The following is a 72,089-nucleotide window of genomic DNA, read 5'->3' on the forward strand; positions in this document are numbered from 1 at the left end:
TACATGGGGGGAGCACTTCCCCTTCGGTTCCCTCTCCAAAATGCAGAGGTATGCTTTCGGGGTGAGGTTTCAACCCCACCCACCCTCAGCTACGCCATTGTGAACATATCTCGGCAAACTGACTCATGGGCGTGGTAAGTCATGCTCAATGTGACGAATGAGCTGGGCGTCAGTGACAAAGCGGAGAGCTCAGCGCCAGATGAGTGAGCACGAGTGAGCAAAAGAAGAACTGAGGAGGGAGTGATTGAGCATGCGAGAGCAAACGCGTAGCTGAGCAGGAGATGTGTGAGCATGAATGAGCGAACGAGGTAATGAGCATGAGCCAAATTCGCTCATGAGCATGAGTGAGCAAACTAGGAGATGTGCATCAGCAAAACTCATGCATGCTCGGTGTGCAAATGAGCTGAGCATGAGTCAGCTCAAATGATGCTCAAATTGGGTGAAGTGTGCATGAGCGAACTTTAGTAACGCTCACACACTGCGAACTGAGTATTCTGATCAATTAACCGCAACCCTATTATTTCATATCTACTTCACTTTACCCTACTCTCCTCTCTCTACTTCACTTCACCCTCACGTAGTCCCCACCACTCGCTCAATTCTCCCCATATCATAATCTTCACTCTCCTGGGGACAACCGTGAGATCTGTGAGATGAGACTGCAAACGAGGATCGGCGGTAACTCCGCGCGGGAGAGCGGGAGCACCCGGAGAGCTAAGCAAGAGACGGAGATGAGTGTGCAAACGGACTGAGTGAGCATGGCTGAGGAAACAGCTAAGTTGAGTGGAGACGTGTGAGCAAACGGAGAGCTCTGCATGGAGTGAGTGAGCGGCAGTCACGAGTGTCGACCTCTGGCTCTTAAAGGAACTGTAAAGTGAATTTCAACCCAGGGTTACCTTATGATTTTATGAAAGCCTAGAAAGAGTGCATGTCAGTTACGAAATATTTCTTTTTGAATCCTTTCTTTTTTGAGTAATCGAATTTCGAAGATTACATTCGAGCGCAAAGCTTAGTACTCCCTCAGACACAACACTGGGTTGGCTCGTGTCGGCTACGGCTAGTCTCGCCTTTCTAATTCGCCTACCGGTCCGGTCTGTGGCGAAGGCGTAATGTTGTTTTGTGGTCCACGTCGTGTGACGTTGATTTTTCCAAACTTGTATGCCCTCGAGCTTGCGATAGTCCAGCAGTCACGCCCGCAAAACGTTTGTTCATACGAGTGCACGCGGTAGACGCAGTATGACACAACATCATCAGCAGAATCGTCGACGGAGGATGAATTACCGTCATTGCGGTCACCCAGCCGCCATAGGAAACACTCTTCATGTGTAATGAAAATGTTGAGAACCTCGCAGCGGAAATATGGCATTGCTCTTTCGGTTCAGGTGTCCTCGTGACACATGCGTGCCGATGCCGATGGCAGAAGAATGCCTTTGTTGCCGCGAAATGAGACATTACTGAAGCAGCGCAGCGGTTGCATTTCAAGAAATATGTACTTTAAAATACTGTGGTTGAAGACTGAGTTGCTCCAGGTATCCTACTGCTACGTGAGCGAAAGCGACGAGTACGCTGTTAAGAGGAACAGCAAAGTGAACAAGTGAGTTCATCCATGTGTGCCTTCGGTTTGTTATTAGTAAAGTTACATATCATAATTTTACGCTGTCCATGGTACATGCAGGATGTTTCGGTACGTTGCCTACAAACAGTTTACCAGGTGGCCCTGGGGACAGTTAGGAAAGCTGAAAGCACTGCAGAAAAGTCCTCGAAGCATGTGCTGCACATGCCATAAGGGAAAACTTTCCTTCTGAAGCACACAAAGGTTTTTGCCTTTTTGACGTTTGATGCAGTAGATGCTGTCTGACCATGTGCATGTTTATCCGCTTTCACTGAGATGAAGCTCTCACTTTTCTTTCAGGTGCTTGTACGCTGCATGAATGCCTCCCATCTTGACAGCAGTACACTAGATGGTTTGAACACTGCTTGATCACAACAGTATCCCTTTCATGAACAATAGAGGTCTGCCATATACCCTTCTGGAATAACCAGACAGCCATTACACAGTAAAATACATTCTACAGACATCAAAGCTTGTAATGTTGCTTTATTGATCACTGTGTTTATGAATGAGCATACAAGTGATAGCAGTAAACAAGCAAACAATGAAGGAGAGCCGCCCTGGACCGGTAATCCAGAAGATGTGGGTTCGAGTTCTACAGCTGGCTAACCTTTTCAGTGACTTTCATCTTTCATCCCCATACTGTGTCCATATCAATTTGCAAGTGCTACTTCGCACCAACCAGTAACGCAATGTATGTATGCTTTTTTTTATTCTGTTCAGTGCAAAGGTGTTTGCCACAAACACGTTCCAGTCCATAAGCTCTAAGAGAACATAGGCTATCACCTTGCCTATAATCGATTTATATATCGATATAGATATATATCGATTCAGCTGCGATCGTATCAAGGCTCAATTCCTATGTTCCACATTGCAGTACTAGAACCCACAAAAGATTTTATGTATGTGGTAATAGTTACGAGAGATCACCTTCTTTGAGGCTTCAGACTGTATATAACTCCCATTCCGGGGTTTTCGATCTGTTCAGTGGTGACTAATTTGGCGTCGTACGCCAACTTCGATGCATCCTTCATGATGGGTCCAAAGCAAGGCCAGTTGTTGCCCTGCCATCTAGATGGTTTTGTCTTTGTCGTAGTATTTGTTTTTTGTTTTATTTTATGTAATTATGGTGTTTTAATTCACTGCTTTGTATTGACTGTTTGTATGATGCACCATTAGGGAGGCCCTCTGGCCGTTCATGGGCACCAAAAAATAGAAATAAATAAATACATAAATAAAACATCTCGCATTCATTACTTTATCAGTATAAGAAGGCCTTGGGTGGGGTCATGCCAATGGCATCAACAGAGGCTTCTCTTCAGAGGCATCCCTGTCGTTGACCTTTTCTGTGTCTGTGCACATCCGTCTTTGCAACACTTTCTCAATTTCTTATTATAAATTTCCCATGTTTTCGCTCATACCAGTCCAATTGCAGCCATTGGTGTGGGCTGAGGCCTTTTGCAGACCGCTACTATTACAATGTAGCTCACATCTTTGCAGGTTGTTGGTGTTTCACTCAGGAGGTGATCTACATCCTCTGCGAAGATAAGGTATGGTCATGGCTAAGTGGCTTCCCTATGCTCTTTCTATCGAAACATGGTCCCTCGTGGCTGTTGAAAGCGTGCCAGGTCAAACCTAGACACATTATCTCGAAGCTTGTATACATTGTTTCCTGAATGACAGCTGATTTGTATACCTAAGCTCATACTTCTCCACATGCTAAGTAGAAGCTCTGCATTTCCCTCAGAATTGGAACTACACCTGTAAAGGTGGTTACAAGCACGCTGCATCCACGGGTTTAGCTCAGCAAGTGCACGGAACTTGACCACAGATTCAAGCTTTTTCTTAACCCTCTGTTAAAAGATCCTCTTGTGGACTACATGGCCACTAAGCATTCCGAGCATGTCATTCGCATATTGCAATTGTACAAGCTTGTTCTTTTTACATTTTACTGCGTGTACCTTTTATGTCATTGCTGCAGATAGAATTATTGTAACAGAAAATTCAACCACGCAAAGCCTGTATGCCTTGTTTTGTATTATTTTTTCGTGCCCTAAATACTTTCTAACAAGAATTTGGATTTCCTCCTCCCCCACTACTTTCTTTGTTCCCTTTCTCTAATGTACATCAGAATAAATATATGTACCATGTATGTCTGTATCATGCCTAACGAAGGACAGACTCTATTCGAAAGCTTGTGTTTCAGTAAGATTATTTTGATGTTTCAGTCTCTCATGACCGTGAGTTCTGATAATCCTACCTGTGTCGGTAAAGGGAGCCTGCGACCTTTCTGGTAGGTGTTCTAGGTGAGGTCTGTTGAGGTGACTTTAATATTAATCAGCTCGAGTAACCACGGAACGTGGTCAGCAGCAAATACTACAAGGTGTCATTTGAATCTGTGAAAACATAAGGCGCTATGAATTCACACCTTGGCTGCACTGGTCCCATTGAAAAGGATTGTGCAAGACAGCAGGATGTTCCCTGTAGCCATCTTGTTCACTTTTGGCCGAAGTTTCCAAGATAAATTGTGTTCACTTGGGCACTCGGCTTTTGTGGTGAGAAGCGTGACGCGAACATCTGTGGCCACTTTGGGAGATGCACCGGAACTTCTGAATATGATGCACATTTGATGTACTTCTTTGTACTTCTTCTGGTCTAGTGAAGCAGAGGGTGCAACACTGCAAAGTAGAAGAGGTTTTGGTGTCTGCAAACTTGCATGAACAGGCCATTTAAAACTGTTGTCTTCAAATTTCCACCAGTGGTGCAGATATTGTCATATCATGCACCTGCAAGGCATGTAGAAGTTAAAATGTTAAACAAAACAAGAGCTTGACCCACCTGTGAGCATGAGTGTGTATGGACAATCGGTGTTGAATTCATCACTGGATAAAGGCTGAGAGGTGTTGACGCTAAATCATCCGTTGACACGCTTTTACTTCTGAGTTTCACATTCTTGTCAGTCACGATGGAAGCCTGTGTCGCTGATATGAATGAAGAATGCGGTTAGTGTCTATAGCAGCATAACTTATTTGACACTTATATTCTCCTGCGAGAGCTCAGTGCTCGCTAGGGGAAGGGGGATATTGCGTTTGATACATTACGCAGGCATCACAAAAATCGATTTGAATTTCAAGTGAACCACATATATGTATCATTCTTGTGTATCGGTAAATACATACCTCGTCTGCACTGGTGTTCGCATCGTCAGACGTCACACGTTGAGAAGTTGCCGTCCGTATGAGAAGTTTTCGACTGTCCACTGCTACCATTTCGTACAACTCGTCAGAGAAATGGGTTAATACGGCGTGGCTCACGAATGTCATGACCAAGCGATTGTAACAACTTTCGTTTCCGTGCATTTTCCGTTGAAATGTTGTGGTACACAACGTCCCTTGTCGAAAGAGCACACTTGGTGTATCCCCGAACATTACAGTAGATACCTGGCATAGCTGTCAGGTGAAGCTTTGTTCAATTTCGGCAGGAAATGAACTTTTTGCGTATACAAACCTCGCAAGGCTGCAATAAACGCCGTCGCCGTGCAATATGGTTGGGAGGAGAGCAACGAGAGGGCGCTGACCGCGCTGACAGTATTTTGGTATACTGTTTCTTCCATATTTTGAAGAATTGTCTCAGTAATTCTTGTGATTCCAAAAGTAGTGTTTATTGGAGATTAGTAGCTGGTCGTAAGTTCATTATGTATTACTTAGGTGTCACGTGACAGGAGTACTCCCATCATAACTTTTTTAGCTGTTACGGGGCGCAACCTACCGTCCGATTTAATTTTTCTAATTTATATCAGGTAATAATTAACCCGCTTTGAGTGCTTAGGTTCTATGTGAGGCATCACACGGGCAAACACTACCAGGTCGCACACAGAAACAGGGGGGTCAAATTTCACTTTACAGTTCCATTAATTGTCGTCCGTGTGTTTTTGTTCTCTGACTAACAGCGCCTACGTCGACTGGTGTCTGCCTGTAAAACAGCCGTGCCTGTGTAGGGAATCCCGGGTGATTTTCTCGAAATCAGGATTTTGGGATGGTTCTGAACAAATCCCGAGATTCCGTGGCGGGATTTCGGGATTGAGATAAAACCCAGACAGCGTGCACCCAGCATTTGTGCAGTAGCTGTGACGTTTCCTATATGCGTCTTTGTGTGCCTCCTCAGCGCTATCTCTTTCTACACGTGAATCAAAATATTCATCATATCTTAATGATTTCTGTTGTGTATTAGTATGGCAGACTTCTTACAAAAAAAAAAAAAAAGAACTGACGAGACATTTTGTACGTTCTCCTGAAATAAGAAAGAGGCTGAATTGTTTGATGCGCTGTCGTGCCACGTTTAGCGACACTCCATTTATTGAACACTGTATGAAACCAAGTTTCCACACACAAAACTGAGTCATCGAAGCATCGAAACCTGACAAGCAACAAATGAGTGTCCCCGGCTGCCGAATGCTGAAAAAAAAGAGCTAGCTGTCGAAACAACTCCAGATGGTACATTTGTAAAGTGACTCCTTCGAGTTTCATTGAAGGACACGTGTGTATCAAACTTGTCCGTGCTAGTGAGAGTAGAGGTAGGGTGGAGGCAATCTGGTACTTCATCGTGACGTACGAAAACCGAGACGTACGAACAAAAAAGGCACAACACACACGCAGAGAGATCCACACACTCACACGCCCAGTCATCACTTGCACTTATCGCCTCATTCATCTTCGGCACACCCTAAATACAAGTAAAATCATACGGCGCGCCGGTTCAATCACCTTAGTTCTGCAGGAAGGCGCTATTCTTCGTTTGTGTGTTCATCGTTGAAGTTGAACCGACCGTCAGCCTTTCTTTTTGCGTTTAAATATGTTGTTCACGTGCACGACGCACACCACGAGCTATAGGGCACCGCGAGCACGATGCCCCAGACGCTGTTCGACGCCCACGGCACCCCTCGAAAGCGCAAAGCTATGCACGGAGCACCTGCGCTTGTATCAATGCCTCAGCAATCGGAGCCCCCTCACTGCACCGCGCATGGAAGGAAGCATGCGTACGTTCTTCAGAGCCAGGTAAAGACAAAGAACTGTATATCATTGAAACCTGCGCTGATATTAAACGACTCGTAAGTATAGTCCGCGATTGCGCCAACAGTAGCTTTGCAGTATCCCACTCAAGTCCTGAGATTTAAAAATGCCGGAAAAAATGTTTAAAAAATGCGGGGATCACACCAGTACTACTAATGCCGAACGGGGGAAGAAATCCTGACATATCGGTATTTTTTTAGCAAATCCCGGATATCTGGAGATGTCGAAAACAGCCAGTATTCTGGTCGTGGTGTATCCGTAATGAACGGGATGTCAGGAAGATGTGTATGAAATATCTCGGTCCAAAACTGCGAAGATTTTACTCAACCGAATTATTACGAAGCGAGCGCTTTGCCTCTGTAAAGCGAGAGGACCATGAAAGCAACACACACATCCGGCATCCGGCAAGGGAGAAAGAATGCAGGCAAAAAAGCAGACGACAATGCTGGGTGACGTCACGGAATGCTCCTCCTGATGAACCGCCGTAGTATGGATCTCTGTGTTCTGCTCTTCACATTTCGGTTTCGGTGTGCTATTGTCATCATTTACGAATTAATTACCCGCGCCTATTGAATGCGAATGTTCTATTCAGTATCGAGGGAGTGGTTCGTGTTCGGTATGAAGCTCACCAATTTTTTTGTTTTCGAATCTTTGCTAAGTTTCCCTTTAACGAACGATATCAAACAATAACGGAATCCGCAGCAGCATAAAGGTTTGGGAGTTTCAGGAGCACGTAGACGTTTCACAACAACGTTCCCCAAGACATGATAAGCCAATCGCCTGATTCCATTATAATGGCTGACATCACGTTGCTGATGTCTGATTCACTGACCGCGATACTGAATTGAAACAGGAAGGCGCTTACGATTTCCTAAAACACCCTAGTATCCCCCTCCCAACTTTCGGTGGTATCATGGCGTCAGGGATTTCGAACTCAAAATATGCGTTACCTTCTTCCGGCGAAACGCAATCACATTTTCGGCGTGCTGTAGTTTCGCACTTACATGGTAGCAATAACTCTAATCATCGTGACATAACAGCGTAATACAGAAATGGGGGATGTCTCTTGAATATCGCATCTCGTTTGCAACTACATATTAGGAACAGACACCGAGTTACGGAACAGCTCACCGCAGGTTCAAGGTGAGTTCCTACGCTTGCCCTGCTACTCATCGTGCTATATTCACGGCCATGTGCCAAACCTGACCTTGGCTCTCCCGCAGCAAGGTTTGTTTTCATCATTGCTCTTCGTGTCCCAGCGGACCTTGTCGCGCCGAATCACACCACTCCTCAAGCTTCGGAGTACGCCAGCCTTCTCCGCGACATTTGCAAGGCTCTGTGCCTAACCAGAATCCGCACTGGCTCTGCACTCCAAACCCGGTGGCCGATAAATAATTGCGCAATAAATTGCAAATTTATTGCGCTTACTTCAAAGACGGATATATATGCGCCACGGCTTCTATTGGCCTCCACGTTATACGCAGCGTGCTGTATGCGCCACGGTTCCTATACGCCCCCAGTGTTATGTGCTGCGCGGTTTATTCGCTGCAACCAGTATACGCTACTTCAACTATATACGCTATGTCTCCAATCACCACACTTCACACACCTGTGTGGAATGCAAATTTAGTACATCTATGTATATTGACACACAACACACAAAGATCATGTTCAACAGCAATAATTTTGGCACCTATATGACGCCCGTGGGTATATTTCTGACCAGACAGGTTGTTTTCTTAGGCAATACTAGATTTTCACAACAGAAATATTACGACAATGCGCGTGCGGGGTGAAGAACCTGAAGGATCGACACCCTTTAAGAGGCATTTCAACATACATGGACTTGATCAAGTGAACTTGAGGGCCAATGATAAAAGCAATCTGAGTATGATACCTGTCCATTCTCACTTTGGTGGGCTGCAGTGAATATAATATTTCTCAGTACATTATAATGATGTGAACAAAGATAAGAGTGCAGTTATCAATGCTACTACACACTTAGAATGGCAAGAAATGAAGTGCGCGACCGCTAAGTCGTCAAAAGATAAAGGTAAGAAAACATTGTGTGTCCTGCATTACACTGCAAGTTCGCAGGTGATTCCACATTAATGGAGACGCATACACGGTGTTTACTCTAACGTGTCCAGAAATGAAATTATGTTTAAAGCGAGCGATAAAAGAAAAGCAAGTGGTACTCTAGTAAGAAACAGATACTGCTTCACTACTAGCACCTCTTTCTTAGTCAAGTAGCTGAAAAGTAGCGCTCGTTTCTCTTTTATCGCCGCATTAAATAACATTTCTGGACATGTTAGACCAAACACCCTGTATATGTATTGCATAAGAGCCTCTCTCCACCCAGGTTTTTGAAAAAAAAAAGAATTGTTGCACTCAAGTATTTCTAGAATTAATTGAATAATTTGTTACACTCTCATTCACATGCTCACAGTCTACTACGTTCAAGAGTCGTGATTTTTATCGTGTTCATGTGCTTCTCTTTCTAATTTGTTATTGAGCATTCAATAGTGCGGCTGCCCTTATGAAAATGATTTTCCACTTTCTATACAATTCCAATGGACAATCTATCTCCTCTGTCCAGTTCCAATATACTAGATAGAAAGTTCATTGAGAGTGGATAAGTGCTTTATCTATCATATTCTATAAATTTTCCATACAAAAATCGCGAACGTAATTCATTCCAATCTGAATCTTCTCTGTATAGACATAAACAAGTTGATCAATAAGACTTTATTTTGGTTCACTGTCCAAAATGACTTGATGCATGTGATGTAATATTGTTAATCACTTAACTAATAATGAAATTCCATTTTTATTAATTGTAATTTTCAGAATTTAACTATTTATTAATCATTATTAAGAATGTAAATTATCCATTAAATAGCATAATTATTAACCTCAATTGATTAATTTTCTTAGTACTATTATTTATGGAATAAAGGTGATGTTGATAATATTAAGTTTATGTATGTTCTATGTATAGGTTAATTAAGAGGTTAATATATCAGACGGCTGCGAAGTTGAATGAAAGTAAAATAATACGACGTGGACGACAGATAACAGGAAAGTTAACAAAAACTAATTTATTCAATGGGTAATTTTACACATAGATTATAAAAGAAGGGTCGACGTTTCGGCAGTGGCACTGTCTTCGTCACGACAAAAGAGCTACAAGGGTTGCACATGCTCAAATAGGTTCGGTAAGTGATGTCACAGTCAGTGCACCGATTGTGTTAAATATGTGTATAAATAACTATGTGTTAAATTACCCATTGAATAAATTCGTTTTTGTTAACTTTCCTGCAATCTGTCGTCCACGTCTTATTATTTTACTTTTGTTCTATGTATACCTATATCAGAGATCACGGACTCACTCAAACGTTGTCTGCCTCGCACTGCTGATGAGAGTCACGCAAGCGGCAGTCCAGTGCTGGCACGGCGTGTTCGGGTTAGAATCTTAAATAATATAGTAAGAAGAGCAGGCACCACATAAGGAAAAGAGAAATATATAAATATATATATACGTATACGTACATACAGAACCGGCAGATGATATATGAAGTGGAAGTTGTGCAAGGCTATAGAAAAAGATACGGCGAATTGACTGCAGGATACCAAAAAAAGCTTATTTATTTGATGGGGAAACAGGAGGAAAATAACTACAACACCATGGTACTCCTATGTACAGAATTATCTGCGGTACATGCAGGGAGTGTGTACATACAATAAAACTGTTCTGTATACCGGGTGTTTCAGTTAAATCCCTGGGCTAAATAATTCGCGAACGGGTGCACCAATCCACGAACTTTCTTTTTTACAAGTATCTATCCGATACCACCTACAAGCTGCACACCGTGTGAATGAGTGGGAGGCGCTCATTATTAAAATAAAAATGCAAATGAGTTTCGTAAAAAAGCGTAACTTCTGAAGCAGGGCGCTGTCGGCATTAAAATGGGTACTACCCCTTTTGAGACCTTCAATGGACACCTTTTAGAGAAAAATCTGCCACCGCAGCGGGTCATTTGTTGCAGTAATTAATTGGTTTCGGTTTACGTATTTTTGTCGCGGCTGGTCGCGGCGCAGCGCAAAAGGACGCTCTTTCACTCTCTTATCCATCAATAAATTACGTCCTTACATTAATGAATTACACCAATGAATTACACCAATCAAATACGCCCTTTTGCGCTTCGCCGCGACCAGCCGCGACAAAAATACGTAAACCAAAACCAATTAATTACTGCAACAAATGACCCGCTTCGGTGGCAGATTTTTCTCTAAAAGGTGTCCACTGAAGGTCCCAAAAGGGGTAGTACCCATTTTAATGCAGACAGCGCCCTGCTTTAGTAGATACGCTTTTTGACGAAACTCATTTGCATTTTTATTTTAATAATGAGCGCCTCCCACTCATTCACACGGTGTGCAGCTTGTAGGTGGTATCGGACAGATACTTGTAAAAAAGAAAGTTCGTGGATTGGTGCACCCGTTCGCGAATTATTTAGCCCGGGGATTTAACTGAAACACCCGGTATATAATGTAGGTTACAACATATTTACAGCTATTTACATGCTCACTTGCAAATTCTGCCTATGAGGTATGCCTGTCAGGTATGAGGTATTCGTCTTTCATCTATTGCGTCTCCAAAGCCCAAGCCCTGTGTACAGAGCAGAGAAGTACTCTGCCCTCATCTATGAGAGCAATACATTTTTGAACATCTTTGGAATGTGCTTCAAGCATAGTGCGGCCCTCAGAGACCTCTATAATTCCTCCAACAAGGACACTGTTAGATACAACATCCAGCACCTTACTCGTAGTTACAAGCTGGACAAACTGGAACATCACCTCTTTCGCACAGGTACAACTGTTGTGCCCACTCTTACAAGCCAAGAAAATGAGCTCAAGTCTTCCAGACGTGCCTTTCATTTCGATATACGAATTTAGTCGTCGTGACTTGTCTGAAGAGTGTATGCAGTAAGTGAAACCATCTATAGTAACCTTTCTGAAAAGCAGACCCTGTGAATCGATTTTCCTCTTCCCATGAAGGACCACACCAGACATAGCTGACGAATGCTTTCTTAGGTTATAACTTTTAGCAAAATAGTTCAACAGCCTCGCTCACGGAAGGATCCCTCGAAGAACGTGAACAGGCATTCCATATCCGTGGCATTGACGACAAAAGGCAAAATTTCTCAAGAATCTGTGTTTCAGTCTGTCTTGTTCCATTAATAACTCTGATTAACCGGCCGTTTAGGTTCTCAAAAGGGTAAGCAGAATAGTTCCAGAGAGGACCCCACGTGTCGACTGAGTCTGCAAGGTGATTTAGTAGGTGAGATTTGAAGGTCATGTTCTCTATCCCGTACAAAGTTTCATACTCTTTCAGAAAAGAACGCATTTCTTTACGTGATTTTTGCAACTCATACAGTGGAACAGATTTTGCAAGAAAAAAATGCATCAGTCTAACGAACCTGGGACATTTCTTATAATATGGTGTTGGCAACACACCACGCAAGACAACGGGTGAAAAAAATAGAAGGCAATTTCGCCACTCCGATGCTTTCCAGTACTGCCGATCTGTGAGGGATCGAGGGAGCCTTGAAAATTCCCAGATAGGCTGAAGAGCACAGAGTCGTCTGTCTACCTCAGACAGCTGGCTGCCAATGCTATATGGGAAACTGGCCTTGTGCTTGAATCACATGCATGCTGTGTGCTGTGGCTTTGTCAAGCAGTGGCAGTGAACAGTGGTAGTCCACAACAAATCCAGTAGGAAATGTTAACAAAGACAGAAAAAAAAAAAAATTGCTGGCCATTTGATGCCGCACTAGACTTCACCAGACTCTTCAGCTTTTTTTGCATTCAAGCGAAAGGAAACGTCAGTTCGCATGACTGGCTTGGGCACCAACGATGAATACACTCGAGCATGTCCGCTTCCTCTATCTACGACTTCGCCCTCATGTTGACACCAGGCACAGCCATAAGCACCGTTGAACTGGTTCATGTTCATCAACATAGCTCGCGCGACTGTGTCCACGGTGCAAGGGCCAGGGAAGATGCGAGAAATCCTGTTGCTGCCCTGACTGTCTACCCACGGTGCACCATTACGAGATAAATCATTCATCTCGTCGACAAAGGGTTTGAGAAAGGTATTCATCTTAGGTTTTGTTACACCAAACCACATCCCTGCAAGAAGTGGATGTTTGTTGCGGTCTTCAAGTGGCAGTTCGTTTATCTGTAGTAGGATGGGTCAGATACTGAATGAAGATGACTTATAAAGAGGAGCACCATCTGTGTTCCATGTAACCGTCAAGTCGTCACCTCTAAGTGGGAGGCCATGGTAGCCGGCAATTTCCGTAATGTGTTCCACATTAACGGAGACAGCTCGAAGCACTTGTTTAAAGTTCATGGATGAATCACACAGGATGTCCCTCAGCTGACGTTTCATGTCCAATGTAAAAAAATAGCTGCCCCCTGCAGTCAATACGGATACCCTGTAGGAACGATTACACTTTTCACACTTCATTTCACTGCCTGTGCTCTTCCCCAAGTAACGCAGGCACCCAGGACAGTAGAAATGCTCTGTCGTTACTCCTGCTTTACTTGTAAATTCCTTGAAAAATAAGTACTTTGAAGTCGGAATTGCAGCATGCTCTGGTAGGTGTGCTTGTATGAGCCTTAGGAGAGATTCTGTCGCCTCTTTAGATGCATGATGACGCAAGGCATGGCTCATAATTAAGATGAGGCTTTCCCCCTTAGTTAGCTGAGACCCTGGAAAAAGTTCCGTGTTCTGAAAAGAAACAAATATTATAGTCAGGGGTGATGATGTTCCTCGATTTTCACTGTGCTACACACGTAAGTACGGTTGCCATCTGTCCGGATTTCACCCGAACAGTTCAGAAATTCAAGGCTTGTGTTCGGTGTCCAGGTGAAGGTGTAGTCCGGACATAGAATGTTCGTCAATTGACAAAGTCATAGCAAACAATATATATATATATATATATGTAAGTGAAATAATAAGACTTGGACTACAGATTACAGAGACGTTAACAAAAACTAATTTATTTAATGGGCAATTTAACACATAGATTAAAAAAAAATATATATAGTAAATAATTAACTCGCTAAGTAGGACATAAGAATGATGTTACAAATTATTAGCTTCCTACCATCTCATCTTGCTTATCAGAGCGATGTGGTGATATGTCAGTGGCATGAGCATCGAGCACTTCTTCGCCGTCGCTGTCGTTTGACGATTCCCCGCTTGAATGGCTGTCATTTTCTAGCGGCTGTACAGTATTCTATAAGAAAGAAGTGCGCGTAAGGAGCGTTACTTTGAGTCACAGTAGAGAGACCGCATACAGGCGATACTACATAGCACGCTATGCAACACACACGAGATACACTAACCGTTTCGCTCTCGTCAGGAACTTGAGCTGGACGAAAATCACTATGATGCTGCACTGACACACCTGTGTCACTGGAACTGCACGGCGTAAATGACGTGGCTTGATTCTCCCGTCGACCTAAAGTACTGTGTTGACTCGGATCGAAAAGCCACCGTCTGTAGGTCTTAGAGTGGGAATCACGCTCACTCATCGTCGCTCAGAGTCCCCCTGTTCCTTTTAAATTTTGTCAGTCATGCGCAGCGGCCGTAGTCAAAGAGATGTCCGCTGTAAAAGTAAACTTTTCGTACACCACTTTTTCCCGGTCCCACCAATAGGTGGCGTGCATATGACGTCACACCATAGCTTTACCCTTGCTTTTTCCCTCTTTCTGGTGAACCAGCGCACGTCAATGCACACCACCTATACGGACGCCGCCATGTCACTCAGCGATCGACTCGCGCGGTGATCAACAGATGTCGCTGGCATCGCCATCAGTTCTCTTATCACCAAAATAAAAAAATCGCTTATATGCTTGCGTATTTTTTATTTATTTACGATTTACATAACTTAGTGTAACGCCTATGTGCGACTTTTGCAGGCGTTGTGGTCCTGCGTCTGCCAAACTTCGCGTATGAAGAGAAGGGCCAGCCGGTCAGTTCGCGTTTGTCTTTACGCGTTTTACGCGGGCTTTTCCCGGAGCATCAGTTTCGTGAGGTCTTGGCTTTCATACACGGCATGAGTCACGTTCTCGTAAGGTGGATATCAGGAGAATCGTGGGATGTGTGTCCCATTACATGTCTCGTCGACGAGAAGATCGCTGCAGTCATCGCCAGGAAACCGACGTCCGTTGGCGGCTACACCGGAAAGGTTTTCGATGTAAAGTGGGACGCCTCGGAGGAACCGTCTCCTGCGTACTTAGTGGCAGCAGGTAGGGATACGTCAATACCTTATTGATATTCTGACCCTGATGCAGGTGCGATGGGTACATAGGGGCACAGAGTGTAAGCCCATAGGGTCATTTTAGATTTCTTTTGGGAGCACCACGGTATCCCAGAGCCTGAAATTCTGAATCACTGTTAAGTCTCTCAGTTTTGTAGGTTTGGTCAGGATAGAAGGCAGCGAGTTGAAATCCAGAGTTAGTGATTAACCAATTCCAAAATTTTCATGCCAGTTCCTCCATAGTTTCGGATTGCTATTGTTTCGGATTCCCATTGCTCCAGCTATTTCAGTGTAAACATACGAAAGACGCACTCACACTGAATGTCGATGGAACTCTAACCTTACTATTAGAAATAACAGTTGTTTGAGAGTTTGAAAGTCCGAGTTCGCCCAGCCAACAACCCCAACTGTCCGTCATCACCCTCTATGTGGCCCGCTTTGAGGAACGCCGATTCACATTTCACTTAGACGTTTTCATTCTTTGTGGCAGCCCTAAACGAATCAAATAACCTTGCATAAAATGTAGTTAACACCACAAGTCATACATCGTCTCTTTCTTCTCTTCTCCTTCACATTATTACAGAGCATTTCTCTTCACTGGGTACGTAAATGTATAATTTCTTACTGTTCAAATTGAGTTAATTTATTGTGTCAATTATGTGTATGTCTTACACGTTTGGTGGTGGTATGTTATGCCTTTTGCTTAAGGTGTCATGTGCAGGCATCTGTATGTCACTTACATGGTTAATGTACTTCCCATGTTGTGTGTCCATCTACCTTTTTCAATTATTCTTATTCTGTCATATATATTATCACTGTGCAGATAATGTATTGCAAACCTGACGCTGTGCCTCTGGCATATGGGTATATAGCAATAAACAAATAAATTGTATCCCTGTCCCTTACACTACCAGGCGATTACAAGAAAATGAAAAAAGTACGGGCAGAGCTGGCAGAACAGTCAGTAGCAGGTGGACAGCAGCACCCAGCACTACCGCCAGTGGAGAACAATGCAAAGCGGGTTAGAATACCGTGGTCTCCAGTGAAGCTTCCTTTTCAATTTCTCTTCTGTGCTCTGTTAGCCTCCGTTACTACGCCTGTTCATTCTTTTCCCTGTCAACAAATGTCCTGTTTCTTCATGACAGTTCTCTGTGTGCACATACTAAGACCCCTGACATGATGCAATTGTATTGAGTCATTTCAGCTCAAACGTCCAAGTGGTGTTGCTCAACCAACGTCGATTTCTGAGAAAAAAATGTATGTAGTTGGGACATGCGTAAACATGCACCAGAATTTTTTTTTTATCGGCACAGTTTAGAACTGCCGTAGGGAGCGATCGAATGTCGGCTCCAGTCGAAAAACCAGGGCGCGCTTCGGCGCCTGTGAAGGGAATACGGCTGTAAATAAATAAAAAAATCGAATTAGGTCGTTTTAAGGAAGGATAGTGTCCTCTCTGACAGCTTCCGTACCTCAGGTGATCAATACATTAAAACACACTGGACAAGCAAAATCAGCGCGCATTGTGCCAAGTTCGGAATTCTTTTCCTTAGCAAGGGTTCGCTAAAATCAGCTTATTGTATTTTTCTCCAATAATTAAGTACCAATACATTGCACAGAAAAAATATGTTAGGTCATGTGATATATGGTATATTTAGTAAAAAATTGCGAAGATGGCCTTTTGAGCAAATATCAGCAAATTCGACTTGCAAATAGGGTATCGGTGGACGAGTTGCGGATCCGAATTTACCACCGAGGTACTCATCAGTATCCCGGCTACCAATACTGAAAGTACCTCCAGGGTGTTTTTTGTTTATCGCGCGTGACAAATTTTTAAAGTTGCCATACTACGAGAAACATGAAACTGAGCGGAGCGCTGCTTTCGCAACATCTAGCGGTGTCACAAGTGCTCTTTTAGAGCTCTTTCTTTTTCCTTTTTTTTCGTGTCGAAAGAGTAAAAGCACAAAACACAATCTTTCACTTGTAGCTGACAACATTTGTAGATTACTAGACCTGTAGCGTTACATACTGCAAGGCAGTGGTTTGTGTCAACGGAATCTGTTTATGGTCCCAAGCATGAGCAGCTTAGATCTTTTTTCGTGATGCTTGCAAGTGGTCCGCTGTGTCCTTCTGGTAATTGCACTCTAGTGAACAAGGTAATAATAATGGTAATGATGTGTGATATCACTGGACAAGGTTGCCATAGGCACCAATGGATGCACAAATAGGCACAAAAGGAGAGCAAGCTAGCCACAGATCGGGAAAGCACTTCCCCAAGCCATACAACGAACACTTTCGTTTGAGGTAGTCGCACATGTGTGATCTCCGAAGCACATTAAATGAGGGTTCTCCACATTTCCTGTCTTATCTCGGGTTCCAAACAAAACAAATAAGCGACATTGTAACGGTAATGTGTTGGCTTGCTGAGCTCAAGACCGCGGGTTCGATTCCGGTCGAGGACGCTAGCAATGTGACGGAGGTAAACATTGGTTCCAGCACCGTGTGTCTGAGATTTCCGACGCACGTCAAAAGAGCGGTCGAAATTATCCGCAGTCGTATCCTGCGGCACGTGCAACATGTCGCCTGACAAAGTAGGCTGACGCATATCGCGTGTAACATCACTACACGATGAACACTACGTTGTTCATTAGGGTGCTTTACCAGAGGGACACAGCTGACCCCTTGCAAGCACCAAGAAAAAGATCTAAGCCGCTTTTGCTTGGGACCATAAACGAATTCCCTTTGCACAAACCATTGCCTTGCAGCATACAATGCTATAGGACTTGTAATCTGCAAATGTTGCCTGCTAGAAGGGAAAGCTTGTGTTTGGTGCTTTCATTCTTTCGACACGAAAAAAGAAAAAGAAAAGAAACACACACTCTAAAACACCACTTGTGACGCCGCTGCATGTCGCGAAGGAAGGCTCCGCGCCATTTCATGTTTCTCGTACCGCGGCAACTTTAAAAATTCGTCACGCGCGTTTTGCAGGCTGAATTTGCCGATATCTGCTCAAAAGGCCAAGTTCGCAGTTTTTTAGAAAATGAACCATATGTCACATGACCTCAGATATTTTTCTGTGCAATGTATTGGTACTTTGCTATCAGAGAAATGTATATACAGCTGATTTTAGCCAACCGTTGTTAAGGAAGAAAATTCCGAACTTGGTACAATGTGCGCTGACTTTGCTTGTCCAATATGTTTTAATGCGTTGATCGCTTGAGGTACGGAAGATGTTAGAGACGACAGTATCCTTCCTTAAAATACCTAATTCGAATTTTTTTATTTATCTACAGCCGTATTCTATCCACAAGCGCCAAAGCGCACCCGGGTTTTTCGCCCAGAACCGACATTCGAGCCCGCCCTACGACCGTTCTACACTGCGTTGGGAAAAAATGTTTTTCTCGTGCATGTTCATTCACATGTTCACTCATGTCCCAACATCGTATATATTTTTCTCGGAAATCGACGTTGGTCGAGCAACACCTTTGGGACATCTGAGCTCGAATGACTCAATTGCTTGTTCATTTCAACCAAAGAGTGCCGACTGCTGTACGCATAAAGCGGAAGTGAAACGTCTTCGGAAAGAAGGCACTGAGTGTTGAGTATGCCGGAAGGGGGCGGCACTGGAGGAAGATGAGCGAGCGAGCGGGTTCGCACGAGCAATAAAATAAACCGTTCTTCAGTAGAATACGGTCGGGTCAGCCTCCTCTATCCTTAACAATTGGTGCCGAAACCCGGGAGAAGGCTGATCTCTCATATATTCACCCATGGAGAAGCTTCGCCGTAACCGAGCTGTCCTTCGTGGCGCCGTGACGCGGTGCCTGTCATCCGCTACCGAACTCCTGCAACAGCCCTCGGCGGCCCCGTCTGACTTGCAGGTAACCCTGGATGAACTACTCGACAAGGACAGGACTCTTACCGCTTTGAATGATAAAGTCGCAGAGCTCATTGACGACGACACCTACGAGCAAGAAATCAGCACCGCTCTCGATTACCACGAAAAAATTTGCCGTTGCGTAAGTCGGATTCGGTTCCTTCTGAGTTCTCGTACCGCATCTAGCGCTACATTGTCTAGTACCGCTACCCAAGACCAATCAGGAGAGCGCTCAGGCGAAGGGTCGGGTACCGTCAATGCCGCTCCGAACGCTACTGCGAGCAGCTCGCGCTCTGGACCGCAACGGGTTAATCTACCGAAACTCCAAGTGCCGGTCTTCTCTGGTGAGCTCCGTGAATGGCAGGGGTTCTGGGAACACTTCGAAGCAACTATCCATCGACGTCCAGATCTCCCCGACATAGAGAAATTCCAATACCTGAAGACATACTTGAGTGGATCTGCAAGGCGTGCAGTCGAGTGGATTCGCCTTAACGAAACCAACTACCCGGTGGCGGTGAGCGTGCTCACCGAGCGGTTTGGCCGTACCGACGCTCTTGTCGATGAACATATTGATAGCCTTCTTGCCATCGCGCCTATCTCATGTTCGTCTCAGATAACTCGGCTCCGGGACCTCTACGAACAGATTCAGTTCCGCACCAGCTGCCTCGAGAGTCTTGGTGTTCCTGCAGCGGAGTACGCAGTAGTTCTCCATCGGGTCCTCATGCGTTCCCTACCGGAAGATATCGCTGTTCTTTACAGACAGCGCTTGAAGACGCAAGATAAACAAGATGCACCGTCCAGCTCCGCAGCAGGCTCTCGTGCCGAAGAAGTGAACACTGCCATGGAATTTCTGAGGGTCCAAGTGGAGAGCAGAGAGGAGACCAAGGCAGCACGCGTGAAAGAAAACTCGAATCTCGCATCAACCGAACGAGTGCATTCACGGAGCTCCTCCCACCTTCCGTCTGCTTTGGCGTTAGCTACAGGGTCCGCCCCTCCCGACCAGCTCACGTGTCCTTTGTGTGACCAGTCTGGTCACACAACCCAGGAGTGCCACGCCTCCTTATCAACCGATGAAAAGCGAAGGAGACTGTCAGCAAGGCGTTGCTGCTTCAAGTGCGGCAAGCGTGGGCACATGGCTCGTCAGTGCCGCACTGCAGCGACACTGAGATGTCGGGCCTGTTCAAGCCGCCATCTGACGGTACTGTGCGACCTATGGAAGAGACCTGACGCAAGGTGTCTACAACCGTCATCCGCCCTCGGGGCCTCGAACTCCCAGTCCACATCTGGACCACAGAGCCCACAGCACGCTACAGCTACCGTGGCTGCGACTCATACGAGCAGCGGGGTCGGTCACCCGATATTACTACAGACAGCGACAGTATGGGCGTCTGGAGAAGGCGGCAACGTCATGGTGCGACTACTGCTCGATACCGGCAGCCAGAGAACGTTTATACGGAGCGATCTTTCCCACAAGCTGCATCTTCCTTGTGAAGAACAGGAAGACCTCACCGTACTTACGTTCGGAAACACGAGTCGGCCGCGACGGTACCATTGCCGAAGAGTCAAGCTCACTCTTAGCAGCCGATTTACCTCTAATGCAGTCACCCTAGAAGCGCTGGAGGTTCCAGAAGTATGTACCGTAACAACTACCTTGGCCACGGATCTGCCGGAACTCAGTGGGAAGAATCTGCTCTTCGCCGACGAACCTAATTCTTGTACGAGGGAAAACTCTGTCATTAGCGTCCTTATCGGCTCAGACTTCTACTGGAGCGTGGTTACGGGACGTACCGAGCGCCTCGGCGACCGCATGTGTGCCGTGGAGACAATGTTCGGCTGGGTGGTCCAAGGAGTCAACTCAAGTTCCAGCCTTCCAGCACCCATGTGCGGCAACACTGTCGCACTCTTTTAGGCTACTTCAACATCGCTTGCGGTGACGAAAAAGTGATAGACCCTTCGGAGATGTGGAGACTTGATGCAATTGGCATAACCGATTCAGCTCATTCCCAAGCTACCGAGGAGCGCACGGCATTTGACCAGTTTCAGAGCGCAGTATACAAGGAAGAGGGACGATACGTCGTTCCCTTGATGGTCAAGGCGCCCTACCTTTTGTCCACTACGAACCGACCCGTTGCTGAAGCAAGGCTACAGCGTCAACTTAAACGTTTCGAAGCTCATCCGGACGTGCTGCGAGAATATGACCGCACAATCAGCGAGTACTTCAACGAGGGTCATGCGGAGCGAGTGGAGCCGTCGGACCAAGGTGCCCGTCATGTGTATTACCTTCCTCACCACGCAGTCATACGGCGGGAAGCGGTGACAACCAAGGTTCGTGTCGTGTTCGATGCCTCTTCGCATGAACCGGGAAGTCATTCGCTTAACGATATACTGGACAAGGGCACAACGCTCGGTGCAGAATTGCTGCAACTTCTTCTGCAGTTCAGGTGCAATCACATCGTCATGACCGCCGACATTCGCAAGGCATTCCTGCAAATTCACGTCCGACGAGAAGACAGAGACCTTCTTCGTTTCTTGTGGATCGAACGACTTCCCAGTAGTGACGAGCCTTGCCCAACCATCGTCGAGTGGCGTATGACGAGGGTGCCATTTGGAGCTTCGTCGAGCCCATTTCTACTGTCTGCAACTTTGATGCATCACCTTGAATCTTGGAAGGCTATTCATCCAGAAATCGCATCGCGTCTACAAAGAGCCTTTTACGTGGATGATCTAGTTATCGGCGCTTCAACCGAACCTGAAGCACTCCACATTTACCAAACAGCCCGTGCTATTGTGGCGGACGCCAGCATGGAGCTGAGAAAGTGGTGCTCCAGTTCCGAAACGTTGAACGAGCAATTTCGTGCAGACGGTGTCTCCCTCGACGACATCGGTCAACCGTTGGTTAGATGCAAGGTGCTTGGTCTTCCGTGGAACCGATCTGCTGACACTATCGTAATGACCACTCAAAACGTGTCATCTTACGTTGCTACGCAGCCAGCTACCAAGCGACTTGTACTTCAGACCTTTGCGAGGCTGTTTGATCCTCTTGGGCTTCTTGGACCGTTTCTCGTCCGCGCCAAACTTCTGTTCCAAGAGCTATGGCGGCGCAATTGCACATGGGAAGAAGCTCTACCTGAGGACGTGCATGAACACTGGAAGACCTGGACGTCCGAGCTTAGCGAACTTTCATCGTTCGAAGTCCCACGTTGTGTCATATCTCCTGCAACGCAAGGCGCAAAAGGACAGGAGCTTCACGTATTTTGCGACGCAAGCCCAATGGCATACGGGGTTGCCGTTTATGTGAGGTGCGTCATGTCTGAGAACAGTTTCGCTTCACAGCTCCTCATGAGTAAAGGTCGCATAGCCCCGTTACGGCCCGTTTCGATTCCAAGGCTGGAACTATTGGCCTGCTTGTTGGCAGCCAGGTTATGCCACTATGTCAGACAACTTCCCGAGCTCTCACAGGCCGTGGTTCACCTTTGGACTGACTCTGCGGTCGCATTGCACTGGATATGTGGTGACGCGGTCCGCCAGGAAGTATTTGTACGAAACCGCTCGTCCGAGATTCGCCGCCTAACCAGAGGATTCCACTGGCACCACTGCCGGAGCCAGGATAATCCAGCAGACTTACTTACCCGTGGCGAGCCAGCGTCTTTTGTTTCGCGCAAGACAATTTGGTGGGCCGGACCTGCGTGGTTGACCAATCCTCAGGTGGATTGGCCTACAGATCTCTGCCCTAGTCAAAAGCACGATGACTTGCGCACTGGACTCACCTCTGCCTGTCAGAGCTTAAGCTTGCCGACTTCTCCTCATTTGCACGATCCACTCCTTAGGATTAATGATTACGGACGCCTTACTAAGGTTCTAAGAGTCACTGCTTGGATCAAAAGGTTTCTTCGTAATGCGTCACTCCACACCACGTCCTCCTCCGGACCGCTAACAGCCGCGGAGTTGTGTGAGGCAGAGTTGTACTGGATACGATTTGTTCAGCGCTCTGCGTTTCCTTCAGAAGTCGCTACGTTAGAGGTCGGACAATCTGTCGAGTCTGCTTCCAGTATTCTGACTTTACAGCCCTTCCTTGACAAGAAAGGTTTGCTTCGTGTGGGTGGTCGCCTGCAGGCCCTTGATGCGTCGGAGGAGTTGAAGCATCCTATGATACTACCTTGCAACGACCGGTTCACTGAGCTTCTGGTTGAAGCAGCACATATCCGCCTTCTTCATGGAGGAGTCCAGCTAACTTTAATCGAACTCCGCTCCAGGTTTTGGATTCTGAAAGGACGTCGGACAGTGAGGCGGGTATTGAACGCTTGCTTGCCGTGTCGTCGTAGACGCTTGCGTCCGGAGACTGCTCCTCCCGCACCGTTACCGAGGGACCGGATAACCGAAACCATGCCGTTTGACGTCGTTGGGATTGACTTTTGCGGACCACTGTACTGCCGCGCCGTCACAAAACACTGACAGGAAGGTGTACATAGTTGTGTTCTCGTGTGCAGTGACAAGAGCGATCCACCTCGAGTTAACGATTGATATGACGGCACAAACATTCCTCCTTGCCTTTCGCCGCTTCGCTTCGCGACGGGGTGTGCCGTCCACCATCTATTCCGACAACGCCAAGACGTTCCGTTACTGCGCTAAAGTACTGCGCGCGCTCTTCGACGACTCTGTCCAAGACCATGCCAGTTCCCTCCGCATCCAGTGGAAGTTTATCGCTGAAGGTGCGCCCTGGTGGGGCGGTTTTTGGGAACGGCTCATTCGTACTATCAAGGACGCACTGAAACGTTGTCTAGGGCGCAGTAGCCTCTGCTATGAGGGGCTTCTCACCGTACTACTCGAAGTTGAGGCGGCCGTCAACTGCCGTCCCCTCACCCAGCTTGCCGACGACACAGAGGACTGCGAGGCTCTGACTCCTTCCCACTTCTTGATCGGAAGGCGCGCCGTAGCCTTACCGGCCAGCCTGGGGTTAGAGGTGCCCAGTTCCACTCCTGCAGGTCTTCGTCGCAGAGTTCGACATAGACAGGCTCTTCTTGTGCAGTTATGGACTCGTTGGAAGAAGGACTATCTCCTGCTTCTGCGTTCTGCGCACCACAGTCAACCGAGGGCACATCCACGAATTCGCGTCGGCGACGTCGTGATAGTGGAGGACAATGCACTGCCACCTCTGGTTTGGAAACTCGGACGCATAGTTGGTTCCTTCCCAGGAAGAGATGGTGTCGAGCGCTGTTTCAAAGTACTTCTCCCGAATGGTCAACAGCTCCGGCGTCCTCCCCAACGTTTGTACCTGCTGGAAGCTGACTCGTCCAACGCGGCCGCGGGAGGATGTTGAGTATGCCGGAAGGGGGCGGCACTGGAGGAAGATGAGCGAGCGAGCGGGTTCGCACGAGCAATAAAATAAACCGTTCTTCAGTAGAATACGGTCGGGTCAGCCTCCTCTATCCTTAACACTGAGCTCGAGACCCGCCTTGAAGAGAACGAGAATAGACATGGTATGATGGCTGCTCAGCCACATGGTTAAGATGTTCTATGATTATCATATTTCGGTAGAGGGTTCCTTGTCTCCAACATGCACCATATTTTTGTAGAAGCTGCGAAGATGTTGAAGCGGCTCGAGAAGGTGATTCTTTTTCTTTCTTTATTTTTTCCGTCTCTTTTTCTCTGTTCACTTTATATACGAAGTGGTGCCCAATTGTTGAAAGGAGCTACATTAAAAGTAGATAAAAGTTGTATATACCTCCAATGGACTTTTAAACCACCCTATCCACAGTTTTCTATATAACTTCTATAGAACCTAGCCTTTATTTTTCATAAGGGTGATAGCGTCTTACTTCGAAGCGGTCACAAATGAACACCTGCTGCTACGAATAACTCGAAATTTCTTTACCCCAAATGTCCAGATTACAGTATTCCCCCAGTGTAGTCGGAGGACAGGGTGTCACCAGTTAAGTCTGAACAAAGAAAACTTTCACACGGAGGAAAACTAAACGAAAGTGCAAGATGACGCACAAACGCACAATCACAGAAAGGCGAATTATCGGTATGGACGCGCAAAGCTTCATTTTCTTCGTCTGAGGCATCTATACGAGTGCTGGTTGTGCTGGAAGCATAAATAAATATTTCGTAAAGGTGCTCGAAAAGGTATACTGTGCGTACCCAAGCAGCTCACAATATTGGACCCATATTGGCTGGTCATTGATGATAGGGTCCAATATGGGACCGGTATTGCAAGGATGTTCCCCATATGGACTGAAAATGCGCAAAATGCTACGTACCCGTGTTGTACAAATGTCCAAGCAGCACGGCAAGATTGGACGTTGAAGCGTGTGAAACGCCCAATTCAATGCGTCGTTACGTCCAACAACTTCTCGCAGATGATACACATTGTTCGAAACAGGCAACATACGTAGCAATCCCACTGTAACATGCACTGGAACTAAGCAACTCAACTTTCCACTTGCCGCAAACAGCTGCCATCTTGCTTCGCGATGCTAATGCCAATCGGTCTAGTCGACTGAGAGCGTGGTCGTTTGAGCGAAATCACGGATGCCCCGACTGACAAGTTCAGTGAGAGTTGTACGATGTCAGCCGTGCGTTCATCAGTCTAAACACTGGCCTTCTACAACGCCAGCAATGTCGCAATGTGTCATAGCCATGGAGACAAATCGCCTCGGAAGCCGAAGCGCTGCGACGCGAAGCGACGCGCGCAAGTGGGCGTGGCCTATCTAACCACCACCCATCGACGCCGACCGTTGCACGACGTGATGCAACCTGCATCAATGACACAGCTGCGAATTTGGCAACACTAGGAAGCGCTACGCTTCTATCCGCTACACTGTTTTGCGAGGCACTCAAACAAACAAAACAAAGGAAGACGTCTACTTATCTTTCAGCGAACACATGCTATGCACATGCGGGGCTCTTATTTTCTTTGTCTTGTTACGGCGTTCTTTTTTTTTTTTCGTTGTTGTTGTTGTTAACGTTTCGGTGTCGGGGCGGATGAGGCTGGCAGACAAACAACACCAGCAAAATTTTCGCCTCTTATCCGCTCCTTATCCGCCACCGGTTTTAGAGTGTGGTTGGGCAGACTGCGTTCATGCTGCCCCGTTCTTTTCATCGCATGGCATCCTCCAGCTCCCTTCCGTGCGCAATCTGCTGGCCGCTATACCGAGCGGCCTCCAGAGCTGCTAAAACTTTTTTGATCAAAGTCCTCGACGAGCCTGTGTCGATTGATCGCCTTAACCTCGCCTTCCTCGATGTACCGATTAGCTCATCTGCTCTCTTTCCCATCGACTTAGAAGCTGCGCCATCTTCATCGACAACTCGGTCAAGCCGGGCGATTTTCTCAGCAAGGGGAGCACTTGTATCGCTGGTAGCAGTTCTATCGCCATTACCAGCGCGCTATCGAGGCAAATTCTTGGCGCGTGCGAATAAATCGTTCATTCTAGATCCGAGTCCTATAGTGTCTGGTCATTTGCTTCCCTCTGGATATAGCCCCAAGCCTTTTGTCTCGGCGAACGAAATGTCACCTATGGGAGTCTAAATGGATACCTCGGCGCCAGTTGTTAGAGGGATAGGAAATGAAGTCCACTCGTGAAGCAATCCGATCGGTAGTCATTGCATAGAAATCTTAAGGGAGTATATCAGAAGGACACCTGACAAACATGTATGCAGGAAGAAGAGCTGCTGGGAGGGAAAGCCGACTTGTTGCAGCGATGCTGGTGCACATTAAAAACAGAGCTTCGCCCCACAGCGCGCTCTTAGCCCAGCATCATCCCGAATGACAACGTTCTCTCCCTTCATTTAATCAAAACTGGGGGCGTACGCCATTTTGGGGCAATTATAAATAGCATAATGCCACAAAAATAGCGTACGCCCCCCAGTTTTCAGGAAATCAGAGGAAATAACGATGTCACTCGGGATGATAGTCAGCTCGAAGCGTGCTATGTGATGAAGTCCATTTTGAAGAGCGTAGTAGATGAGAAGGAAAAAAAACAACAGAAGGAAACGAAACGCTAGAGGAACCACGAGGACTGATAAACGTGATAGCGTGTGGGCATTACTTCAAAATGTTTTAGTACATGTCTCAGGTACATATGTATATGTACATATGTACTGTATATACACATTGTTCATTTTTATCATTTACAGAATTTTTATAAAAACGCTATGAGAGCAGCAGAGTTGTCGAGCGGCAGAACGTTCTACGGCTGGGCTGACATCCTCTCGAAGAAATTATACAACTACATGATGACTAATTACCTAAAATTCATTAGTTAACTCTTTGATTTGGGTATTGCGGACAAAATCGAGATAGCAGAAACAGAGAATATCCGCGTTGAAAGCCATTCCACGTCTAAGAAATCCTGAAACACGCACGTGCCTTCGAATATCCATCCCCGAATTTTGATGTGCAAATGAAAAAAAAAAAACAAACCGCGGTGATCGCAAACGGAGGCAGCACAGCGGTCATTTCACATCAGAGGACCACGTAATTTAGAGCGATAGAGATAACTGGAGTAGGCGGCGATGTGCTGGCCAGATAAACCGCTTTCAAACCTGGACAACCCTTCGTCGGCATAGATAAGGGGCTCTTGAGGCGGCGCTTTTTCGGTTTCGGCTCATTTTTGGATTTTAAAAAGACATAATTGCTTTCAAGAAGGGTTGTCTTGCGTTCTATTATACCGCTTTTGCCAAAAATTCCCGAATTAAATAGTTCATTAATGGAGTTTAGGTAATTATTTATCTTGTAGTCACGTACCCTCTTCCTTCAGATGTCCACCTGGTCGTATAGCACAACTTCGAAAACGACATCTATGCTGCTTTCGTAGCTTTTCATAAAAATTCTGTAAAGGATAAAATGCGTAAATACGTAATTGATGGGTGAAGAAAGCCTGTTTCAACCGCGAAGTCATAAAACTGTTGGAAGTACTGCTTCTCCCTCTTGCGGCGTTTATTAGTCTTGTTTTCTCTAGCGCTTCACTGGTATCGCAACGATTGTCCTCTCTTTCTGCTTTCCTCCGTATCGCAGATACCATTATCCCTGTGAAACATACGATTCTGAAACGAAACAGAACTGCATCCACCACGCAGGAGCAAAAGATGAAAAAGTATTCCCAAAAGTGGAATACATGCCACAACTCATATGTTGTATTGCACGCTGTGCCTAATGCGGAAACTCTGCAAGGTGCTTTCTGCCAGGGCTTCAGAGAACAGAACACAGGACTGCATGCATAGCAGAAAGTAACCAGAAAACCAGTCCCTGCCTTGCAGTCTTTTGTAGCCTGTATAAAATACAGAATTAAAATACGTAAATGTGTAAGAAGTGGGTAGTGCAAAGAACTGATGAAACCAATTACCAGGGGCGCTTTCCTAGCAGAGCGCATAGTAGCACAGCCCGTGCTTGTGCGGTGCAAGTCGTCAAGTGGAATTTGGTAGAGCTACCAGCAGCGCAGTAGGAAGCCCCTATTTCCAATCGGTTACCATACAGTTACCATACATTTGGTTACCATTCGATTACCATACAGTTGCCATACTAAAATAGTTAGACAATATGTTAGATCCGCCCTGAGGTCCTCCCTTTGCAAGTCATGCGAACACACGTGCGTCGAAAGCAAATAACTGCGACTTGAAAGGCTTTATTCGGCTGGTTGCCCTTGCAAAAAGATCCAAACGATTGCTAAACGCCACCTCCTCTTTAGGCAGCCAGACTGCGATTCCCCAGGGAGGCAACGTGTCGTGAGCGTATCCTATTGGCATGGGTTTGCCCAGCGAGTAAAAGGAGTAGCTGCCGCCTCTGGTTTGGAAGTTGTCTGTCGTCTCCCGTACAAAGTTTCAAGAATGATCACGGGGCCGTAAATTACACAGCGAATATTAACAGCTGCACGATAAAACATCGCAACAAGTTTGTTGACTGTAGAAAGAACGTAATCTATTCCTTTCCCTTGATGCATCTTAAGGCGCAACACACACGGACAAGAGGGAGACACACACTCGCGCCACTCGCAACTCTGTTTAATAGCAAAAGGCACATAGACAGGAACAAAAAAGAAGAAAAAGGAAAAGAAGACCATCCAGAAAAACAACCTCCCGCCCTCTACCAGCAACATCGAACAAGTTCACATTACACAGCGATAAGCGGCTGCCACCCGCTATCATCGAGATACTTTATCTCCCGCACTGACAACGTCACGGAAGGCTGGCTCACACACCTTTCACCCGACTTACTTATCATGTATGCCTCAATAATCTCTCGCGTCAGCGCATTGCGCGACAGTGCCAAGATACCAGTCCTCCGAAAGTCCGGTGAACACACACATCTATTACAATGAACAGCGAGGTGTCCCCGCGGAGTGCCACTCAGTGATGCCGCGTGCTCCATCAGCCTAACATTGGCACACCTTCCAGATTGCCCTATATAAACTCTGCCACATCAGAGAGGGATCCAATACACTACTCATACTCTGCAAGGAATAAACCCTTTCACAGGATTGACACCACACACAGGCCTCCGTTCCTGGCCATTCACCTTGGCCGACAAGCTCTTGAGCTTAAACAGTGCGGAAAAAAAGCACTCGAACACCGTACCGGTCACCAAGCTTCTTCAGGTTATGGGAGACCACATGAATGTACGGCATAACATGTACCTCCCTCGCCGCCCCTCCTCAGCCTGTATCTTTCCGGGACTACCCTTCCACTCCCTCAACAAAGTCACACAGACACTTCTAAGACCCCACTGGGGATACCCAGCCTCCCGGATCCGCTCACACTGGCGATTGTATGCCTCCACAACCTTATGACAACACGACTTCTGCAAAGCCGCACCCAGGCAGGACTTCACAATGCCACGCTTCACAATCTTAGAGTGTGCCGAGTCATAGGGTAGAAATGCCTTCCTAGACCTCGGGGAGTAGCACCAACACAGAAGCTCTCTCTGGGCACTCAAACTAAGATCTAAAAATCTCAGTACCCCTCTACGGCAACCTCGCATGTAAACCTAAGGCCAGAACCCCCACGGTGGAAAGCATCCGTAATGCGCCGAGCAGAATCTAAATCAACATCTATCCCATCAGAAGCCTCTAGCGACAGCACTAACAAATAGTCGTCCACATACCGCAAAGCAGACCTAGACCTAGATGTACAATTGTCCGCAGTGTTGCCTAGCATGGGGGTTAACCCCCATGCTAGGCAACACTGCGGACAATTGTACATCAAGGTCAGTAAGAAAAATGTCACTCAACACAGGTGCAACCGACGACCCGATACAAATGCCCTTGCTCTGGACATAGGAGTCCGAACCGTCAGCCACTATGGTCGAGGACAGGTAGCACCTTATCAACTCCAAGAAGCCTTCAACTGTGGTTCCGCAGGTGTTCTGGAATTTCACCCTCCCGTATGCTTCAATGCGATCTCTAGTAGCCCTGAAGAGTGGCTCGTGCGGTATGGAGTAGTACAAATCTTCAATGTCAATAGACATCAGTCGGACCCCCACACCCTCCATACCTTTAACCACATCGATCACCTCCGCTGAACTACGCACAATAAAAGGATCAGGAAGGTCCATACAGGAGAGCTGCTACAGGAATCGGGAAACAACACCTTGCCACGTACCTATCTCCTACACAATAGCACGCAGGGGGCACTCCGGCTAGTGTGTCTTAGCGGAGAAAAAGATTTCAAGAGCCAACTGGGGTCTCTTCTTCATGCTGCTTCAAAGTACCTTGAGTTCTTCTTCCTCACACAAAACCACCATCCTTTTCCGCGCGTCTCTTACAGCAGTGCTCTTCACACCCACAAAGTTCTTATCTATTGCTCGTGCCTTCCTTTCCTCATAGGCCGTCCTGGGCATGACCACAAATCCTCCCTCCTTATCAGATGGAAGTAGGGCTACATTGGCATTCTTGAAAAAATCCATAACCGGCGCAACACCAATCTTAACACTCTCCCGTACAGAGGTCCTATCGAGCAAATCCACACCTTCCTGGACGCAACGGTCAGATTGGCCTTCCTCTACCCGTCTAGCCAACAATCTTTCCCAGGAGACAGCGTCTGGCGCCTGCACCCTTGGTTGGACACAAAACTTTTGGCCCTTCTCGAGAACGTCTTTGACCGCAGGTGGCACATGCACGTCCCCCATGACTACCAGCTTGTTACCGTGGCAGCCTGAGCCCGGTTCCTTTAGCGACCGCAGGTGCCCTAGAACAGGCTTCCAAAAAGCCTCCGTCATCGAGGCCACATCCCGCCGACATCGCCTGTACTTCCTCTGCGCGGACGCCACCGGTAAGTCACTGGCACACATAAGCCTAAGACAGTCCAAGTATACGCTTATCTGATGCCACAACTCCGAACTAAGAATCTTGAGAATCCTCCTACGATGACCATCCGACGGAGACAGCCCGCCAAGGAACCCAGTCACCTCAGGCAGGTTGATGCCATTCCTCAATGCAAACGTGCAGGCCCTGGCTCTGCAGGACCTAGCAGCCAGCATCACAATGGCGTGGGGGATATTCCTCTGGTCTTGAATGTTAGGAAACGGAAATGAGTGTGTGTCTCCCTCTTGTCCGTGTGTGTTGCGCCTTAAGATGCATCAGTATTACCAACTAGCCCAACTATTGTTGTTGCTTTCCCTTGAAGTGCGGCAAACAATATATCTGACAGACATCACAATACCTCAGCAGTCAATTTCGCCAGCACAAATATAGGGTTAAATCTCTTCCCAGAGACAGGCTCCTTTCCCTGAAAGCACACTTGGGCTCCTGCCCTGATTGGCAACCAAACTTCGAGCACACAATTGTCACGTGGAAACACCCTTCCCGGCGCGGGCGAGAAATAGTTGAAACGACTCCCATTGACCTCTCCGACAATAATGTGAGCCATCGGTCCGTAATCCTTCCCCCTACTGAGACTGCTTCTGTGGCAAGGGACTCGTTGCCGTTTTGTTCTAATAAACACTCCAACGCTGTCCGTGTGTGTACCGTGTCCTTGACTCCATCGCGTTGCCTGATCACTAGGGCCCGGAAATTTAGGCACTAAAAACGACGGAAATAGGCAGCCATTTAGGCCCAAAAAAAGGCCAAAATAGGCAATAAAAAGCAAAAATAGGCTCGTTAATCTGGTACGCTCTTTCGCTTTCTTGGTGTTTCAGAATGTTCCACCAAGGAAAACTTGCTTGTTTATAGGCTACAGTACCATATCAGCCTTGACGTCTGGTACATGAATGCTGAGGCAGCACAGAAACACGCTATACTGAATAATACTTTTAGTGTTCCGCTCTCGAATTCGAAACCCACCACGTGGGTTTCGAAATTCATCCTGAGGAGCATAACGCCATACCTAGCATAACGATGAAATATGAAAGTCACTGAAAAGGTTAGCTAGCTGTAGGGATCGAACCCACATCGTCTGGATTACCGGTCCAGGGCTCTACCAATTGAGCTAAGCTAACACGCCTCTCCAGCGACTTTCGGGGTGCGTCATCTGAAGGGACGACAAACCAGCCACTCGCTCTCACTCACCCTCCTTTCATTCTTACATTTTTTGCTCACTCATACACACATTCATACGACGGAAATCGACGCAAGCGGCACCTGTTGAACAAGAGAGAAACTGATGTTCTGAGGCTGGAACAACATAGAAGCGACAGATACAAACAAAGCCTCAAATTGCCTAAGCTCCTACCTTCTCTCTTTTTCTTCCTAGCATAACGACGATGCCAACGCCTCACCATAGCTCCTCAATACGAGTGCGACATCAGTAACGATGAATGTGGACTCGCATTGCTGTACTATACGGACACACATGTGATCCTGAGAGATTGCCTAAAGCATAATATCATGGACTGATGCTATGAGAGATATATATCTTTATAGACACACTAAAAATAAGCATTTTACAATGATGTCTGCAAGGTAGTCCTGTGATGCAGGCCCTAATAACCAGTGTTGTACCCGCTACCAAAACTTAGTAACGGAATACCGCTACCTGCTACCGCGTAAAAAAGCAGCGCAATGCCAACGTCGCTACAAAACTGAAAAGCTAACGCGATACCGCTACCGCTACCACATAAAAGTAATGTAAATGCTATGCCGCTGCATTTCCGCTACCCTACCCTTCTCTAGGGAACACCATTTAACGCACATAGCGCACATGCGCATTTCTTAATTCTCGCGTCAGAATGTTTCGAATGCAAAACTTTTTCCGCAAAAACATTCTTTTGCTTACAATATCCGAGAATCTGAAACTCAAATTTATTTGTCTGTGTACTGCCTACGGATTGATCAGTTTTTCGTGTGGTCAAGTGGTGCAACTGCCATCATAAGCGACGAATCAGGTCAAGTCAGCAACCAGCAGGTACCAGGTGGTGAAAAGATCACACGAATGATTAATATTTGCTGCTGCTTCCGCCAGGGCAATTGCCTCCCAAAAGATTGGACAGCCTTCTGAGTGATGTTGACATACTGCTGCAAAGCTCTCACAGGAATTAGGAGTTTCTGCTTTTGCCTACCCCTTGCTTCGATTGTTCCAGCCAAACGAAGGCTTCTCTTACAAAACGTTTGAGTATACGAAAATTATGTTTAATACATTTCTCCAGGAGTATGAGTTCCCTTAGGAAGAGTCTACCAGTGTGATACTACTTCCGTGATGAAGCACTTACAAGCAAAAAATCATGTAACTTTTCCAAAAACATTTCCAACGCTGTAAGAATCAATTGCTTTGAAGTTAATCTAATGTGTACCGCCACCAAGCAAGTGTGCAAAGAGCATTACTAAGCATGTTGGCATACACTGAAACCCGAATAATATTATTATTTCTTGATCTTATGTGGCACATATACCTACAGTGTAACGTATTTGATGTGAGAAAGTAACTATATCGCTCTCCGCAACCTGATGATTCAAAGATGGTTCTATCTTTCCAGAAATGCTTCACCTACGGCGCAAACCCCTTAAGTGGCAACGCCGTGAATTTAACGTGGCTCGAAACGATGTCTCGTCTGTCAAGCTGTCAATTAAGAGCCACCATGCAAAATGTTTTCGCTCTCCGGTGTCTTATAACGGCGCAATCAGATTACAAAACCAGTCGAACAAACCTGACGCGAACGGCCGACACGATCCTCGCGTGGAGTAGAGAATCACCCGTGCATTCCTTTATTTGTTTCTTTCTTCTCAGCTCACGCGCTGCTTGCACTTGCTCGTGTCGCTCTACGCCATGAGTTACGTGCCCCGATACCACTTTACGTCATGCTCCTTCCAATGTTCAACAATACGCTCCTTTCACGGGAGGATGATTTGTGGAAGGTGTATGGAACAGAAGCCTCTCGCGCGCAGGGGCTCAGTTTATTCAGGGCAGAACACGCCGAAGTTAGAGTCACTAAATAGGGATAGAGAGTATCTCATTCCTTTTCCGCGCCGAAGTCGCCGTTCTGTGTGCGCGATTGGGCCGATCGTGTCACGTGGTTTCTCCTTCCAAGTGCAACACCGGTTTCCTGGGTTACGAGCTGGCTCGACTGCGTGTTCTCCAACGGAGAAGGGGCACGTTGGCGTCCCATTGCTAGGCGACTCAGCCGCGCCCTGACTCCAGATGGTGGACTCGCTGGCTCAGTGTCGCTACTCTGCTCTCTACTTAGTGACTCTTGCCGAAACGAGAGAGACAGAAAAAAATAGGGTCACCTCAGTTATGGTGGGCTAGAAAGACTGGTGTGCTGAACGCCGGTTGTCATAGGTACCCGCCGATGTTCCTGCCGAGAGATGGCACCAAGCGTATTTCGGCGCTATGAGATCTGATCGCTTTTAACGGCTTACTGCTATCTTACTCGTCACGTGATTCCTCACCTGCCGTTAACCCATGCCGTTTGTTCGCCCTGCGTACAAGGTGCATCTCGTGTGTCACATAGAGCAGCAAACGAATGGCGCACCTAGATATGAGCTCTGATATACGTTGGCGCGTCCAGATCAGCACGCGGATCATGAGACATCTGGGCCCTGATAAAGACATGTTCGAGCGCCGGGGCTCTGGTTTTGCTTTTGTGCAGTACCGCTGCGCTGTTCCTTCCCTGTATTTTAGTGCTATTTACCCTCTAGGTTGCGAGTTCCGGGTGACAGGGTTTGCTATAGAAATGGTTAAGCCGCTGTTGATATATGAGCGCGAGATACTTATCTGTTAATTGCAGCTTTTGTCAACGGAAACGAATTGTTGATTTGAGTCTGCATGTGAGCAGTCTGTGCAAGGAAGAAATCCGAAAGACACAGTTGACAACACAGGAAATATATCTCTTTATATAACCTTCAACTTGAAATTATTTGCCTTGAATCAGTCATGTTACGCGCGCTCCTAGGCCATTCAGGTACTGGATAAAATGCATTAAGATGACGTTCGAAAGACTGTAGCATCGCATCAATTCCATTCAAGACTAACATGACTAACCTTTCCTCCCTTTCTCTTTTAGAATAACATATCCCCTCCTCTCCATTCAAGCACTTTCGGTGAATAACACAGGTGTGATACTTGTTTGGGAGATATGCCTCGGTTGTTCTATGGCTACTATAGCTAGCAGCTTCCCAGTTATAAATAACGCACACTGACCCAGAACAAAAGTATGCGTGCAGAGAATACTACAGTTGTGCTACAGGTAAAAACAAGACTTTTGAATGTCGAGGCAAGTCTGCACACGCGAATGCCGTGGCGACAAGAGCATACATTGAAATTCCGTTCCTTATCGCGGCAGTATACCGTGTTTTATACACGAGCTACATGAAGAGCAAAACAGCCATATAACGCATAATCCGTCCGGTGAGGCACCCTGTATAGAGTGCATCGTAGTTTAGCCAAACGATAATTTAGTTCCACAATGTACTACCCGCCTATATGTTCCGCGACAAAACGTCCCCAGCGTCCCAAGCCTCCGGGCCTGCACTGCTCCGGGCCCTTGATGGTTAGTTTGGTTTTGTACAAAGAAAATAAAATGGAGAATGTGGCACTCATGAAGAGAGGAGGCTACTCCAGTTCAGTAAAATTCAGTGAATTAAAGAAAATGATAGTTGAAGAGTGAAAATAAAAGAAAACAGCGGTCGCGTGTCACATACGTAACATGTTGTCACAGTGAAATGACAGTCACAGCACATCCACCAACTTAAAACGCCTGCAGGGCTTGGGATTGTTACGATCGCGGGTAGAAACTTCATAAACACTAACAGTCGTGATCTTTGAGTTGTGCACGGGTGCGTGTGAACGAGCACTTTTTGGGGAACCTTGCCGCCTTCTGACAGGCAGACCGTTAACACAATGTCGACGTCTACACTTCAGCGCTGATTACTTGTGCACACATTCTACACCACTCGTATCATGAAAATATCACAGCAATTAAGGGGCCAGGGGATTAGGATTTAGACATTTTCTTGAGGTGGCGCCTTTTTTCACAGTCATGCTGCTGCGGTTGAGGCCTCTAATGAAAAAATGCAGTCGCGCCAAGCAGTTAAATTTGACAACATTCCTCGTGACATCAAGACAGTGTCTGTTGCACCCTACAAGTGGGAGCTGACGTTTGTAGACTGATGATATGATGTCCAGGATTAATTCCGTGTGGGGTTGAGTGGTGCTAAGGCACGCAGTCACCGCATTCTCAAGGGCTATTACGAGGCCGTAAAACGTACGAGTTGGGTACAGCAACCCTCCATTATCAAACTGCAAGGTGACGTCACTGGGTAGCTCGCTCTCGGCCGGTGCGGCTTCCTCAAAACAGAGTGTCCGGCACTCCAAACAAGACCCTTTGAAAATACACGCGGCATATCCTGCAATGTAAAATATGAGTCTGGCGTCACTGTTCTCAGTTACGTATCGCAAATGGTCTAGCGCACATTCAGCAGCAGCGATGCTGCCTGTATCCAAGAGTTCGTCGAACCGTTGCCGCTGCGATGACATATTCGCTGCTCGAGGACTTAAAAGCGCAGACACCACTCCACCGCCCACATTTCCATCTTTCGGTGCCCTTGCCAGGTTGTAAAAGCGAAGGCAGTTTACGACAGCGAGGAACTGCCCCGCAGACGGGTGCTCATTGCGCCCGAGTGACTGCCTAATAATGCCAGGCAGCCGCTCGATGCAGTCCTGGCTAAGCGACGTCATTAGGTACGTGTACCCTACGTGTCTCGTCAGGTACTCCAGGAGCTGTTTCACACTTGTGAGGCTGACGCGCAGTCCTGCAGCAGTGCTTCGGCTCAAGAAGCCTTGCTGGCACGCGTGTGCCTCCCAGTCATACAGGCACTGCCACATGTCGTCCATGCACTTAGCTTGGTCGGAACCTGGCCTAAGGAAATTATTAGGTATTACAACGCCGCTACAAGGTGAAAGATATTTCTCACCTTAGTGCCTGTAAGGGAAACCGTAATGTCATAGTAGAAATAAGCGATTTCATGAGTGTGATGAACTCCTCTGTTGACTTGCTGTACAGTGTACTGTGACTGGATGTCGTCGGAATATAGACGGAGTCCCCGGAGGACATCATCACTGAAATATTCCATTGCTAGTCCGACGCACATTTTGTCGAATGGGCCGGGACATGTGAGCGCCAGCAATCTTCGGCATAGCTTTAAGTGCTATGTTCCCTTTGTCGCATTTCCAGGCAGCCTTTAGGTACTCCCAGAGGACCTGTCAGGATAATACATGGAACATACTTTTAGCAATAACTCTTCTTTGAATCTATTTGCTCGGGCAAGACACGGCAAAAAACAAGCTGTGTCCGGCATGCACGCACCTTCCCTCTGTGTGTACCGAAGCCAGCTTTTCGCAAAGCATTTCTTGCACACTTTATCAGGTGCGGAAAGCCAGACACGTAGTTTTAGGAACCTTTTGGAATCTACAGGGTGCGATGTCTTGCAGCAGACGTGATTCCTGTCCGTGACCTTAATGCGGAGCATGTGCCACATAGAACGGCTCCAAGACGCACCGTCGCAACACAAATAATCAACGAACAGACCGGCTTGTTCGCACGGAATGATGGCTTCAGTGATGATTTTAATAAGAAGGTGGGCCTTCACATTGCCGCGGGAGCAAACACACCTATGATGATGATGATGATAATTGGAGGTTTTTAGCGCAAAAGCGACTTAGACCATAGAGCGCCAAAAACTATGGTTGTAAACGACTCAACTTAGAGGTAAAAGTAAAACTGATGGAATTAAGAGAGAGAAGCAAACGTAGACATAGAGGTGGATATAAAAACTTGAGCTAAAAGTTACAAGTTCCTAAGCATTCCTATATCTCTAAAGAAACTCAAAATGTTCTCGAAAGGAACAAAAGGCTCATCACCCAGTAGAAGAGTTGGGTGAAGAGGTAAAAATTACTTGTAGCACTCAGTAAAGTGACGATTTCGATGAGGTTCGTGTTTTGGACACGATATCAAAATATGTACAATAGAAATGGGCTCGTCACAGAGAATGCACTGTGGCGGCTCCTCCCCACGAAGTAGAAAGCCGTGTGATAGGTAAGTGTGTCCAATTGCCTGTGCCTCAGGACATCACAGAAAAGCGGTGTTCCAATGTGTGCGTGTGATGACTGATGTGTGGCTGTATTAGGTGAAGTTTGTTCTGTGTTTGTGAATCCCAGAATTCTTGCCATTTTGCGTTAATGGCGCATTTTAGCACCCGTCTGAAGTCGTGAAAGGGCATGTCAAGTGGACTGATGTCTAAGGTAAGGGCTTCTGAAGCAGTTCGATCTGCCTGTTCGTTTCCTGGGATACCCACATGGCTGGGCACCCAGCAAAACGTTAGGCTATAACGTCTATTTATGACTCTACTTACCAAGGAAAGCGCTCTCTTAACCAACATATTCTTGGTTCTCTGCAGACTGTGCAGGGCGTGTAGAGAGCTTAGAGAATCTGTGCAGATTACAGCAGATCTAATACTGGTTTGCAAGATAAAATTGAGGGCTAAGATAATTGCGTACACTTCGGCAGTAAAAATAGATGCGACTGGATTTAGGCGATGCGACCTTGTCACTGCTGCAGAGACCATGGCGCACGAAACATTGCTAGTGGTTCGTGATCCATCTGTGTATATTTCCACGTGATCCCCAAAGGACTGTTTCAATTCCTCAAACTCCTGTTGAAGAACCAGGGGCGATGTGTCCTTCTTGTCATACTTTGTTAGGGAATAATTGTAGCCGGGTTTTGGCTGCCACGGAGGAACTTCCAGACCGGATTCTAAGATGCAGGAATCCCGACAAGAGAAATCATAGAGTTCTTGATAGTGTGGTACCCTCATGCTGAACGGATGTACAGTTTGGGACAAAAGTTTACGGAACACAGCATCTGCGTATTTCTTCATCGGAGCGGCCCCCTGCTAGCTATCAGCAAGAGATCGAATAAGAAACGGGTGGCCGGCTATTCCACCCATCTCTCAGTATGTGTGTCCACTCCTGTTTGCTGACAGGTTGTCCCTCCATTGGAGAAATGCGACACCCTGGTGTTCCGTAAACTTTTGTCCCAAGCCGTACAACTGATGATCTACTTATGAAAAGTCGACAAAACTGTGTGCCTGGACACAAGACAATGTAGGGTGTTGATGATAGCTTTTAATTTTAAGGGCGTAGAGAATACTGAGGTAACAACGACGTTTCTCCAAAGACCATTCGTTGCACTCAACGTACAAACTCTCCAATGGTGAGGTTCGGAAAGCTCCAAGCGCTAACCGTAGCCCTTGATGATGTATAGAGTCAATAAATTTAAGGACAGATGGTCGAGCGGAACCATATACTACCGAACCATAGTCCATCTTGGACCGAATTACTGAGATGTATATTTTGTGCAGCATATCTCTGTCTGCTCCCCAGGTTTTGTGGGATATAACCTTCATCAAAGCCAAAGATTTCATACATTTTGTCTTCAGTTCTTTGATGTGTGGCAAGAAAGTGAGTTTCCTGTCAAAGACCATTCCCAGGAATTTATATTCGTCCTGTACTGCAAGGTCCCGACCATTGATGAACAGTGTTGGGTTTAGAAGCAGTCCTCTCTTCCTGGAAAATAGGACACATACGGTCTTTTCTGGGGATAACTTAAATCCATTTTGTTCAGCCCATCTATTTATCGTCAGCTGGAGCTGCCTCTAACATGTATTCAAACCAGCCCCCGTGGCATAGTGGTTAGGATGATCGCTTTCCACGCCGAGACTGGGAGGTGACACGGGTTCGAATCCTGTCACCGGCTGTGCTGTCTGAGATTTTCCCTGGGTTTTCCGAAGACTTTCCAGACGAATTCCGGCACAGTTCCCCCTCAAGTCGGCCCAGGACGCATACTAACCCCCTGTCCCCCACTCCTTCCTGCTGTCCTCTCTCCATCTGTCCACGTCTGTACGCCGCTCATAGCCACAGTTGCTTCGTCGCGCTAACACGGAATTAAAGAAAAAAACATGTATTCAAATTAGTCGAGGAGTAGGAGATTTGCACATCATCGACGAACAACGAGTAAGACACGGAAGGAGGAATTGTGGTACCTATTGAATTCATTTTCACAATAAAAAGAGTCACACTGAGAACTGAACCCTGAGGGACTCCGTTTTCCTGAACAAATGGCCTTGACAGGGTGGTACCCAACTGTACCCTGAAGGTTCTCCCGTGAAGAAAATTGACGACACAACGTAAAAGTCGGCCCGTTATGCCTAAGGAATGCAGATCTTGTATGATACCATACCGCCATGCAGTATCATACGCTTTCTCTAGGTCAAAAAATAGCGGGACCCAGTGATTCCGCCTGACAAATGCCTCTCTAATTGCGGTTTCCAAGCGGACAAGATGACCTGTAGTAGAACGCGCAGCTCGAAAACCGCATTGATTATTGTCTAGGCAGTTATTCACTTCGAGGTAATACACCAGCCTGTTGTTAACCATTCTCTCAAAAGTTTTTCCAATACAACTAGTGAGAGCAATGGGCCTATAGCTTGTAGGGTTTGATGGGTCCTTTCCTGGTTTCAGGAGAGGAATTACTGTAGCGACCTTCCATGCTGACGGTAGTTGTCCACTACCCCAGACGTCATTGAAAAAATTGAGCAAACCTTCTTTGGATTTTTCTGCACAGGCATGGAGTAGGTGATTCGATCTGGGCCTGGAGCACTAACATTTACTGATGATAGTGCCTGCAGGAGCTCACGGGCAGTGAAAGGTTGGTTATATCCGCAGTTTTCATCTCCGTTGTTGTGATAATTCGTTGTTCTTCACGCCGTTTCACACTTAAGAATTTGTCTGTGTAATGGGAGGAATTTGATATATTGTGAAAGTGCTGACCACATACATCAGCTAGTTCATCTAGGCTCTGGCATGGAACTCCATTTACCTCAAGCAGAGGGACAGAAAAGCTTCTGTACTCTCCTTTGATCTTTCTAATTCTGTCCCACACTATCTTTGATTGGGGTCTTGTGTGTTAAAAACGAGACCAAATTGTGCCAGGAGGACCGTTTGGCCTGGCGCCGTGTCCACCTTGCCTTAGCACGTGCCTTTTTGAAAGTTAAGAGGTTCTGCGGTGCGGGATACCTACGAAAGATACCCCAAGCGCGATTTTGTTGCTTCCGTGTGTCCCCACAGTCCTTTGTCCACCATGGCTTTGGATACCTAGGTAGACGGGAGGAAGTCTGCGGGATACTCTGAACTGCAGCTTCCAACATAACGTTGGTGATAAAATCGTTGGCGTCATCTATCGACATTCCATTAAAAGATGCTGGAGTGAACTTTGATTTTCCTTTGAATAAACTCCAGTTGGCTTCTCGGAGCTTCCAGCGAGGCTGACGAGTTCTTATTGTGCTTGTACTTGAAACACACGTCAACTTCACTGGGAAGTGATCACTGCCCATCGGATTTATCATCGCTGCCCACGCAATGTCTGGGAACAGCGATGGGCTGCAAAAGGACAAGTCAATGGCGGAGAAAGACTGTGTGGCTGTGTGGAGGTATGTTGCTGAACCTGTGTTAAGAAGACATATGGGTCGAGCAAGTAAGATCCTCTCCAGAATTTTCTCCCGACTATCGACTTTAGAGCTCCCCCACAGATAGTGTGCTTTAAAGTCTCCCAAGACAATGAAAGGAGGTGGGAGTTGGTCTAATACTGTCTCAATGTCCGCTTGTAATATTCTTTCTGAAGGAGGGAGGTACAAAGAACAGATAGTTACAAGTTTGTTTAGAGAGATTTAGACTGGAACAGCTTCTAACTCACTTGCAACACAGATTTCTTTAGCAGGAAGTGACCGTGGTACGATCACAGCCACACCGCCAGCTGATGCACCGCGCGCGTTGTTCATGCCGTCTTTTCTAAACATGTTATAATGCCGAAGGGGATTCACGTTTTGTGCATTCAGATAAGTTTGTTGTAGGCATGCACAAATAGTGTTATTCTTGTCTAAAATGTCCTTAATATCTTCTAAATTAGAATAGAATACTCGACAATTCCACTGCCATATAACCTGGTCCATAGCAGGGAAAAGGACGGGCAAAAGAAAAAGAACCGCATAAAAATGCATAGCACCTCGGATGCCTGCGGACATTGACTGTCTTTTCATGTTTGTATTGTGATTAAGGGGGCTGTACTCTAGGTGCAGGTACCCTTTGCTGGTCTTTGGGTTTTGTACCCCTACCTCTGCCCTTCTCTTTTTGTCTTTTCTCCATAGCCTGGGAAAAAGAAGGAAGACTCGACGACGACTTCTGCGACGAGCAGTCATCGTCGTCGACGTCCATACTATGGCTTGCATTTAGAGGCGAGCATTGAGTGCTACCCTCCCAGATGGGGAGGTTGCCAGCAGCCTCTACGGAAGCTGTTGCCACCTCGTTAGTAGTACCAGCCACTTGGCTGGCAGCAGATATTAGAGGAGGGGACGTTTCCATGTCCTCCTTTTGTTGGGGAGCGTGGAGTTGAGACCCAACGGTTTGGGTCTCCACGGACACTCTGAGGAGCGCCACTCCCCTGAGGCACCAGCTCACTGAAAGAACCTTTCTTCTGGAACTGTAGTTGGGCCTTAGCTGCTTTGTATGAGATGTTCTGTTCCGTTCTGATCTTGAGGACTTGTTTTTCGTCTTGCCATCGACGGCAGGACCTGGAATATACTGGGTGCCCACCCTGGCAGTTCACACATTTGAAGTCATTCTGACAGGTTTCTGACATATGGTCCTTTCCAGAGCATTTCGGGCATGTCGTTTGTCCCCGACAAGTCTGTGAGCTGTGCCCAAAGCGCTGGCATTTGAAACAGCGTTTCGGGTTGGGAATGAAAGGTCTAACGTGACAGTTGAGATAGCCGTCTTTTATGGTCGATGGGAGTGTGTGACGCCTAAAGGAAAGGATTACATGTTTTGTGGGAATCTCCCTGCCCTCTCTGCGCATGGTTATTCTTTTTCCAGAAACAACACCCTCTTCCGTCAAACCGTCCTCAATCTCAGATTCTGAACAGTCCAGCAGCTCGTCCTGGGAGATCACGCCCTTCACTGTGTTCAGTGTTCTGTGAGGCGTTACCGTCACAGGTATATCGCCAATCTGTTTCAGTGACTGTGAAGCTGTACTCTGCTGCTTGGTGTGCACCTCAATCTGGATATTGCCTGTGCGAAGTTTCCTGGCCTCATATGACTTCCCTCTTAATTGCTTGTTCGATAACCTTGGCTGTCACAAATGGTGATAACTTAAGTAAGCAAGTAACTTAAGTAAAGTAAGCCTAAGTACCAGTGTCATTGTGAGCATGAATTATCAAAACCTTTGGAAACCACGTTCCGCAGGTGTTTCTAAGAAATTCATTGCTTGTCCTTCAGTGCGGAACCGTTTTCAGTCCCGATCGTTTCTTTTAAGGTTACGTGATGTCATAAAAGAATATGCAATGTTCTGTGCAAATGCCCTGCCGCCCACCACGGAACCCAATCACGGGATCGCGCTCCACGCGATAACAGGTACGTTCGCACTATGCCCAAGTCCAGCTTCCCAAGAGGTCAAAGAACTGCACACGGTTGACCCTTGCCGCCAAAGAAGGTGAAATGAGAAAGGGGAAGAGAGGAGAGGGCAGAAAGAAAAGGTAGTGAAAAGTAGATGGCAACTAGCTGAATAGTCCTGGCCGGGCCTTCCAGGACCACCCGTCTATGGGAAGCAGGGGCCAAAGCAGTGTGTTGCTTTCCCCGAGGGGCCCTGAAGGGTCCAACCAAACCTCCGAGTCCACTCAACTGCCAGGATCCCCCTTCCCCCAGACACGGGAAAGCCACGCACAGCTATACGTGGGGGTCTCCCTCCTGCGGCGACCGAACCGTTGGTGCAGGAGGGGGCTACTGCGGCTGCTGCCGGGCGATGGGGGCGCCAAGTTCCCGACACCGGGACACACCTAGGAGGAAAGCAAATAACAGTTTAACTGTTAATTAATACATATTTTCTGCATGCTGTTTACCCTTTAGGGATCGAGCTACGGAACTACAAGGTAAAGTAGGAAATTTCGCTTCCTCAATGAAGCTTCTAACCACCACCTACTAATGCGGATTACCAGCTTTCTAAATATTGCAGCATAGGGGAGCGCTGCTAAATGATCAGACACACAGACAGTAATAAACATTAAAAATAAAATACTGCAAATGAGCAAAGACTGTCATGGGCGCATTGTATATTGCTAGGCAATATTGGAATGTAGTGGTGACATGTGTATAGCGAACGTGCGGTACCTATGATCTACGTCCATTTACGACGAAGGGTTGGAACAGACGACCAGCCCGTGGTCGGCAGTCGTCTGACGTGCTTCATCTGGCGTAAATGGACCCAGATCCAAAAAGCCTTGCACCTCGCCTGACGCTGCACTGAACAGATGCTCGGACAGTTTCATTTCGTCCAGCGCCAACCCACCGTGTCTCTTATACTCATCCATAGTGCTTGTCTTAGCGTGTATGGCGCTGAATACGTTCTCATTGAACCCGAAGCTGCTTTTGAAGTTCTGTGGGAAAAAAAGTGCGAGGAAAATTGTTTCGTTGCAGTGGATGAGGCAATTACACATAGAAGGACAAACACGAGCCTCTCTACGCACATGCATATGCCACTTGAATGATGGCAGTTGAAGAAAATCAGGGGCAGCCCCACTGCTGGTGCCTTTTCTTCGGCATTCATCATTCACTCGAAAATTTTTTCTACTTGTGTACACGGAAACAATGCCCCCTTGTATAGGTATCTGTTTGATGATGATGATTTCATGGTACAGTCCAGGACAGAAGTTTACGGAACATGCTCTGGCGCATTCCTTTCTCAGAGTGACACGCTAGCAACGAATTGTACCGTATGGGCTTATAAACAGGTGAGTGGACTACCTAAGCACATGTCTGTAAGTCCGCAAAGACTCATTCCGCAAGTCTCATTCTCTGCTAGTGTGTCATTCTGAGGAAGGAATGTACCGGAGAGTGTTCCGTAAGCTTTTGTCCAGCATTGTACGTGCCCTAGTCAGCTTGCTACTTCTTTCTTCAAATCAAAATCAAGCCAGCACCTGACATCCAACAACATAAGCTTGGTCTCAAAAACAAGACAACATGTCTCGTATGGCATTAAAACAACAATTCGTAAACACCTGAGGATGAGGCAAGTACTCTCACCGCAGGAAATGCAATACCCTGCTTCATAGCATGGCGGCCATCAAAGGGGAGTCTTAGGAATGGTGAGTACTGAGTACCAATTAGGCGTTTTATTTCTTTCAATGTTGTAGACGAAATAAAATGTTTTCATTTCGGCAGTTTTTGTTACTCCCTTAGCGCTTTACGAGCATGCACGACTAAAGTTAACTCACGCTAACGTAACGCTTCAAGCAGGACCGACTTGGTAGAACCATGATCTTATTGCACCGTAGGTGCCTGTACAACCGTGCCCCCTTCGTTTACAGAACGATGCATTCGAAGATCCACTCCTGGCTGTACTTGTACCCTTTAAGGATTTGCGCTTGGCGGCACCGAAGCAGTGTCGCACATTATTCTGTTCTTTAGGACTAAGTGCTGTGATCTGTTGGAGAAGATACATTGGAGCTGTGTATCACACCTGTTTTCCGATACTGGGGCACGGCACAGTTTCTTAAAGTGCGGCATACCGTTTCCTCCAGAGCCTAGTCCTCTATCCTTTGATTTTTCTTGCGCATCGGTTCAAGGGTCGCCTTCAGCTGCAGTAGCTTAGTTAAGGCGGGGATTTGGGCAAGCGGGTACATTACTACTTAAAAACAGCGCAGAGACGGGACACGAAGAAGAAACAAGTGCACACACAGAGCGCTGACTAGCAACTGAAGCTGTACTTCCCAAAGGGGGCAAAACCGAAAAGGAGAGAAAAACATGAAAGGAGGACTATCAAGAACACTCTTGAAGATAACTAATCTCTTTGTACAGGTCCACTGACGGCTTGCTGACACATCTTTCACCTCTGTTATGAATTTGTGCTCCTTTTTAAGTTTCCCTGGTGAGCCTGTCGGACTAGCTTCTAAGTACACGTGTGTCTTCCAAACGAGGTCGGCATTCGCAATCGCGACAGTGCATGGCCACGTTGCTGCCTGTGTGGGTTTGCAGGCAGGATGAGTGTTCGCGCAGCTTGTCATTCAGACAGTGCAGTACCTTCTTGGCTTGCATTCTTAGTGCGCGCTGTTTAGCACGCAAGCGCTCTTGGAGGCTGGTGCTCTGCCGCTTTCGAGCCCGGGATCGGCGCACGGGCTGGAGGAGCATCTGGCGCATGTATTTGCAGGATACGCACGTTGTGTCTGCATTACCTGAAGATATTGCAAGATAAATGCGCTAGAACAGTGCTACCCTCTCCTGCAAGGGATACCTTTCTATACTAGCAATACAGTGTCACTAGGAAAGCTCACCTTTATCCTGAGGAGGTCATGAATCATGTAGGAGGGCCTCTATTTTCGGGATTTTCAGTTCTACCGTTGCTGGAATGTTACATTGCTTACAGATTGTGGATCGTCTGCCTAAACATGATTCCGTACCGACCTACCTAACCGTTGTTTCATACCATTCTAAATGTGGCTCGACATCTCCACATTTTCCCTTTTTTTCACCAACTAACATTTCTAAATGGTAGATTGTCGCACTATAACGGCGCGTGTCCTTGGCGAAAAAAAAAAAAGTCTGAAACCTGTGTCATACAGATCATGCCTAACTAAATTGCATCAGGAAGCTACATTACTACCTGGAAATAAATTAGGAAGTAAACAATGTCGATGGTACGTGAAGTTAAGAACGACTATCTGTTAAACGGCGCTGAACTCGTTTATGTAAAAAGAAGGAAAATTCGCAACGTGGGCCTTCATTGTTAGACGATGGCAGTGGAGTCTCCCGCCTTAGCATTTACCAGGCAGGAATTTCTGTGTAACATGACACTTTGACACCCAGTGTTGAGCTATGCTTTATAACGTACCCGACAAGACATGTACCAATCACTTGTGAGATACATCGGTAAGGCTTACCTGCGGCGAAACTGCTACACCGTTTCGATGAGATCCTCCAGACTGAGCCTTAGACATTAGACAGACTGAGCCTGATCTCGGTGAAATCCGTGAAGGCTCCTGCATCTCGACAAGCCACGGTGGCATCGAGCTCTCTTAGTAATTCGGCAGCTGCAATTCTTGTATGTACAAGCGTCTCCTTGTGAAATGTTGTGCCAAAGAAAGTCTTGCATGTGGCACTACTCTCCACGACAGAGAAGATTGCACGTTTTTCAAATTTGATCGGCAAAGAAACGTCAATGCAACTGAGAAAGGTGGCGAACACTGCAATGTCGCTCGAGTTTCTCGGACTTATTGCCAGAGTCCGTCGTCCATGCGGACGAGGGACACTGGAGTTTATATACGAAATGGGCTGTCTGCCCTGTGCCGAGAGCCGACCGTTCAATGCACGGGCTGACGTCGAAATCTAGTTACTGTCCTGCGCTACATGAGGGCGAGTCATTCATTTGGTATGTGCAGCAAAGTTTACATCTTGGATCTTCACCAACAGGACCAGCGCTCCTCTTCCTAGCTCCATTGACCACAAGGATTGTAGGCACCGCATCGTTATGTAAAAGTGGGCGTCCCCTCGACACCAACACTATAATAATAACTGGGGGTTTTCGTCCCGAGACAACTGATCATGAGCGACGCCACAGCGGTCGGTCTGTGGATTGCTTTTGCCCACCTGAGGGTTCTTTAACGTGTGATGAAAGCTCATCACACGGCACCCCGTATTTAACGTCCCTCGCGGAAGACGGCGTGTCTAAGCAACTTGTACCCTGCCACCAAGTTGATCTCAGGGGTGGTAAAGGCGATACTGATCAGACTACCGGGATGGGCGGAAGCCGTGTTCGTGGGGTATTCCACTGTTTCAGGACTGACTTCTGTACACTCTAAGCAAAAAATGTAGAGTTTTCTATCCGAGTGGGTAGAACTGCGTTGGAACCAGGATTGTACTCAAATGATTTTTTTAAAATTCCGTGTTAGTGCCGCGAAGCAACTGTGGCTATGAGCGGCGTATAGACGGAAGCAACGGAAAGCAGTGAAACGTGGACAGCAGGAAGGAGTGGGGGGTTAGGATGCGTCCTGTGCCGACTTCAGGGGGAACTGTGCCGACATTCGTCTGTACTCAAATGAGTAGAACGGCAAGGGTACAAACGTTTCTACTGGTATGAGTAGAATTGGTAGTACAGCACTTGCACTTAAAACAGTTCAACTGGTATTATAACAGTTTTATATATAGTGTTTGATACAATCTGGCTGTCGGCATCCAAGCGCGAATTCATTCATCCATAGGAGTACAGCTTCAGTCGCTAAGGCTACCTAGCGGCTAGTAGGCGGCGTGCTGTTATGTTTGTCTGGACGTGGTACAGGATAGGTCTGCAGATAATTTCGACTACCTTGCGTTCTTTTGACTTTCGGGAGATCTCACACATACGGTGCTGGAAGCAATGTTTACCTCACCACACAGCTGCCTTCCTCGGCCGGGTTTGAACCTGCGATCTTGAGCTCAGCAAGCCAACACGTTGCCGACTGAGCTACGGAGGCCTTCCTTTCTTGCCGCTGAAAAGAAAGAAACAACCGATGCCGGCGTTGTACCCTCCCATGCGAACTGCAGCCTTGCTTGATAGATGGAGAGAAGACCGGGGGATGGGAGGCTCCAGCTTATACCCAGAGAGGAGAACGCGCGCGCCAGTTCAACGCGTCCCGTACGATGGGCAATCTCATACAGTTCAGTCTGGGTCACTGAACCGTTCAAAAGAGTCGTTCTTTCGTTCATCTTTCCGTGGCATCAAAACGTCATGTGACCGATCCCAACCGCGAGGGTTGCTGACGTCACGTGATATTTCTCCGGCGCGCCATGCCGGCGGCTTTCGGAATACAGCGTCTGATACCCGATTGTCTTTTGGAATTTTATTGTAACGGCAGCTACGTCTACATCTTTCAGCCTATTATTAGCGGAGGAGCGGAAATAATGACTGAGGAATAAACGGCAGTAGCTACTTATCTGCATGGTAGTAGACAGTAACTGGGTAAGAGTTGTGAGTTTGTGAGTTCGAGCCTCAAAACTGAAAAGCGAGTGTGCCATGATGTGTTCGTTCAACGCAATACCGCGCTAAATCTGACAGTCGCATGCCGGTCATATTGGTCATATGTTGCGGTAAGCAAATGCATATTTATGGGACCGTCTCCCACTGTGATGAAGAAAAGAAGCAATTCATTCTGCGCACTATAATTCACTCATAGTTCACATTTTCTTGAGTCCATTTTCCGCTTGCTTCCGCCCCAGGCAGTGCTTCCTTTCGTCAAGTAAAATCTCGTTCATAGTTCCTTTTCGGTGCCCTTCACATAGGTCCATTCTTTTCGCCTGCACCTTCTGAACTAGTTAAAGCAGTGCAACCCTCGCATTATTTTCACCATAGACCTCACATGTATTTAAGAACTGGTGAAGGACGAGTGCAGCACTTTTCTTTCGAAAAGAATGAACTTAGTCTACGGGAAACAGCGAGACTCACTGCGACCTGTTAGTAAAAATCGAAAGCCAGCCATGATCGAGCGAAGTTCTCGCTCGAGGCAGTGTTTCCGCCGTTCCCTGTGGTCGAATGAATCAAAACCCAACTATTCCGTTCGGTGGGGGCGTCATCCAGTGTTGCCAACATTCTGAGAAGGCAGCCCGCCAGAATCGATCCAATATTCCGCCAGAATCCGCTAAATGTGTTCTGCATTCTGCTAAATTCCGCTATGCGTCCAAAGTACAGTTTAAAAACGGTTCCCTGGAAACGTCGACGTGCCAGCAGCATTTTCAGGTGGTAGTTGAAAATAATGACGGTGTATATGACTGAAATCAAGACCTCAAATTTCTTTACTTGCTTAACCAGTAGTGAGAGAGATGCATAGAGGATAAAACGTAAAACATGTGTATTTCTTTTTTTATTGTCACATACTGCAACGTGGCAGAACTCCGATTTCTCGCATCTAAATATACATACGTATGCATACACCAATGTAACGACAGCGCTTCTTGCAAAATAAACAAGTAAACCAAAAAATTATAAAGAAAATTCGAACTTAGAAAAGAGCGTCAAAAGAGAGGTCATCATCGCAAGAAGCCTGGGTGCTGCTGCTCGATGAAGGTCCATCATAACAGGCTTGGGTGCCGATGTTCCTGACTACTTCTCCTGGGAGGTCATATTCGAAGCAGCCTTTTCCGTGACGTCTCAGTCCCGCGCGGATTGTCAAAAGAGCCTCCACCATTTCAGGTTTGAGCTGGTTCCGCAGCTTGTTTTTCACGAGGTTCAACTGACTGAATGCACGTTCTACCTCTGCATTCGAGTAAGGCAGGACCAGCAGTGAGATAGCGAAGTTAGCTAGCTCCTGGTAGGGATTTTCGTTGCAAGAGTTCCGGTACGATTTGACTTCGCACCAGAATGCCTGAGTCGTCGAAGTCTTCTTCCATTCCACCAGTGTAATGTTCCTCCTCTGGTGCTCGATCCTTTCAATGTCGGCGGAGTCCACGTTCAAAGCTTCCAGTAGCGGCACAAGTGGCTCTTTTAGTACACTTAGTGATTTCTGGACGGACAACAAAGACATCTTGCTAAGTACGTCGATGTTCCCTGGAAGACGCTGTCTTATTTGCTCTACCAGAGCAACGATGAACTTAACGCAACGTGATCTTATCGTCAGCTCTTCATGGGACGGCATTCCACTTTCTTTCATTTCCCGCATTTGTTTTTCAAAAAGGTAGCCTAGGTATGGCTTGGGGTCCAAGTTTCCCTCTAAAGTCGAGGTCAATGGACAGAGTTTTGCCGTTGGCACCACTACCGTCTTGAACAAGGACGTAAGGAGGAGAGTTAGATCGCTCAAAAGCCTTGTTTGGTCAGCATCATTGGCCTCGAATGCTTTGTTGACTCTTTGCACGTCCGCGAGTATTGGCCTCAAGAAAGTTAAGTACGCAAGGTTCGTATTGTCACTGAACATCGCGTACAATAACTCTGCTGCATAGCACATTTCAGAGAGCCTCACTGTCTCGAAGTGAGTCTTCAACTCGAGCCACTAGTCCAGGACTCTAGCAACTACACTTTTAATGGACAGCCATCTCGTTGAACATGCTTGTACAATTTTTAGCGGCTCTTTTCCCTCGTTGATGAGACCATACAGTTCCCTGTACGCCAGCTGCCTCGCAGAAGAACGAGAAAACCAGTTGTATGTCTCACTGATGATATATTCAATATTTCTTGGCAGTGCATCGGAGGCTGCAGAAACAGAGAGTTGAAGGGAATGGCAGACGCAGCGGATCAGGATCAGTGTAGGTATTCCCTCTTTCAGTTTTTCATACACGTCACTGTTCACCCCGACCATCACGCTCGCGTTGTCCGTACCTAGCCCTCTCATTTTCCCTGCTGCGAGGTCGTACTTTTTGAGCATGGACATCACTGCACAGACAATGATGTTGGCGTCGCATTTCTCCAACACGGAGAGCCAAAGGAATGTTGTGACGATCATGGACGTTTTCTCGCTGAAGCATATTATTGATATAGCCAGCAGCTTCGTTACACTGATATCGGTGGATTCGTCTATTATCAAAGTGTAGAAAGAATCGCCTATGTCATGTGCGAGGTCTTCCATGAAGTGTGGAAAAATCACATTCTTGAGCACTGCTGAACACTTGGTGCGATGCATTTGATATTGCTTTGCGGCTACACTGTCAGGAAATGTTTTCTTGTACAGTTCGCACAGATGGTCTGCAGTGAGTATGGAACTGTGCTCAGCAATCAAAAGCGCAGTCCTGCCTTCCGCTCCATGTGCTGCGTCGGCTTTCGCAGGTGCGAAACTAACTGTTTGTTGTCCTGAAGCAAAATGCCCTACCGCTTTCTTACGCTTTAGGCTGTTGCAGTTTAGGCTATTTCCTCTATTGCCCTCCTTGTTTTTTCCCCTGACCGTTATGACTATGTCGTCTGCATATCCAAGGATATTGCAGTTCTGTGGGATTTGAATATCGAAGATGGAATCGATGGTAAGGTCCCAGAGTAATGGGATAAGGGGTGATCCTTGAGGGCATCCCCTTGTGTTTTGATATTTCTATTCTGTGGGTTTTCGCCTTAAGTTTTGGGGGATTGCTATTTGTCGCACCTTTTGTGTGTGTGTGTGTGATTTGCGAGTGTTCTGGGCCGTTAAACGCTCCCTGTACGTCCAGTGCGATGGTATGTTCTTTGTTTTGTTTCGTTCGTTTAATTGTCGTCGTAAGGTTCATATAACATGATTGTGGTCGATTTTCCCCGATGAAGCCATACAGTTAGCCATACAGATTTAGGGGTGGAAGGGTCTGGATGTAGAAGTTGAGGCCGTCATGTACAATTCACTCGAATATTCGGGCTAGTATTGGGAGGATTGTTATGGGTCTGTACGAGGAGGGGTCGCCAGTGTTCTGTCCATTCTTGAGCAGCCATTTTAGGCGTCCCCTCCTCCATTCTTTTGCATATTTTCCCTGGTTTAGACATGCATTCATTATCAGGAGCACAAATTGCTCGTGGCGCGTTATTAAGCATGGTGGGATTTGGTAGTTGATTTCGTCGTGTTCTGTGGGTGTCTCTGGAGCAGTGTTCTTTAGGGATCGCCTCAGTTAATGGGCCATGATAGCAGGTTCCCGTGGCCCTGAGATCGCTTCCTTGCCGGGTTATGCGGTGGGTGGTTGGGGGTACCCGAATGTGCAATTGTATATCTCCGTGAGTGGCTCTTCCGTCGTTTTGTTCAGTTCTTCTTGCCTGTTTATAACCGGTAAGATATATGGGAGGAGGTGAGAGTCAGCTTTGGCGATTTTTTATGCTTCTCCGTAGGTATTTTTTGTGGTCAGCTGGGAGAGGCGGGACTGTCGCGCAGTTTCTTTGGCCTGGATTTTGCCTCTCTTGTAGAGGGCAACGTTCTTTTTGTATTCTATGAGGGCCGGGTGCATGGGCTGCTGTCGCTTTTCCAGTTGCACTCGTCTTCTAAGCTTCCTGACCTCCTTCCTATACTCCTCCAGGTCCTGGGTCCATCAGTCATTTGTAGTGTGGTGAGGTTTCACCCTTCGTGTCGCTGCTGCCTTATATGATGTGATCCTTTTCCTAATGGCGTACAGCGTGGCGTTCGCGTGGAGTGTTGTCTTATTGAATCAGAAGTAGACCCAGCTGAACCAGATGTCACCTCTCAAGCGTTCTATCATGTCCTCCTTGCTTTTCTTTGTCATTTTTAGGATATAGTTGCTTGGTTTAGTAAAGATTTCGAAGTATCGATGGTCACTGCATGTGAATGTGTCTAGAATTTGCCAGCCATGGTATGCGTCCCTGTGGTCTTCGTGGACAATAGTATTGTCGATTCACGAGGTGCCCCTGGGCCCTCGAAGGTGGGCGGTCCTTTCTTTGTGTCAAGAGTTATTAGACCGTGTAGGAACATGAATTCTACAATCGTGTCTCCCTTGTGGTCGGCTGTTGGACTTTCCCCCATGAAGTCCCCCATTAGGTGGAGGTTCCCTTGTGTGTTCCTGTCGATATGTCCCTATATCTTTTCTGGGAGCGAAGTAGATATTCGCTATGGGCAGACTCTTGTCTCTGTTCCTTAGGCCATCCCGCGGACCCCGCCATGCCCTATACAGACGATGAGCGTCGCCTTTTGTGCCCGGTTTGTCTGGCTCCAGAGTTTCACCGAGGAGTTCATCGTCGCGGTTCCCTGCACCGCGCCATAGTAGAAGATGCCAGAGCGCCTAGGCTGGCGGAAGGCAGCGTAGGAGCCGCTCTCGCTCTTCTTCATAGAGAAAGGCCGGAACTTCTCCGAATCCCGAGGAAGAGGGAGATTTGCTCATTTGCATCTGTAGAGGTGGTGGTGCCCCTGTACATGAGTCCTGACCAGCGATGATGGAATATCCCAGCGCGCAGATGTGCATGGCCTCACGCTAGGACGGTGCCGGTAGAACTGGCTGGAAGGTGCAGTGCCGCGCGCCAGCAGAGGCACGTCTTCATCGTCGTCCACGGGCCGCCACATCACTCCCTCCCTCAGACGCGGAGCGGTGCATGCGGTTGAGGTCCGCGTCGATACCATGAAGAGGAGAATGAGGACGACTCGTGGATGGAGGACGACTCGACACACGGCTGTGACTGACTGTGGCTGTTGATGGAGCAGCAGGGGGATGGCGGGAACAAGAGCGCTGCGATCCGGGCGGGTTCCAGTGATGAGATGTGTATGTTGAGTGTTTGGATGCTTGAGTTGTTGCTGATTATGTTGAGTCCCTGCTGAGTGCGTTGAGCCCTTGTTGAGCGCGCTGAGTGCTTGTTGAGTGATTGCTGTCGAGCGTTGATTGTTGCTGAGTGAGTAAGCTGCTAAGTGTTGATTGTTGCTGGGTGAGTGCGTTGCTGAGTGGGCGACATACCGCGACCGGTACGACAGCGTGAATGCCGGTTGCCGCCAGAGAAGTGCAGGGGAGGACCATCATGAAGCAGGTGGAGGCCGGAAAGTCAGCTTACTGTGCTCTCCCTGCGGGTCCCCAGTGGAAAAGTGGTCCGGGTGCGCCTTGCCTGCTAGAGGCTGGTTCGCTGCTGCTTTGTCGAAAAATTTAGGATGGTGAATGGCCGAATTACGCCGAACATGGTGTTCGTTGATCGGGTACCGGCCCGGGTTCGCGGTTCCTGGGTAATGTTCGGGCCATCGGGTGAAACTATCGATGACCGAGAGGATGTATCGCTGGCCCTGCGAAGGTGGCAGAGGGCCAACGATGTCGAGATGGACTTTGTCGAACCGGATATCAGGAGGCAGGAAACGGCTTACAGGCGCTGTATTTTAGCTCGCTGGCAGGGCTGGCAGCAACGCGTCCAGTGCTTGATCTGGGCTTGCATGCGTGGCCAGACGTAGCGATCGGAGATCAGCTTCTGCGATGCCCGGACTCCATGATGGGATAAGACGTGAAGGTCTTCGAAGACTTTGCGGCGCAGGGGCGACGGGACAAAAGGTCGGGATTTTCTCAACGAAACGTCGCAAACGACGGGACATTTTGCCCCTGGCGGTTGCAGGTCCTCGAAACGAAGACTCGAAGACTTCGTGTTGGAACTGAGTGTCTTAAGTTCTTCGTCGGAGCTCTGGAACTCTGCCAAGGAGAGGCAAGAACGCGACTGGGTATTGCGGTGATTCTGCTGAAACTGCGCTGACGCGACTGAGTGCGTCAGCGGCGATGTTGTTGAGGCCGCTGACGTGCCGGATGTCGGTGGAGAGTTCCGAAATGAATGAGAGGTGGCGAATCTCACGAGGCTCGTAGTTAGACCCAGAAGAAATGAAAGAGTACAGCAGGGGCTTGTGGTCAGTGTATATGCAGAACTTGCGGCCTTCCTGGAAGTACCCGAAGTATACTTCACCGCACGATACACTGCCAGCAACTCGCCAGCTGTAGCGAGTTTCTCTGTCCTTGAGTTTCCTGGATGGTCAGTATGTTCCTGTGGCGAGGAGCTGGCAATGAGGATGTCGTGGATGTAAGCGAAGACGAACGGATGACCTCTGATGACCGAGTCGATAAAGCGTTGGAAAGTTTGCGCCGCGTTCCGCAGGCCAAACGGCATCCGCAGGAACTCAAACAATCCAAATGGGGTGGTGATGACGGTCTTCGCGACGTCATCGGGTGCCATAGGTATCTGATGGTATGCGCGCACGAGATCAACCTTGGAAAATGTCGTAGCACCGTGAAGATGACCAGTAAAGTACTGAATGTGGGGAATTGGGTAGCGATCCGGGACGGTGGCCGCGTTCAAAGCCGTATAATCTCCACAAGGGCGCCAGTCCCCTGTCTTTTTGGGCACCATGTGCAGAGCTGATGACCAGGTGCTCGATGAAGGCCGAATGATGCCGAGGTCTAGCATATCGGCGAATTCATCTCGAGCCATTTTCAACTTCTGGCGCTAGACGACGCGGGCGAACATGTGTGGGTGGTCCAGTGGTTACAATATGATAGGCTACGTCATGCTGCACCGGGCGCTTCCAATCAGGAGGCCGCGTAGACGCTGAGAACTCGCGCAGGATGGCCTCCTAGCCTGACGTCGGCTGGAGAGTGCGGAACATCGGTCCAAGAATGGGTGTTGCGGTCTGCACGCCGTGGATCACGAGGCCAGTGGTGGCGTCTACTAATCGTCTACGGCGCATGTCGACTAGAAGCCCGAAATGAGCCAGAAAATCTGCGCCAATAATAGCGTGGGGCACATTGGTGATGGTGAATAGCCACCTAAATTCGCGGCGGAGCCCCAAGCTCAGTGTCAAGTGCTTCTCGCCGAAGGTGGAAATAGGCGTGCCGTTGACTGCCTGTAGAGAGTTGGCTGGCTGACAGCGCCCTTGGTCTTCGCGGGACGCGGGGACGATAGACACCTGCGCGCCGCTGTCTATCAGAAACCGCACGCCAGAGTACCGGTCAGAGATGTAGAAATGGCGGGGACGGTGGGAAACTTCATCAGCATGGCCAGTCCCCATGAGTTGCTGACGCTGGCGTTTCCCTGGCGGGAGCAGGGAGGCAGACACTTGCGGGCACGGTCGCCAAAGGTCTGGTGATACCAGCAGACGTCAGGGTTAGCTTACTTGGAACGGGGAGAGAGGCTGCGGCGCCGACTGTAGCGGCGCCTTGGGCTTGGCGGTCGGCTGAACCGGAGATTGGAAATCACCAAGTCCGAAAGGCGGGCCACTTCGTCTCGCAAAACCTGTAGCTCCGACGACGAAGGCGATGGCACAGGCGGAGGCGAGAGCGCTAAAATATCAGGCGGAGCGATATCCATCATTTTGCCAGCCATCTCCGCCAAGGCTTCAAGACAGATGCTGCTGGAGGTGGTAAGGATCCTGCGCACAGTGTTCGGAAGCGCTGAAGGAACAGCTCGCGCATGATGGACTCGTCGAGTGCCGACGCCGTGTCGCCCAACAGCTGCTGCATACGGTGAAGTAGCTGGGACGGCTTCCGGTCTCCGAGAACCTCAGCTGTGAGCAGCTGTCGCAGGCGTTCCTGCTCCGAAGCTGTCGTACGCCTGGTCAGTGCGCTCTTGAGTGCGTCATAAGGGTTCTCCGCGGGGGGAACTGTGATGACGTCCCGAACCTCCGCTGCCTCGCTTGGTCCGAGGGCACCCACGACATGGTAAAACTTTGTCAGCTGAGCCGTTATGCCGCGGACTGCGAACTGTGATTCGATGTTCGCAAACCAGAGGACGGGATCAGCTGGCCAGAATGGGGGAATCTTGATGGATACCGCCTGAACAGGCAGTGGAGGAGCGGGAAGGGATGCTCCCTGGTCAGGAAACTGTGCAGAGTGATCTGCGGACTGTTGATAGTAGTGACTAAGGGGGCGGTTTCCAATTTATATTGGTGGCACGTGTTGGCAAAGGGGGCGGTGTCTAACTGCTTAAAAACGATGCCGGGTTAGGCAGAGGGGCTTTCCCCCCAGGACGTCACCAGGAGCGGACTGCTTTGGTCTGGCAATGAAAGCGGTTTCTTGGTGTACCCAGCAGTCTGTTGGTATGTTACTATAAATAACTGTTGGTATGACAGGAGTTTGGTTTAATTCTCCAGCGGACGGATTCCCATAAACTATGAATACATGTATTTACTTATTTAGATATTTAGGGGTCTTTTATATATGCTGTGTTTAAATAAAATATAGAAATCTTTACTTATATATGTTGTTAAATACCGTTTGGGGTATTTATATTTGTTTAAATTTGTGTAAATACATGTAAATACAGCAAGTGCGATTATGTTTCCAAGTTTGGTAGAGCTGCTTTACTGCCGTCATGCATACATTGCTAAGAGGCTAAATGTTATTCACCTGGTTTGGAGGATCAGTGCAGTTCTTGAAGTTTCTTTCGGGTATACGTAAAAAGCTTAAAAGAGATAAAAACTCCAGTGAAGGGGGCAACAACAGGACGAGACGAACACGAAGATTGACCCAAGTTTACGGTCTGTTCTAGCGTGTCCAAGTGGGATTTGCTGGACATGGTCTACCAAGTCGGAAAATGATTTGGAGAAGGCAGGAGTCTTAAATACTTGGATGAAGCTGTGTCTGTTCTGCAGGGGTGTGAGAAGAGATGCAGTGTTGACAAGCGGTTAAGGGGACTGGTTAGTCAATATAAGGGGCAGGGGTGTCTCTTGTTGAGCGCGACAAGGTCGGACACACTCTAAGAAATTTATCTGTTATTTTACGGAAAAAGTAGAGGAAAACATAACCCAGACGCCGTCCGTAAAGTAACAGAAAAGCGGTATAAGTCCTTCCAGCATTATTCTGTAAAAATAACGGAAACTGCGTTATATTACACGTTTGTTTTAAATTTGTTTACACTCCTACTGTTTTAAAAAGCAGACATTTCGTGTAATATTACACTGCCTATGCAAATTGCTTTACAATCGTTATTGCAATTACCAATGATCTTATTGTTTTTCCTATTTTCTTGTAATAATTCTATGCAACTAGAATCATGTACATCAGCTCCCAACCATCAAATAAATTGCACTTAATTTTCTGGCTGTATGTTATTTGCCGTTCGCATGAGGGGGGACCCATCGAGAGAACAGACGGATGAGGTCAGGCAACACTCAAGCACATATCTATACAATAGCTTTTATTATGATTCTGTGCATACATTGAAAAGAAATACAAAGAAATACCGAACAGCTAGCTGTGTACCACACTACGTATATGGATATATTACGCCCTAGAAAAAAACAAAACAAACAACAACAACAAGAAAAAGCACGCACCAGGTGCATACAGAATGAGTGCGCACCACAGACTGACACTACACTGTTCTTCTGGTCACCTTTCCTGTAGGGCCACGCTGTTATCCGCGGCAGAAACGTGTGCTTCCTTGTGTGTTCACACTTTTGAGGTCTGTTTACGGTTAGCCAACTGCAGAAAAAATGAACGAGAATAAAGTACTGTCACCTTTGTATGATGCTTCATGACCCCACCGGCCCCAGGGTTCATGTACGACGCGTGGTGAGCACCTCACAAAAGTCCGTAACCCTCTACGCTACAAAAAAAAGAAGAAGAAAAAAGAAAAAGCACCGCACTAAGCGTGACCTCACACGCGAATCACAGTTTGCAATGAAGTGCTCCTTACCTTCCTTGTTTATTCCTGCGGATTTAAGCACACTAAAAAGATATCACGCAAAGCAAGTGCCTCACCGCCACTTAGCGTTCGCATCGCACATCACAGCGTTGACAACACGGACATACCGTGAGAAATCTACGTTGGCGTCAGCCACAAGCTTGCTGAGTTTGGCTAGAAGAGCTAACACTCGTGATGGAGAGTGCAGATTCTAAAACCCCGTGAGCATTATTTACAAAAGATATCAAATCGAGAACTCAAGCACAGTAACAATCCCAACGGCACGCAACACAAGTTCTGTGCCCAAAGGGAGATGCACGTTTCACTAAAGTACTCAGTCATTGTCTGATTTACTCAATCATTTGTCGTTCGAACGCAATTGAGTTCTAAGGAGCAGTGCCACCGTGCCAAACTTCACTTTCTAAGTTGTAGGCACTGCAGGTTCTAGCGTCGTCTGCGAAACATCGCCACCTGCAATATTGTTTTCGGTTTCGGTTTCATTTCATGCTGTTTCGACATTTAACAACAAGCGAGTCTTACCTAGAAGTCTGTTCAACGATGCAATAAACAGGCCGGTCAGCGCACTGGTCGTTTCACACAATAGACGCCATCTTGAAACAGGAAAACAGCTTTTACGCGGTAAAGGGCAATTACAGACACGAGCCACAAAATTATACAGACTTTTGTCTGCAAAGTCGTCCGTAAAATAAGACCACTTTTACAGTGCAGCTTGTATATTAAGTCGGGTTGTTATATCGGAAAGAAAGACTTTCCAAGGAGTTGTTAATAGTTTTTTGTTGAAAGGAATAAGTTGAAGTTTGAGGATCCTTTTAGAATTCCAAGTCCTTGTTTTGATTGAAAAGTTAAAGGGTGTTGAAAATAACAAGGTTAGGTTTGTCTCTTTGGTATTTGTCGATCTTTTCTATAGTTTGCCATTGTATGTCATATGTCCCTTGTAAAGGAAGTAATATCCGTTGGGCTGGTGTCCTTTCAAAATTCTTCTTTCCGTTGGTGTGATTGGAAAGTTCTAGGTGATTCGGTCGGTCTTTGGCTCCCACTAGGGGTCGCACGAGCGGCGTTGTACATAATCATGTGTCTGGCGGATCAAAATTGTGTTTCTCAGTCAGTGCTCTTCGTGTTCGTTCCATTCGTTGTCCCCTGCGCTGGAGTTTTATCTCTTTTAAAATGTACGACCAAACAGCCTGGTTTTTATCGCTTTTTATACGTAAACATGCACTTGCGTCAACATTCTAGTGACATCAGCATGACTTATTTCTACCAAAGCTGGACTCATTACCAAATATAATCATTTTTTGGGAAGAGAATGAAAAGCTCTAGCTTAATAACTTTAAGATACGAAGGCAGAAAAATAGGCGATGTCAAGTCGCAGGTGGTGAATAAATGATACAAACAGTGATATTAAAGGGTAGGAGCAACTTATTTATTTACACATGGTAACGAGACTTTCGCGCACGTGCACCTGAAGAAGTGCAGTCTCGTGCACGAAAGTCTCGTTACCATGTGTAGATAAATAAGTTGCTCCTACTGTTTAATATCACTCAATAACTTTAGTTCAAATGAGCTGTGAGCGGGGCTGACAAAAAGAACTGTTGCACAATCAAATCTCATGATCGGACACTCCGCATGACGACTGACCCAGCCTCCAAATTTGGATAGAGATTGCTTCACTGCCAGTGCGCAAGGAACTGTATATTGAAGACGAGAGCCCGCAAGTTTATTATCAGCGGGTTGTACTCTGCATCTTCCGGTTGCATTGGAAAGTATGTCATAGGTTGAAGTAATACTACTACTTGAGGCATGTAGGTTAATTGCCGAAACACTATCTAAGGAAGGACACCAGCTCTAGCGGGTCACAGGCGACAACGGTTTTAAACGCCATGGTTGAGAGGTGAACTGTGATCTAATCGTGGCATGAACTGCTTGATATTTTCGCATTGCTTCCCTGTGAAGTTCAGTCCAAGTCCTGTATTTGCTCTCCTAGCAGAATCCCACTGCGTGGCAGGCATTCAGACCGCTCACTCTGTAATCACACAAGGAACGATAGAAACGTGTCTCATCCTTTAGGGTGACGCTTCACTTCTCACAGCACTTGCCTCATATATGCTGGATCCCGAAAGGAATTACAGTTGCGAACAAACCGACTATCGAGCCCATTCTGCAAGGTGCGGAGCGGCGGAACTTTCTTGTAAAAAAATTATACAAATGTCGGATAGTCAGCAGTTGCGGAAGCTGATATCGTGAATTTTGAACCCACATCATCGCAGCGTCAGACTGCCACACCACGACGCCCACCTGTAGGCTCGCAAACCTCAGAATGACTAGAGTGTTGTATGTAACATTACAAGATTTCCGGTTGTGCACAGGGAGTTTAACACATGTATTTGTTCTTGAGCTCCTGTTTCTTTCACGAACCACATCAGCTGTCTACACAGGAGCTACATGGACAACAGAACCATTGCATTAAACAATAAAAATCACAATGACGAAGAAATGTTGCTACTTCGTTACTGCCTGCACGAATGCTCATAAAAACAGTAACTTATAATCTGTATTGATCCTAATTATTTGCTCGTTCAAGGCGTTCATGAAAGTGTTTGGAATATTTATAGGATACTTTAGGACATATACCCGTATTCACCAGCCGACTTAAACCATTGGTTTAGTGACGTCGGGTTTAAATCGACCACGTGATCTCTCCGGCTATGAAGCGCAGTCCAAAGGGTTGACCACAACGCATGCGCATTATTCACATTGTCACGCGACGGTTCAGGGGAGGCAAAAAGTAGCAGGCGACAGAACTGCGAAGGAGTCATGACGCTGATGACACACTCTTAGTTACATCCGAACTTTGTTACCGTAGTATTCCCATACTCTGTATACCCTCCACTCACTGCTTTAGGGGTGGAGTGCGAGTCAAGGCAGAGGAGAGCTGGTGTGAAATGGGAGTACCCATTCAGCGTAGGTATTGTACAGGACATGTCATACGGGAAAAACCGTGGACACTTAGCATGCACCTGAGCTGGTGTAAGGGGAACAAGTTGTAACATAATTGAATGTACAGAGTGGTACTACACATATGCATATTAAAAGTGGATATTGGTTTGGTTCACTATTTTTGAACTTGAAATTGAACTTTGAAATTTCAGAACATGTTGAAGACAGGCACAACACCAAATTAGCGCCTTCGTGGCATTCGCAATAAATAGAAGCATCATCGCAATGTGGATGCGGGAGTATATTGTAAATGATGTAGCATGATTCCATAGGAGTGTGTTTTCTCATTCTTAAGATTTACCTGTACAGGATATGAGACTACACAACAAGAGTGCATAGATCACACCAGTGTAAAGCTGCAGTGTCGTCAAGCAATTTTTAACAGTCCTGCTCACAGAAATGATGCAGAACAGCATGCATACATTTTAGCTTGAAAGAAAAGCCTTGAGCTTCAGGAGACACAAAAGGGACACTGTTTTTTTCTTTAGTGCTATATTCACACTCAACACTTGACCACATGGATAAACTCTGTGGCCATATGATAGCTATCAACAACATAAAGGAAGGAGAGCTAGTATAATATGGGTGCATGTTTACCCTGCTTTACTACTGTCATTTCTATCCACACTGAACACATGCACACAGCAATTAACTATGCGGCCATACGGCAGCTGTCAATAACGTAAAAGAACGATAGCTACTGTTAACATGGGACCGTGCTCTTCCACGTTCTCGGGTGCTCAGTGTATATATAAACGGCTGCACTGGTAGGACAAATCTGTACCCATGCTAACACAAGCTAACTTTCTTTTATGTAGTTGACAACAGTCATGTGGCCATACACAATATTTCCATGCACTCATGCTACAGTTATGGCAGAACCACATTTCCATTTTGATGTTGCATGTACCAGCTGGCTACTATTGTAATTGTCAATACAATCTATTGATAAGTCCGTAGCCTATGTTTTGTTATATTTATCTGGAAGGTGTTATATGCAGTAATTGCAGTTGATCTAATTTTCAAATTTAAATGCAGTGCAATGTGATCAAGGGAGCTCAAAGTTTCTGTACACATTGCCTTTGATTCCTATGCAATTCAGCTCTTTTGCAGTACACCTCAGATATATTAGTGGAGCATGTGGAATGTAGCAAGGATTTTTTTCCTTGTGCATCATTGCATACTTATGTTCTCATGCGACCTCACCAACTAATTGAGCAGGGTATCGAGAGTGCATGCCTATATGAAAAAAGTCATCCTTGTGGAACTGCGTAATAGCCTTTATTGTCTGAATATAAACAAAAATCTCACGAATACAAAGTTGTTGTGATGAATTAGTCCACAACAGAGAATTTTTTAAAAGGGATCTCCAGAATATATGTGCTTATACAATACACAAAAACTGTCAGTGATGGGTCATGGTTATGTACCTGCAATAGTTGACCTCAAAAGTAATGGATGCTTCCAAAAGGTCTCCATCCTCCTTTAGCACACTGCTCTGTAGTGTCATTTGCAGAAGCAGCCCTACAAAAGTTCATTACCTAGGCGTGTCTCAGCTTGCCCCACGCGATGTCTCGTCTTTCCCAGATGGTTGGGGCAAGATGAGACAATCTGTATTTTTGAATTCTTGTTCTGTGCTTACATTAGACCGGCTACGGCGGTTCTGCATTTACAGGTCAGAAACTCTAGGCCCCTGAGAGTGTGCCTGTGGCTAGTTTTTATTTTCCTTGTTGAAAACCCACAAATAAAAAGAATCATATTCAATTGCAAATTTCTATCTCATCTTGCCCCACGTTATCCTAACTTTAACTGATTAATCGCAGGTGAAGAAAAGGCACTATCAGTGGGATTCGAACCCACACCCTCCCATTTCCGGTCGGATATGCTACCGTTATGATATTGTTGTGTACCGTCTTGTCCAGCACGTGTCTTTTGTTTTGCACAAACTTTGGACCACCATGTGGTGAACGTGGAGGCCTGTCGCGTGTAAAAATGGCGAAAAAGAAGTAGCGCGAGCCATTTTTACGCTCAGGAGACAAAAATACCGGTTTGACTTGAACACCCCTCGTACTTTGGAAATGCTCCCCAAGCGCATTAGCCTGTTCTTATAAGCTTTCGCAAACCAGACCGATAACTTCTAAAAGAGGGGTGGAATGGGTTATATGTTCTCCTCTGATTTTGCGAAGTCTGTCCCATACCACTCTGGACGGGGTATCACACGACAGAGAAGATATGACGGTGCGCCAAGAGGGCCGTTTAGCTTGTTTGCGTGGCCACCTGGCCTTCGATCTTGCCTTTTTGAAGAGTAAAGGGTTTTGCGATGTGGGGCACCTCTGAAATATGCCCCACGCACGATTTTGAAGTTTGCGAGTGTCCTCGCATTGACTATTCCACTAAGGTTTAGGTCGCTTTGGGAGATGACCAGAAGTCTGAGGAATTAATTGTGTTGCTGCGTCAAGGATGATGTTGCTGATAAGATTGCTAGCTTCCTCGATCGTTACCCGATCAATAGGAATCAGAAAGAGGCCACATTTTTCAGAAAACTGATTCCTGTCGGCTAGTTCGAATTTCCATCTGTGAGGGCGTGTCGTCTGAGTGTCGACTAGAGGAAGGTATTTTAACACCACTGGGAAGTGGTCACTCCCAAGCGGGTTTTCTTGTTCCGTTCGTTCTATCTCTTGGAACAGTGATCGACTGCAAAAGAACAGATCTAAGGCTGAAGGAGACTTACTTGAAGAATGCGTCTATGTGGATGTGCCTGTGTTTAAAAGACAGATGGACGTTGATAACAAAAAGATATCTAACATTTTCCCTCCAGTGTCATTTCTGGTACTGCCCCAAAGTGAGTTGTGAGCATTCAAGTCACTTAGGAGCATAAAATCACTTGGGAGTTTGATGCATAAATCTTCTAATTCTATTTGTGTAATAGTGTCTGATGGTGGCAAATAGAGTGAGCAGCTGGTGACAATTCGGTCAAGACATATGTGCACAGCTATGGCTTCCAACTCTGTATCTAGGTGAAAAACTTTGGTTGAGAGAGATCCTCGTGTGACGATTGCTGCACTACCAGATGCTCGGGTGGCGTCAGTTGCATCTCTTCGGAAGGCAATGTGCTGCGCAAAGGATTAGGTTTGTTTGTGTTTAAATATGTTTATTGAAGACAAAAACATGCTGCGTTGTACTCCTCGAAACGATCATTGACATAATCAAGATTATACAATTACCTACGACAATTCCATTGGAGGAGTGTGTGATGCATAATGGTGGCAGTACTAAGAAGAAGAAGGACGTGTGTCAGTAACTTTTGCTGAATAGGAAAAAGTTTCATTAGCTATTTTTGGTTAGGGGAGTGATACGTTCCCGCGGCTTCCCGGCAGCTGCAAGCTCCATGTCATATATGTCGGGGAGTGACCCACTCCCCGCTAAACAAACGGTACTCCTTTTTTTTTTAATTGGAAGCTAGTGCTCGCAAATGAGCTCTCAGAACTCGTCTCGTCCTCGCCTTCCATGGATGTCACCTCCGTGGACAGTTAGTGGAGAAGTGGCGTCGGTGTTAGTGACGCCACAGGAATTTCGGGGGCTGGAGGTGGTTCTGCACCCCCTTGGACTTCACTTGTGTTTGTCTGTGCCATTATTGATTGCTCGGTCTGCGTGAACTGTGTGACTAGTTCGGCTTTCTGTTTTACTGCTGAGGCAAAATATTTCTAAAGAAATATGGGAGCCACTTTTTTAACTTCTGGGTAGCTGATATTATGTGTAACCTTCACGTGCAGGACGTCTTTTTCATATTTCCACTTTGCACAGGACCTTGAATAGGACCGGTGGTTGGAAGAGCAGTTGACACAGCAGTCTGCCCCTTTGCACTCTTCGGTACCGTAGTCAGACTTCCCACAACGTGCACAACAGGCAGAGCCACGACACCCGTCTTCTGCACGTCCAAACCTGTTGTACCGAAAACAGCGCAACGTGTTCGGTATGTAGGGGCGGACATCTGCTGACAGGTAGCCTACTTTTTGTTTTGCTGGAGGTGTGAGCCTGCCGACAGTCAGCAGTATATTTCGTGTAGTGATGTACTCCCCATTTTTACGCATTTTGATTTTACGTGCATCATTGACGTCCTGATCCTTAAGCTCAATCAAGATTTCTTCAGATGGCACGTCAATCAGCTCAGAAACTGAGATGGCTCCCCTGCAAGTGTTCAGTGTTTTATGCATCGAAGCTGCAATCTTTTTGCCCATAATTTCGTGATCGTGTAATATACACTCGCAGTCTCTTTCATTTGTGAATTTTAGTAACACGTTATCAGATCTTCTACGTTTTATTTCAACGATGTTTTTAGAAAGGGATGTCACCGCTTTTTCGATGAAAAACGGTGACATCTTTCCCAGTGGTACGCTTTTGTCTCTTTCATTGTCTTCGCTAGATAGTACTATGTACTTAGCAATGGACTGTTTAAATATAGTTTGTAACCCTTCGCTCCGTGGTCGCTTCGCGGCCATGATCTCAGATGAAGAAGAACATTTTCCCATACAGGTTTCATCAAACGAGTATTCCAAAAGGATACCCGTACTTCATACTCATACATACGGGAAGGTCCCGGAGTTTTGACAACCCGTCGGCCGGAGCTTGACCAAGACTCCGACATCCACCGTGCAATGTTTCTATCCTTTCCATCCTTCATCCCCTCGGCGCAGTGGTAACGCCTTGGGACTGGGGTCCCTGGTGGCGCCACTCACCAAACACCAGCTGAAGCCGGTGCCCCCTGCGGGGAGGATGGCGTGGACAAGTGCGCTGTCAGCCTAGCGGGGTCGAATGCATAGCAGAAACGGCCAGGACGACTGAGCAATACCCATCTGGTACGTCAGCGGTAGTAGTAATGTATCAGCTCAACTGGCCCACAACTCACACAGTGGCCTGGACGCCATTAATTAGCAATTAGAGCAATTTGGGACCCCCCACAGTAATTAGGATAATTCAGGGAGTCATTACACTAATTGGGGAGCATCTAGGACGTGTCCAGACCACTGTGTGAGTTGTGGGCTAGTTGAGCTGATAAAAAATAAAAAAATTGGTAGAAAATAAAATAAAAAGATAGAGATAGAGTGGAGAGAAGGAGTTTAGTTGAAGATCAACGACGCCATCTTGTAGAAAGCGGTCCGGAACGGCCGCTGACTGTCGCTGGGCGACGGAGCACGGAGGCAGGTTGCAAAGCATCGCAGCACCAGTTCCGGACATCCTGTGACGTCAGCTGTGATGTCATCATGGCATGTCTGGGCAAGTTAGGACAGCTCTGGACATGCAAGGAGAAAAACACTCGTAATACAGAGGCTGGGAAAGCAAGAGTATGCAAACCATCAATAGCTAACAAGAAAAAACAATTAGTTACACAACAAATGAGCCCACCAGAACAGGAGCGCAGAACCATGCGACTGCTCCATCCGAGAGGCAGGCAGAAACTGACTCGTAATGGTTTTTGTCCTGTATAAACCCCGCAGCTGCACCCCCTAGCGGTTACTTTCTCAACTAATCTCACAACAAAAGTATTAAGAATCACGCCAGCGCTACTCCCGGTCCCAAGGCAGAAGATGATAGAAAATGGCGGGAATGCCCGGACAACAGCAACCAGCACGGGCACGAAAATCGCAAACAAAGCGGGAACAAAGTTGGCGAAATCATTAGTTACACAACAAATCACCTCACCACAGTAGGAGCGCAGACCGATGCGACTGCTCTCGTCGACACCCAGGGATCAAGTGACGACGGAGCGAACGACCGCACGTCTTCTCCCAACGAGAGCCAGAGGTGGACTGACGTAAGCACCACTCTACGGGTGCTACGCATGCACGCGCTCGTAGCGCCCTCTGCGCGCTCCTACCGCCACCTGCGAGAGGCTAAGAGAGAAGAGCATTCCTGCGCCCCCTGCTGGCCGTTCTCATTGGTCGTGAGGCTAAGTGAGAAGAGCATTCCTACGCCCCCTGCTGGCAGTTCTCATTGGTCCAGACATCATCCTATTGTCTCAGGGCTACACTGTTTTTTTCCACTAATGCTCCTTTGGTCAATCTGCAGTGAAGCCACGGTATGACGTCATCATGCACCTGCGTGGCTCAAGGACGCGTGCGCTCTAGACAGGGGACCTATTATTTATTGAATCACTATCCCAAGATTATTTCCTTTATTCTTCTATAACGATTGCATAGGAAACTATTGCAGAAGAGCACCATGCATGAAAACTGATCGTAGGAATTCCAAAGTCTTACTAAATGAGACTTGCAAAAGAACAAAACATCCTAACATGTAACTCCATCAATGGCTAATAAGAGGACTAGGCACTCAACAAATCAACGCGCGCAGAACTCGGGGCAGCACTATCGTCAAGACGACAATGTTCCTTGTCAAAAAAGAAAAAAATACTAAGCGTCAACAAAGGAAAGCATGAATATCGGGGCATATCAGGACACGTCAGGACAAATCGTACGACTGCTGGGCAACAGAGGAAAACAAACACTTGAACAGAGTGAAAAAGGCACTCACCATCATTTTTCCCGTTCACAGCATTCCCTCATTGTAAATCCGCTCGTCACAAAATCCACCTGCATCGTCGAACACAATTCACCAGTGACGAACCATACATCCGCACCCCATCAGAGGCAGACAGAACCCCACCGAAGCTACGCTCTTCCACTGACGGCCAACGCCAGGAGCAGAATTTGCGTGTCGAGACCCGTCAGTGTCCAAGAGAGAAGTGAATCCTTGCGCCCCCTGCAGGCCGTTCTCATTGGTCGTAACGTCATCCTATTGTCTCAGGGCTACACAGTTTTTTTCCACTAATGCTCCTCTAGACAAGGTCAACCTGAAACAATAGTCTCTCGGTATGCGGTCATCATGCAGGTGCGTGGCTCAAGGACGCGTACGCTCTAGACAGGGCACCTGTTATTTATTGAATCACTATCCCTAGATTATTTCCTTTATTCTACTATAATGATTGCGTAGGGAACTATTGCAGAAAAACACCATAGACAAGAGGAGATTGTAGCATTTCATTCCCAAAGTCTTACTGTACAGGAAAAAAAAAAAAAGGTTCAGCAAGACATAAAGTCACACACCTGTCCCCCTCGCGGTTACTCTCTGAACTAAATGAATCGCAAAATTATTAAGAATAGCTCTACTCCCATTCAAGGCAGCACTATCGTCAAGAATATGCCTTGTACAAAAAGAAAAAAAACTACATGCAGAAGGAAAGCATGTCAGAACAAGCCCAGGCATGTCAGCACATGTTTGTCAGACAAGGGGGGGAAAAGCGAAAAGAAACAAAGAAGGAAACCAGCATCAATCTATTTCTAAGCACACGCACTCCTCTTATTCAAAAACAGTGCTCATCATAAGTCTGTCCAGGGGAATACACACCATTTTGCTACACTTTTTTCAGTAACAGTCAATGCATTGCTACAGACTGCGTGACGTCATCACATCCTGTCTGAAGAAGAAGACACCGGCAAAGACTCCTATTATTTATTGAATCGCAAGATTATTTCCTTTGTCCTACTCTTAATGACATTGATTCTCTCATTAAAATTCAACAAAAAAGCACCCCGCATATTAACGATTTTCACCCCAAAGGCTCATCATGGTCATTAGAATTACAGTAAACTGCCACTGCTCTTTTAAAATAATAAGTGAGACCACTCAACATCACCTCCAGGCTTATGTAATACATGACCCTTTCTATGCTCATACATTCGTTGTCTGAGGCTACACCTGCGAGCAAAAAAGGCGCGGAAGCCGGGTGGGCAAAGTTCCATTCGCGCATTGCGAGCATAAAGGCAGGAAAGCCTGGGAGCAAAGTTCTATTCGCGCATTCCAAAGCACAAGACAGAACGCCTTTACGGGAACACGATAGCATTCCTATACTATATTAATGATTATTGCATTGCAGTTTAGAAAAACTACAACTAAACTATAATTTTAGGAGCCCATTAAAATTCTACTTTCTATGAAAACTATAATTGCCCTATTACTTGGATCGCTACTAATGAAGCGCTCCAATTTTTTTCTCTCTTCCCATTTCAGCCTTGTCATGCAGGGAAGCAGACTCATATCCAAAATAATTAATTTACACTGAGGGTGCCGTGCTTCAGGAATTCCTATCCTGCGCTCAGATGCAAGCATTTCTTCACGGATACCTTTAACAGCTGACTTCCTCAACATATCGAACACCCAACAAAATCAAACAAACAATCAGAGAAACCCTCTTCTCAGCTGTACCATGCGACTGTCTTCTTCGTAAAATCGGTGATCTGAGGAAGAGAGCAGCGAAAAATTGCGCGCACTTGTGCTTGATTTAAAAAGCCTGAAGCATATGCCAATAAACCAAGAAAAAGACACTCATGTCTGGTATCTGATAGTGCCACATACACAGACGCATTGTCGCAAAGAAAGCACAGGACAGGGATACACAAATTTCCTTAGGTGAGCAGGGAAAAGGCTTAAGACCTTAGGAATAATAGCAGAGTCACCGGACATCGCTACGCGGCTAACACAAGATAACAACAACAACAAGATAATAGCGGCGGGTAAAATTGCAACACTGCTAAACAAGCCCCAACATGCCATCATGACGTCGCAAACCAGGAAAAAGAAGCACGCGCGCACACACACAGCAGCTCAGGAATGCACAAGGAGAGGTGCTTTATAGGAATTTCTACTCCACACTCAGATACCAGCATTTCTGCACAAATACCTATAACGGCTGACTTCCTCAACATATCGAGGAAAGCGAATACCGACACTCAACATATAACAAAAAACAAACAAATTCCATTCTCATGAACTCTCTCCTCTGCCGAGCGGCTTTCTCCTGCTCTACCTGGATGCTGACTGTTTCCCCTCATCTACATTCTGAGTAAAAGCCGTGAAAGGAGAAAAGAACCGCGAAAAATTACACGCATTTGTGGTCCAATAGCTGTAACCGCAAGAAACCGTAGCGCACACCAATACACTGAGAAAAAGACACCCGTTTCTGCCACCAGATAATTCTTGCATAATGCCACATACGCAGCCGCATTGCCCTTGCGTAAAGAAAGCACAGGACAGGGATACACAAATTTCCTTAGGTGAGCAGGGAAAAGGCTGAAGACCTCAGGTCACCACACATCGCCACGCGGCTAGCACAACATGACAGCAACAACATACTAGCAGCGGGAAGAACTGCAACACTGCTAAACAAGTCCAGACATGCCACGATGACGTCACAAATCAGGGGAAAAAGCACACGCATGCACGCACAGAGGACAACGCATTAAACACACGGAGCGCTCAGGAATAATCGTAGCGTTACCGCACATCGCTACGAAGTTCAACGTCTAACGCAAGACGGCAGCAACAAGATATTAGCGTAGGGTAAAAATTGCAACACTACTGAACAAGTCTAGACATGCGGCATCGAATGCGAAAACACTGGTGATCGGGGAAAAGGCCTAAGCCTGCGGCGGATCATCATAGAGCATACACAACTTCATTTTTCTATTTTGCGTAAACTAAACGCGGTCTGCTTGGAAAACGACGTACAAATTTTCTTAGGGAGCAGAGAAATATAGAAATCTGTACTCCGTGCTCAGATACCAGCATTTCTGCTCAAAAACCTGCAAAATTAAGCTCTGCTTACTTCGTTAAGATATCG

General features: G+C 46.8%; 2 protein-coding genes and 1 non-coding gene across 3 annotated transcripts; 2 read left to right on the forward strand and 1 right to left on the reverse strand.

Moving 5' to 3' along the window:
- Positions 1-18,778: 18,778 nt before the first annotated feature.
- Positions 18,779-20,794, forward strand: LOC135384376 (uncharacterized). The gene has a single exon (XM_064613580.1). The coding sequence runs from the start codon at positions 18,779-18,781 to the stop codon at positions 20,792-20,794; it is 2,016 nt and encodes a 671-aa protein (XP_064469650.1).
- A 50-nt stretch (positions 20,795-20,844) lies between these two features.
- On the forward strand, positions 20,845-23,337 carry LOC135384377 (uncharacterized). The gene has a single exon (XM_064613581.1). The coding sequence runs from the start codon at positions 20,845-20,847 to the stop codon at positions 23,335-23,337; it is 2,493 nt and encodes an 830-aa protein (XP_064469651.1).
- Positions 23,338-32,241: 8,904 nt separating this feature from the next.
- Positions 32,242-32,314, reverse strand: Trnat-ggu (transfer RNA threonine (anticodon GGU)). Its single transcript has one exon. It is a non-coding gene; the product is annotated as a tRNA-Thr (tRNA).
- Between the last annotated feature and the right edge of the window lie 39,775 nt (positions 32,315-72,089).

The sequence above is a fragment of the Ornithodoros turicata genome, chromosome 2 (assembly GCF_037126465.1).
Source record: "Ornithodoros turicata isolate Travis chromosome 2, ASM3712646v1, whole genome shotgun sequence".
Lineage (NCBI taxonomy): Eukaryota > Metazoa > Arthropoda > Arachnida > Ixodida > Argasidae > Ornithodoros > Ornithodoros turicata.

Excerpts from the sequence above, each read along its gene's own strand:
- LOC135384377 (XM_064613581.1), top strand. The coding sequence starts at position 20,845 with ATGTGGAGACTTGATGCAATTGGCATAACCGATTCAGCTCATTCCCAA.
- LOC135384376 (XM_064613580.1), top strand. The coding sequence starts at position 18,779 with ATGGAGAAGCTTCGCCGTAACCGAGCTGTCCTTCGTGGCGCCGTGACG.